Genomic DNA, 60,948 nt, shown 5'->3' on the forward strand with positions numbered 1-60,948 from the left:
GGTCCGTGGAACTAGGCAGGACCTGGCTGCCATACGCTGTGAGTGCCTTCACTGTTTCCCCTACCTGAAGGGCATACTCTGGTTGTTCTCCTGTACCTCCAGTATACCCCCATTGGCTTTTTGACAGGTAGAATTGGAGTGTTGCATGCCTATTGGCATGGCCAGATGAGGCCTTGATTGATCAAGTTCTTTACAACAGGGCCAATGTCATTTAGGACATCCTGTGTGAGAGGACATTGTTTAAAATTTGGGCACTTGTGCCCAGGTTTTAGTTCGACGATCATGGAGTCCACTCAGATTCATGTGCCACTCTTCCTTGGGCCCAGATTCAAGGATTTACCTCTGGTAATTCCATTAAGTTTCTCTTTAAATCTTTTGACTCAATCACTTTTTTTTTTTTTAAGATTTTATTTTTTCCTTTTTTTCTCCCCAAAGCCCCCCGGTACATAGTTGTATATTCTTCGTTGTGGGTTCTTCTAGTTGTGGTATGTGGGACGCTGCCTCAGCATGGCTTGATGAGCAGTGTCATGTCTGCGCCCAGGATTCGAACCAACGAAACACTGGGCCGCCTGCAGCAGAGTGCATGAACTTAACCACTCGGCCACAGGACCAGCCCCTTGACTCAATCACTTTTGTCAGGAGCATAATTAGCTGGTGACCAAAGGCTGAGGGGACATTTACCTCCAGTCGGTCCCCTTTCAAATAAATGGAGACTCCTGACTTATGTAGTAGGTCCCTACCCAGCAAAGGAATAGGGCATTTTGGCACATATAGAAAGGAATGAGTTGACTGTTTTCACCTAATTTGTAGCTTAAAATTTTAATCAACTACTTGTTTTCTGGGGCCCCTAACACCCCCACTATATTACATTTCAAGCTGGTAAGTTTGGAGATTTTTAGCCAGATATTTGAGGAAAATAGAAGAATTTAAGGTCCAATCCAGTTTACGGGTAGAAAACAAAAACCTCAAAGACAATTAACAGAACTAGAATCTAATATCCACAATTGTGTATTAGTTTCTACTGAAACATAATTTTTCTCTCTAAAATTACCTTCATTTTTTTTTCACAAAAGATAGCCAAAATAAGACTAACTGGTTTGCAAAATAAAGCTAGTTTCAATAAAATTTGGTCCAATTATTTACATCAGTACAGCAAGAATAGCCATTGATCATATAGGCTTTTTAAAATCTGCTTTGCTGGAACTTTTTGTAAGGAATCTCAGATTGAACTTTAAAGGCATCTTGAGGCCAGGCCAAGCAAAGTCAAGGACGTCAGCAGACTCTGCCTACAATACCTGTAGATCTGGGTGAATTCTTCTCTTCTCTTGAGGTTCCCCAAAATATCCTTGAGGTTCCCTGCACCTGTCAGAGAAGTGACCATCTTTACTCACCTGGTAAAGTTGTTGGGAACCCTGTAAAGAAGGTACCAGGCCAATATTTCCAAGTGGCTTTATTTCATAAAGTCAACCTTTATTCTTCAAAAGCTGGCTTGCCATATCTGAATCTATGCATGTTTTTCTCAAATATGACATTCCAGTCAAAGCTTTGGTAATATAACCAATGTTTCCAATTGTGTCCTGTTATAAGAAGAAGAGATTCTTATCAAACTTATGCAAATAACTATATTGCCACGATAATAACAATACTCACTCACTCACTAAAAGTTTCCAAATTCTGGAGGGATCAAGTAGAGTGAAAAAGGTAAATATTTCAATTTTGCTTACAAAAGTATAACTGACCAAATTGCCATAAATCATAGCTTAAGAGAAAAGAAAAAAAGACTTCCTCAAATCTGAAAAACAAAAAATTTTTAAAAATCAGCAATATTTCAAATGAAAAGTCATAGAAATTACAATCATCCTCATCAGTTCATTCAGTCCTATGTAACCAACTTTTGCTCTTGATCTTTTGTTAGCATTTTCATGAAGTCATCCATTTCTCCATTAGAGTTCTGTAATTTCTCACCCAACTCAGTCTTATGATATGAAAGTTTGTCAGAAACCTGTATTCTAGAGCAAATGTCAGAGTCTTTTCCATGAATCTCTCCAAAGATGAAACATATTTTCAAAAATACCAGAGTCTGCAAGTAACAAAACAGTCAAAAATGGCAATTAACAAAGATGCTTGGCTATTTCTGTGACATATAACACTTTGAGATAATACCTGGAATTGTGACTAACAATAAGGACAGGTCAGGATTTTTGGAATGTTTTATATATATATATATATATATATATATATATATATATATATATATTTTAAAAACAGTTATATTAATAACATTTACCCATACAATATAACCTAGGAGTTTATCATCATTTATTTGATAATGTTTCCCATGTAATTTTAACATACCAAATAAATCTAATTAGTTTAACATTTTCCTTTTTATAGAAAGAGAGAACAAATTCTTTGAGAAGTCCCAGGGCTGACTGGAAATTCTTGGTTCCTCTTTCTTTTTTTTTAAGTCAAAAGAAAGACTTTAATTTCAGGGGAGGTTCATCAAAAAATATAAAAAAATTTTAAAACACTTGGTCAAATAGGAAACATGCTTACTTATCCCTTCAAGGGACGTGACAACAGAAACAGTGAAAAACAAAAACAAAAAACCCCTATTGGAGGGATCTCAGTCTTTTTGAACATAGGAAATTACTTTAGCAAAACATAGATTTTCTGTCTCTTAGGCAGACTTACTCAAAAGTAAAGAAAAATCTTTTATAATCTCTTTATTAAGAGCACAGCAAATGTTCAAGAAAATTATCTTTCTAAGAGAGAAAGCCAAATTCTAATTTTTGCACCAGATTGCCTTCTATATTAAAACTCATTTACTTAATTAAATTCATTTCAATCTTAGCCAACTTGACCATGCACAAAACTCCTTAGGGTTTTACTTCCATCAACCTTCTGTCACTTACTTTTTACATTTGGAAATTGTCCCATGCCTGCCTTTTTTTTTCCCTCCTAGTACTTTAGGACAAATTTATCTTTCTAAACAAAAATATTTCCATTGCTTTTTTTTTTTAAAGACTGGCACCTGAGCTAACAACTGTTGCCAATCTTCTCTTTTTTTTCTGCTTTTTCTCCCCAAATCCCCCCAGTACATAGTTGTGTATTTTTAGTTGTGGGTCCTTCTAGTTGTGGCATGTGGGACACCACCTCAGCGTAGCCTGATGAGCAGTGCCATGTCCGCGCCCAGGATTCAAACTAGTGAAACCCTGGGCAGCCAATGTGGAGTGCACAAACTTAACCACTTGGCCACGGGGCCAGCCCCTCAAAAATATTTCCATTCTTTATACCTTCTTTACTAAAAACATGTTATTTTCCTTGAATACAAAGATGTTTTCCTGATTAAATTTTTAGTAGTTTTAATTATATATATTAATTAGAATTCTTAACCCTTACAGACCTTACCTCTTAGTGAAAACTGAAAAGCAAGCATTTATGAACTGTCCTTTACATTAGCATTCTGTGACTTGGTAAATTCATAAATACTTGTTATAATTTCTAAAAACATGTTACCTTTGTCAACACAAAATAACCAATAACCATTCCACAGATAAGAGAAATAAGGAGAGTTTTACTTGAGCCAGAGTGAGTATTATAACCTGGGTAGGCCTTCAAAAGTGTTCCAGAGATCTTTTTAGAACAAAGAACATACATTAAAAACACCCAGGATACATTTTCATCAAAGTTGCAAATTAGCAGGTCAACATGACCCTGATGTAGGGAAAGGGACTAATCCAGGTGTTACCAACAAGGCGTTACCAATAGGGTGTAAGAGGGGAGGTATACATTCTATCTTAAGAGAGTGCATTCTTTACTTTAACGGTTAAGCAGATGTACAATGTATGTGTGATACGCCACAAGTCAGGCTTCTTTAGTTCAAGCCAAATCAGTTTTGAACAAGAATAGTTACCCCATATACCTCAATATGTGAAAATCTCTTGTCACCTCATAGTACAATTTTTTAAATAAAATACAGGACTTGTTTACTAATAGAGCCAAACATCTTTAGTTTCTCTGTAATAAGCCAAAAGTAGATAAACCTATATTTAATAATTAATGTCTAATGTTTTATCTTATTTAGAAATAATGTAGATAGTCAATGAATTTTTCATCATTTAATTTAATAGAACAAAACTTCAAAGTTTCAAGTTATAAAGAGATTTTGGAAGTTATTAAATATATGTCATAAAATACAATTATTGCTAAAAGTTTAAACTCTTATCTCATTTACATCTAAATTATTCGTTCCCAACAATTATGTTTAGATTACCAATGAAAACTTCATGAGACATTAACTGGGACAAACAGTAACTATTCTTGACTGCATTAAACAACTCCATTAATTTTTTAATTTCAGTTTCCCCTTGAGTGTTTAAGGGTAGCAGTTTCCCAGAAGACCTCTCGGAGTCTCGTTATTGGGACCTCCCAATAACTCATATTGGGTCCTCCTTCGAAGCTAGATTATGGGGGTGTCTATAAAAGGCATGACTTAACAAGTGCACTTCTTAAATGATCTTACCTAATTGGAACGTTCCTTCTAACAGCCAATGTAGAAATTTTGGAGGCTCAAAGGGGCCCCAAAGTGGCCACTGTAATTTTAAATTATCTGGGGTTATCTTGCTCCAAAGATTCTTTTCTTTTTGCATTAAGGATCCTTTTTATAGCTGTTTTGAAGTCAGTTTGACCATTTTAAAGTGAGATCTCCTTTACCATGCTTAATTAACATTGCCTGAAGGGTGGATATATGGGCCCTCAGGATATCAGGCAAAGGAAACGCTTCCCAGTGAGACACAATATTTATCCTTCCAACACAATTCAAAATACAATCAATCATGAAAGATGTAATAATTTTACACAAAGCCCGCCATTCCCAGACAGTCCCGTTGGAAGAAGATTAGCACAAAGACAAAAACAAAACAAAAACCTTAAACAGCTATTCTTACCTCCTTCCATCACCACCTCAAAACCTCCCACTGAGGCACCTTGGCCTCCGGGTTTGGGTGTCCTCAACTGTGACCTGCTGTGATCGGGTGTCCCTGATCCCTCACCCAGTCCATCCCTCACAGACTGGGTACCAGTCAGGAAAGGGGCTCCCTTGAGGGACCAGCAAAACTGTTCCTGGGGAGAGGGTTCCCTCAGTTGATTTCTGGGGAAAGGCCTCTCCGTTCCCTCAGTCTGTTCCTGGGGCAAAGCCTTTCTTCTCCCTCAGTCCTGCGTGCAGGCACACACTCTGTTCTGATGCTAAACTGAAGGTAGACTTTATGTTGCCTCGTGGGAGATTCCCCTTGACTCCAACGAAGCAGCAGAAGACAAAAGTCTAAGAGCGACCTCGGGTGCTGGTTTGGTAAGAGTCAGTGGGGAGAGTCTGGGGGCCAAGCACTCAGCAGGACAGCCCTGGTTTCTCTCCCCTTCACAAGCCTCTGACAAAGTAGGTAAGTCAGCCTGGGACGTGCTTCTGCAGCCCATTGCTTCACCCGTTGGGAGCCCAGAGGCCTGGATCAAAGAGAGGAGCCAGCGACTATTCCATTCCCGCCAGAGTCAACAAATTTTGTTACCAGGCCCTAAGGGATGGGTGATCCGCAAGTGGGCCCTTTCTCTTGGACTCCCCTGCGCCAATAGAACAAGACGGGGTTAGGAATAGCAGAGCAGAAAAGTTATTCACTGATCAATGGGTACAGGAGGTAGAGCTCCTGCTCTAAACCACCTTCACCCCAAGAGAAGGTGAGCAAGGTTCTTATGGCATGTGAAGGAGGAGGAGTCTCTGTGTCCTCACTCCGGGCGGGGGCATTTGGGGCATGCGCAGATCTTCCCTTCTTGCACATGGCACCTTTTGCTCATGTTTCCTTTTGTGCATGGCATTCCATCACCATCTCGGACGTTTCTGGTTTGGACTGGTTCTGCCATTTGTCCACCTGGCATTGTTCTGCCTTGGTTCCTATAAGCAAGCACAACTTAAAAACAAAGCATTAAACATGGAAAATATTTTTAGAGACTTCTCTGGGTGACATGGTAACTTCTACCACATTCCCATTCAACTCACCTATTCAGCCTGCACAGAAGACAGATGGATCTTGGAGAACGGCAGGGGGTTATTGCAAGCTTAACCAGGTGGTGACTTCTATTGCAGCTGCTGTACGAGATGTGTTTCATTTCTTGAGCAAATTAACATGTCCTCTAGTACCTGGTGTGCGGCTACTGATCTGGCAAACGCCTTTTTCTCCATCTCTGTGAATAAGGACCGCCAGAAGCAGTTTGCTTTTAGCCGGCAGGGCAGCAATACACCTTCACTTTCCTACCTCAGGGGTATATCAACTCTCCAGCCCCATATCAAAATTTAGTTCACAGGGATCTTGATCACCTTTTTTTGGACAAGGCAGTCTCATGCCCACAGTGTTTTCAGCCCTGCTCAGCCACATAAGAATGCACTTTGGGCCTGGAACACTTTCTTACTAAGAGATCAAGAGCCCGCAGAGCCTGTGCTGGGCTTATCACCTTGTGTGGGAATATCTTTCCCTGTTTCATGCTCAGTGTATACTCCTTTGTTCTGCTTAAGTGTGTGTATTAATAGCCCTCAGGCATGCCCTCAGCTATTTCAGATTCCACAGACAAGGGGGAAGTCCTCCTCCTGTGGCACCAGAGAGGTGCATGTAGGCCAACTGCCCTGCATTGGCTTCCAGGAGACACTCACTGGCTATGGGGGCCCAACGTCCACTATAGAAGCTGATCTTGCGCTATCTCTTCTCTATGTGAGTAAAGCATTGTTCTAGCTAGTGCTTGACTGTGTTGTGTTTTCCTTGGTGACTCTGATACCAAGATGCAATGGACAGAAATGTTTGAACTTCTTTTCCTTGTGGCTGGCACTGTGATGATCTTTGCTCTCCCCCATGTAGTTGGAGTCCTCCCCTGACATTGGTAACTAGTGTGTGATGTTCTGCTTGACACCTTTTCCTTTCACAAGGTATAATACTTGTATGTTACATTGATGACATCATGCTGATTGGACCTAGTGAGCAAGAAGTAGCAACTAGTCCAGACTTGTTGGTAAAACATTTGTGTATCAGAGGATAGGAAATAAATCTTGCCAAAGTTCAGGGACTTTCCAGCTCAGTGAAATTTCAAGGGTCTAGCGGTGGCGGCATGTCGAGAAATCCTTTCTAAAGTGAAGGATAACTTGTTGCATATGATCCCTCCTTCAACCAAAAGAGAGGCACAACACCTTACTGGGCCTCTTCGGATTTTGGAGGCAACATAGTCCTCATGTGGGTGTGTCACTCTGGCCTATTCACCAAGTGACCTGAAAAGCTGCTAGTTTTGAGTGGGGCACAGAATAAAAGAAGGCTCTGCAACACATCGGGCTGCTGTGCAAGCTGCTCTGCCACTTGGGCCACACGAGCCAGCAGATCCAATGGTGTCTGAAGTGTCAGTGGTAGACAGGGATGCTGTTTGGAGCTCTGGCAGGCCCCTATAGGTGAGTTGCAGCACGGGCCCTTAGGATTTTGGAGCAAAGTCCTACCATCCTCCACAGATAACTACTCCTCTTTTGAGAAACAACTGTTGGCCTGCTACTGGGTCTTTGTAGAGACTGAATGCTTAACCATGGGCCACTAAGTTACTATGTGGCCTGAGCTATCCATCATGAAATGAGTGTTATCTGACCTACCAAGCCATAAAGTTGGGCATGCAATTCAGTACTCCATCATCAAATGAAAGTGGTATATATCAGATTGAGCTTGAGTAGGCCTTGAAGGCACAAGTAAGTTACGTGAAGAAGTGGTCCAAATGTCCATGGTCCCCACTACCTTCTCTCTTCCAGCCTACACCTATGGCCTCAGGGGGAGTTCGCCACAATTACTTGGCAGAGGAAGAGAAGACTCAGGCCTGGTTTACAAATGATTCTGCATGACATGCAGGCACCACCCAAAAGAACAGCTGCAGTACTACAGCCCCTTTCTAGGGCATCTCTGAAGGCCATTGGCGAAGGCAAATCCTCCCAGTGGGCAGAACTTCAAGCAGTGCACCTCGTTGTTCACTTTGCTTGGGAGGAGAAATGGCCAGAGGTGAGATTATATATCAACTCATGGGCTGTGGCCAATTGTTTGGCTGAATGGTCATGGACTTGGAAGGAACACAATTGGAAAACTGGTGACAAGAAAATTTGAGAAAGAGGTATGTGGATAGACCTCTCTGAAAGGACAAAAAATGTAAAGATATTTGTGTCCCATGTGAATGCTCACAAAGGGGGACTTCAGCAGAGAAGGAAGACTAATAATCAAGTGGATAGTATGACCCATTCTGTGAATACCAGTCAGTCTCTTTTCCCAGCCACCTCATCATTGCCCAATGGGCTATGAACAGAGTGACCATCGTGGCAGGGATGGAGGTAATTCGTGGACTCAGCAACATGGACTTGCACTCATCAAGGCCAACCTAGCTATGCCAATCACTGAGTGCCCAATCTGCCAGCAGCAGAGACCAACACTGGGCCCCCTACATAGTACCATTCCCCGGGATGATTACGTTGGACCACTTCTGTCATGGAAGGGACAGTATTTTGTACTTATGGAATAGACATTCACTCTGGATACACATTTGCCTTCTCTGCACACAATGCTTCTGCCCCAACCACCATTGGTGGATTTACAGAATACCTTATCCACCATCATATTTCCACAGAGCATTGCTCCTGATCTTGGAAGTCACTTCACAGCAAAGGAAGAGCAGCAATGGGCTCATGCTCATGGAATTCACTGGTCTTACCATGTTCTCCACCATCCTGAAGTGACTGGTCTGATAGAATGGTAGAATGGCCTTTTGAAGACTCAGTTACGGTACCAGCAATACAGGTAATACCTTAAAAAGCTAGGGCAAAGGTCTCCAGAAGGCTGTATATGCTCTGAATCAGCATCCAATATATGATGCTGTTTCTCCCCTAGCCAGGATTCATGGGTCCAGGAATCAAGGGGTGGAAACGGGAGTGGTATCACTCACTATTAGCCCTAGTGATCCACTAGCAAAATTTTTGCCTCCTGTTCTCACAGCCTTATGCTCTGCTGGCCTAGAAGTCTTAGCTCCAAAGGGAGGAACGCTTCCACCAACAACACAACAATGATTCCATTGAACTGGAAGTTAAGACTGTCACCCAGTCACTTTGCACTCCTCATGCTTCTGAATCAATAGGCAAAGAAGGGAGTTATTGTGCTGGTTGGGGTGATTGTTCCTGACTACCAAGGGGAAATCAGACTACTGCTTCATGATGAGGCAAGGAAAAGAATGTCTGGGGCACAGGAGATCCCCCAGGGTGTCTCTTAGTATTACCATGCCCTGAGATCAGGTTAAAGGAAAACTGCAACAACCCAATCCAGGCAGGACTACTAACGGCCCAGACCCTTGAGGAATGAGAGTTTGGGTCACCCCACCAGGTAAAGAACCATGACCAGCTGAGGTGCTTGCTAAAGGCAGAGAGAATAAAGAATGGATGGCGGAAGAAGGTAGTTATAAATTGCAAGCTACAACCACATGACCACTTACAGAAACATAATTTCTATAATTACAGAACTGTAATTTTCATGACAGTTCCTCCTTGTTTTGTTATGAACGTGTTTGTGTGTCTGTGTGTACATATAAAAATAAAATATCATTGTTTTCTTCCCTCTCTTTTTCTCTTATAATGTAATGTAAGATGTATTGACCTTATATCAGAGAATTTAAGTATTATGACCTTGTTATTATCTTTATTTGGAGATTAAGTATGGGTTAAGAAGATATGTATTGACAAGGGGTGCATTTGTGATGGTTAATTTTATGTGTCAACTTGACTGAGCCAAAGGGTGTCCAGATATTTAGTTAAACATTATTCTGAGTATGTTTGTGAGGATGTTTCTGGATGAGATTAATATTTGAATCTGTAGATGAATAAAGCATATTGCTCTCCCCGATGTGGGTGGGCCTCATCCAATCAATTGAGGGCCTAAATAGAGTAAAAAGGCTGAGTAAGAGGGAATTCCTTCTGCCTTAATGTTTGAGCTGGGACATTGGTCTTCATTTGTCTTTTCTGGGCTTTGGACTCAGACTGAAACATCAGATGGATATATATATCTCCATATATATGTTTCCCATCGGTTCTGGTGAAGTCTGACTAATACAAGCATTTTATCTCACATTTAAAACAATTTTATCAGGGCACATTTTACATATCATATAATTCACCCATTTCAAGTGTAAAATTCAATGATTTTTTAAACCAAACACATAGAGTTGTCCAACATAAGTCAGTTTTAGAACATTTTCGTCAACCCAGTATGATCTCTCACGCACATTTAATATTAATCTCCCCTTCACCTCTCTCAAGCAATCGGTGGTCTACTTTCTGTCTTTGTAGCTTTGCTTTTTCAGGATATTTCACATAAATGGAATATATGGTCTTACAATATGTGGTCTCTTGTGTCTGGCTTCTTTTACTGAGCATGTTTTTGACGTTCATCCACGTTGTAGCATACATTCATAGTTCATTCTTTTTTATTGATGAATAGTATTCCATTGTATAGAAGAAGCATATTTTGTCTACCCATTCATCATGTTAATGGACATTTACATTGTTTCGGGTTGGGCTATTTTGAGTAATGCTGCTAAGAACATTCCTGTGAAAGTCTTTGTGTGGATACGTTTCAGTTCTCTTAGATTGATATCTGAGAGTGAAATTGCTGGATCACATGGTAAATTTATGTTTAACATTTTAAGAAACTGCCAAACTGTTTTCCAAAGTGGCTGCACTATTTTATATTCCCACCAGCAATGTATGAGAGTTCCTGTTTCTCCATAGTCTCCCCAAAATACATTATTATCCGTATTGTAAAATACGGACATTCTATGAAAAACAAACAAAAAGTGGTTTTAAAAGGTTCAGTGAGGAGGCTAGGGATTTTAAGAGGTGCAACGACCCTCTCTCAAAAACTGACTGCCGTCCTCCAGCCGGCAGAGGGCGCTCCAAGCCGAGGGCTCCCCTCCTAGCCTCACACAGCGCCATCTTAGCGAGATCCCCGTTGCTAGGAGACGGAGATGCGTCTTTAGGCTTGAAAGCTCTACCTTATTGCTATCTCAGGCTCTCTCTTGCCCGAGGACTGAGATCTAAGCTTCCAGTACCGTCCAGGGGCAGTTCCAGAAGGGCTCTTTCTGGGGGCGTTTTCCCCTTACCCCCTCTAGCGCTGGCCTTGGCAGGCCAAGGATCCTTGCTCAGGTCTAGTCCCCAGTCCAGCTATGCCTAAGAAAGGGAAAAAGGCCAAGGCCCCCCTGTCCGATGAGGAGCAGCTGCTTCTGTTTCAGCAGAAGTTGCTGGCAGAGGAGGAGATGGCCAAGAAGAAAGAGAGGCTCCTGAGCCAGTTCTTGAAGGTGATGGCTTTCTGCATACCTCCCTGCCCAACCTCACCCACTCCCTGCGCTGGTCCTATCGCCTTGACTCTGTCACTGTGGCAGCCTCATTTTCATGCTGGCCTTCCCTCCACCGGAAATCTCGAGACCCAGTTATACGTAGATTTGGGGAAATATTGTTTGGGGGGAGGGGCGGTTCTCTGTGAAGTATGGAGCCGGCCAGTGGTATAGAGTTTGGCAGTCACAACTGAGCCCCAGGACTGGGACAGAAGGTGCTATCAGCTGTGTGAGCTCTCTGAAATTCTGATGTTCTCCCTGGGGATGGATCCTGCTGTGATGCATCCACCCTGAAAGAAATTCACCCTTGCCCTCCCTAAAATGCTACTGGGTTGTTCCTATCTTACTTGAGACCCTCCCAAAACAAGAACAGGAGCTCCCTGAGTGTTAGTCATCAGGAGCTTTGGACCCTCAGAAAAGACAAAGAGTAAGGTGTCAGTTGACAAACTAAGTGTGATCTGGTTTGTTGCACTGTATCAGGGGTCTTGGCCCTGACCTTCTGGGGTTGTATTTATTCCTTCACACAGGACAAGCTGGCCAAGGAGGAACACAACAGTGCTCTGAACCTTAATAAGATTAACACGCAGTGGAGAACCGTTCTTCGAGAAGTCAAGACCAGAGAGCTTCATAAGGACATTGAGATCCTCAGCCAAACATTTGAACGAGTGGTGGACTGCAAGGACAGTGTCATCAAGGTACACATTCTTCCCAATGAAACACTTGAATATGGCTACCTTGACCTCTTCTCTTAATAGAATGGGCCTAGTGAATTAATTAATCAGTCTTAAAGCCCCCCAAGACACAGGCTGTGATGAAGCCAGGCAATTGGTAATAACAGTTTTTACTGAAAAAAAAATTGAAATTTTGGGCTGTCATCCCTCTCCTTCACTTAGAGGAGCCATTCTCCTTGGTCATCACTGCCTCAAACCAGTACTATACCATATTAGAGTTGTAAGGCACAGTATATATCACCCAGTGATTTGAACTTAGTCCCACACCTTCATTCCAGTGTGAGAAGACTCACTTCCAGAGATGGGACCCCGCTTTCCCAAGGTCACCAGCTAGTCAGCGAGAGAGCTGGGACTAGAGCATGAGTTTCTTGATTCCCACTCCAGTGCTTTGTTTAACCAAAGTTTGGCTTCTTTGATTCAGCTTCAGTGGCCCTGGATGAGGCTGAGAAGATCTCCACGGGGAAGAGCAGTTCTAGATCTCTAAGCAATTCAAGCAGCCATCCTTTTGTTCTGGGGAGGCTCTTGAGTTGAGTCCATACCATCTTTTTTTCTTCTTTTACCCTTTTTTTTTTTTTTTGAGGAAGATTAGCCCTGAACTAACGTCTGCTGCCAATCCTCCTCTTTTTGCTGAGGAAGACTGGCCCTGAGCTAACATCTGTTGCCAATCCTTCCTCTTTTTGCTTGAGGAAGATTGTCCCTCAGTGAACATCTGTGTCCATCTTCCTCTGTTTGGTATGTGGGATGGCACCACAGCACGACTTGATGAGTGGTGTATAGGTCCACACCTGGGATCCGAACCTGTGAACCCCAGACCAGCAAAGTGGAGTGCATAAACTTAACCACTATGCCACAAGGCCAGCCCCTAGTCTTTTCTATCTTAAAACAAAACAAAACCCCCCACAATAACAGCAAAATATACAATGTCAGCCTGGTAGTCCCCTCCTAGAAAACACATACCTCTCCTTCACAGCCTAACCCCTGAGGAAAAAAATTCAGTAGACCTTGGGCAGTTTCAAGTGATACATATTAAGAGTTTCCAGATTTGCAAAAACCGTTCATTATACATTAGAAGTCCTCACCCAGCCAGTTTTACCTTATGGCTTTTTAAGTGACTGTTTAAGACTCTTATTGAGAGTTATCAAATACTTGCTGAGAAGAGAACCAGCAGTGTTCATTTTAGGATGCTGAGCAGTGGCCACGCTCACCCTTGAGCCAATTAGCTTCATCCTACGCAACAGCTTTGCAGCTAATTATTACACTCCCTGCCTTAGGCCAATCACACACTACTAATATTAAGCACCTTCGGGGTCATTCCTGAATAACTGAAACTACACCTGTTAAATGTGCAAGTGTTAGTGGTCCTCACATGCTTTCTCCACTTCTTCACTTCCCATTATTCCCATTCATCCTGCATCCCACAACATCAGATTTCCACCTTTCTCTAGGAAACTGCTCTTGTAAAGACCACCAGTCCCAAATCATGGATACTTTTCATCATTTAGTCTTCATCTAACCTGACTTCTCTATGGCACTGACACTCTTGGTCATGCCCTACTTCTTGAAACTCCCCTTTGGCTTCCCTGAGACCATTCTTTCATGGCTTTTCTCCTGCCTCTGGGATATATACATCCGGTCCCCTTTGTGAGTTTATCTCCTCTCTCTATCCTCTGAACTTTAGCATTTCCCAGTTTTCTGAGTCTGGCCACTTTTCCCTCTAACTAGGTACCTAGGGCCTAGACAATCTTACTTATTACCCTGGCTTTAAATAACACATATATTGATGACTCCCAGGTCTGTAACACCAGCCCAGATTTTTCTCGAGTTCCAAATCCTTATATTCAACATTCAACATTCCTAGATATCTGTTCCTGGCTGTTGCACTGTCCTGACAACTGAACTCATGAGCTCCCCCTTGCTGAGCCAGCCCCATTCCCCATCCTCCACAATCTGGTCTTTTTTATACTCTATTTGAGTGGCTATTGCCATTCACCAAATCACCCAACCCAGAAATCTGGGAATCATCCTAGGTTTTGCTTCCACCCCTGACTTCTGTTACCAAGTCTTGTATAAGTCTTCTGCTTCAGTATTTTTCAAAGCCGTACCTTGCTCTTTCCCCCACTATCCGGCTATAGTTGAGACCCGGGCATTATGTCTCATATGGACTATTGCAATAGTCTCCTATCTTCCAGCCTTCATGCTCAACCGCCTTCAGATGACTGTCTACACAAATGCCAGATTATCTTTCTAAAATAAAAATCTGATCCTGTTACTCCACTGCTTAAGTCTCTTTAATGGCTCCCCTCTTCTACAGGAAAAAACCCAAACTCTGTGGAAAGAACATCAAAGCCCTTCATCATCTGGCCTTTCCCTGTACCTTTCACACAGCCACGCTTGTTTCTTACCTGTGCCTTTGCACATGCTGTTCCCTCTATCTGCTATTCTCTTTTCCCCATCTTCCCAGTTTTCTTGGCAAACTCTCACTCCTCCTTCAAGAGTGATACAAATAACATCTCTCCTGTGAAGCCTTCCTCGGTGCTCTTAGTCAGATGTAGGCACTCAGTGCTTTATATCCCACTGTCACTGGTAAGTCATCAAACTCATAGCAGTTTCCATGTTATAATGTAATTTTCTGTTTATATACTCTTCTTTTCCTACTGCAAGACTGCAAGCTCCTTTGGGGGCAGTGAGCATGTCTTTTCATCTCTGAATCCTCAGCATCTACTACAGTGCTGGTACATAGCAGGTTTAGTAAACGTTTGTGAGTAAGTGAATAGTCTTCCATTATCAGCACCTATTTCCTAAGATCTTTTTTTTTTTTTTTGAGGAAGATCAGCCCTGAGCTAACATCTGCTGCCAATCCTCCTCTTTTTGCTGAGGAAGACTGGCCCTGAGCTAACATCCATGCCCATCTTCCTCTACTTTATATGTGGGATGCCTACCACAGCATGGCTTGCCGTGTCCACACCCGGGATCCGCACCCGCAAACCCTGGGCTGCCAAAGCGGAATGTGCGCACTTAACCACTGCGCCACCCGGCCAGCCCCACTAAGATCCTTTTTGATACTAAACATATACGGTGAAAGCTAGCTCTGCATAGAGACTGTAGTAGTTTACAGTGAGTGGACTCAAGGTGCTTGGACCATGGGGGCATTCAGTAAATGTTTTTTTGTTTTATTCATTTTAATTTTAACTTGTTTTACTTTTTTTTTTAAAGATTGGCACCTGAGCTAACAACTGTTGCAATGTTTTTTTTTTTTAATTCTTCTCCCCAAAGCCCCTCTGTACATAGTTGTGTATTTTTTTTAGTTGTGGGTCCTTCTAGTTGTGGCATGTGGGACGCCACCTCAGCGTGGCTTGATGAGCGGTGCCATGTATGCATCCAGGATCAGAACCAGCGAAACCCCAGGCCACCGAAGCGGAGCGCGTGAACTTAACCACTCAGCCACAGAGCCGGCCCGTTTTACTTTTTTGAATAGGTAATACATTCACATTATTCAAAATTCAAAAGATAAAGAAAGTTATATACAGAAAAGTTCCCTCCCACCAGTGCCTTCCAGCCACCCAGTGCCCTGCCCAATAATTTGTTTCATAAGTAAACCCTTTTTTTACACATATGATAGTATTACATAGTGTTCTGCCCCTTGCCTTTTTCAGTTAACAATATATCCTGGAGATTATTCCACATTAGCCCATACAGAGCTTTTCTTTTCCTTTTTTTTTTTTTTTTACAATTGCATAGTATTCTGTATTGTAGTTTAACATTTTACTTTGTCCTCTGTATTTCCTGTATCTTGATAGCTAGATCTGGAAGCTTGGACGTGCTGTGTTCTTCCATCAAGAGGCACATAATGTCTAGTTATTGCTCTTTTTGTGATGTTAGCAGCTGTTGATTATCCATTAATTTATTAGGGGTTGCAGAAATGCTGATTTTCTAATAGTATCATTCTTTTTTCACTTATTAGCTTTAATACTTTTATAAAGAGATACTTATCATCATTTACCATTCAATTACCAAAAGGTGCAGTTTATATAAGAAAGGCAGGATAAATGCTTCATTCTTTCTCTTCTCTTTACATACCAGTTAAAAAAAAAAAGAATTGGTTGTCTGGCATCCTCCAATTGTAACTGATTTTTTTAAAGTATCCTTATGAACTCCTAATCAACATATTTGATATTTTTCAGTTCATTGCAGTTCTTATTCTTATTGATGCTGCACTGTCCCTTTTTTGCCAGAAGTGTTCCAGTTATCTACTGCTATATAACACACTACCCCTAAATTAGTGACTTAAAACAAGAATTTCTTTTATTTCTCATGGTTCTTTAGGTTGACTTAGCTCCCTTAACCGGGGGGGGGGGGGGGGGGGGCGGGGGGGTGGTCTTTCTTGGGATCTCCTACAATTTCAGTCAGATGTCAGTGGGGGCTGCAGTCACCTGAAGGCTTAACTGGGTTGGATCTAAGACGGCTGGCATTTGATTCTGACTGTCAGCTGGGAGCTCAGCTGGGCTGTTGACTGGAATGCTTTCACCTGGTCCCTCCATATGCACTGGGCTTCTCACAATATGTTGGCTGGGTTCCTGGAGGGAGTGTCCCAAAAACAAGCATTCCAAAGGGCAGAAAGCAGAAGCTGCCAGGCCAGTTAAGGGCTATGCCTGGAACTGGCACAGTGTCACTTCCACCATATTCTAATATCTAAGTAGTCACAGGCTATGCCCAAATTCAAGGAGATAGAAAAAGAGACTACCGCCTCATGGAGGAGTAGCAATGTCACACTGCAGAAGACTGTAGGATGGGAGAAATTGTGCCCATCTTTGGAAAATAGAATCTGCCACAGAGAGCCACTTTTTGTTAGTTCCTGAGTCCTTTCAACATGACTCTATTTGCTGTCTTTTTGAGAAGATACTGTAGGTTCAACTTGTTTATTTTTTGCCTCAGACTTTGAAGCAGCCATTTCTCCAAGAGTCCCTAGTTCCTTTTAGTGGTAGCTCCATCACTGTAAATGTCCATTGCCTCTGCGACACTGACTGGCTACGTGGGGCTCCCTGATGTCAGTCTTACTTTACATTCAAGAGTGGGAGAACCAGCACTCTTAGAACCAAAGAATTGGCATTAGGAACTAGGGGAAAATGCCATTCATGTGATCCAGCTAGCCACCTGAATACATATTTATTTTCTCACACAGAAGCCATTCAGCCAAAATGTTAACTCTCTGTTTCCTACCCAGTCTTTAGCTAAGGACCTGTCAGAAGCTGAGGAACAGTATGCCCATGCCCTGCGCAGCCACATGCACAACATTGACCAGCTGTTGGCCCTGCAGAGAAGCCGGCTTAACCTCCTAGAGGAAAGTTACAATCTGGAGCTGGAGGCCCTAACGAAGGAGTTTGAGACAGAAAGGTATGAGGGCCTAAGAGAGATGGGGATTGAGCCACAGAGAGTATGCAGAGCCTTTGTCAAGGAGCTGCCTGCCTATGAGCTGGTGGCCAGCACCCTGGAGCATCTCGCCTTGATTATGACATGACCCCTGGCGCAGAAGATCCTGAGATCCTTCTAAACTAACTCAGATTTAAGCTTGTGGCCTTAGCTTCCCTTTGCCCATGCCAGGTCCCTATCTGTAACGCCCTCACCACCCACTTTCAACTATCAAAATCCTACCATCTGGCAGAGGACAGGGCTGAGAGGAGACTTCTCACTATAACTGTTTGTACTTTTTGATTTTTGTATCATATGAATATATTACATATTCAAAAACCATAATAAAATAATCTTATTCATTCTTTCTGTCCCTAAAAAAGAACAGAGCCCACCCTCCCTCTGTTCTCCTTCAGTACCTAATAGATTATACCATTCATAAAGTCTTCTTACTGCTTTGACTGTCATTATTGGTCTATATGCTTGATCCTTCAGAGCAGGGACAGTGTCTTATCTCCTATAGGAAGACAATTATTGACCAACATGAAAAAGAGATTCACTACCTACAAGATGTCTTCATGGCCATGGAGCAGAACTACATAGATTCCGAGTATGAAAGCAAGCTGGAATTCCAGAGCATGTGGGATGATCTCAAAAACAAGGTAGAGGGAGACCACATGGGCAGGAGGTGGGAGAGAAGTGAGAGCAGAATGCTCAAGCCTAGTGGAGCTGGAAGAGACCCTTTTAACAAACATCATCAGTAAAATGCCACTGTTGCTCTAGGTACCCCTGCTTTTTTGTACTTTTGTGAAAATTGGTCAGGAGGACCACTCTGAAATGTTAAGGAAATGCATTTTAGAGGTAAAAAGCACCAAGGAGATCACCTGGCTTCACCCCTGTGATTTTCAGATGAAGAAACTAAGGCCCAAAGACATAAGATGGCCTGCCAAAGTCATGCTGCTGATTTGTGGTAGAGCCAGGAGAAGTCAGGCCTTCTGCCCCTTGGCCCAAAGTGCTTTCCTCCAGCCTGCGGACCTGGGTTTGGGTATGGGGTTCTTTGTTTTGCCCCACAGTGTTTTGTAAAAATTTTTAATAAGCTTCCCACATTTAAAAATTGGGAGGGGCCGGCCCCGTGGCAGAGTGGTTAAGTTCAAGTGCTCCACTGCAACGGCTCAGGGTTTCGCCAGTACGGATCCTGGGCACAGACATGGCACCGCTTGTCAGGCCACATTGAGGCAGCATCCCACATGCCACAACTAGAAGGACCCACGGCTAAAATATACAACTATATACCAGGGGCTTTGGGGAGAAAAAGGAATAATAAAATCTTTAAAAAAAAATTGGGAGATTTCACATAAAAATCCAAATTTTCAGCTTCCATTGAAAATTTTAAAGATCTGGTAACACTGGGCCACATTTCCAAATGGGGACATTCATGTGGAGCCGAACAGCTGTGCCATCTCCTTGCCCCCATAGAGCATTTCCTCTATGGTTCACCACAGGCTCCATCTAGCCCACATCACTTATTTATGTCATCTGCCTGGTCTTTGTCGGCATTTTCATTGGCAACCTCTGCACTACACTATGCTACACACAGTTCAAGAGGGCAAGGTTGCTGGTGGGATGTGACAGGGCACTAATAGGGTAATTCCAAGCACTGGCTATTTTGGGGCCACTTCCTAGAACATAGAAGAGAAGCACTTTCTAAGACTGCAACTGGAGAATATAGTAGAAGATCTGTGGAGGAGGTTCCAGGATGCACTCAAGAATTATACTGATGCCACAGAGGATCGAAAGATTGCCTTCGAGACCCTGAAGGTGAAGGACGAGAAGAGCTCCAAAGAGATTGAAGCACAGATGAAAAAAATACAAAGACTACAGGTTAGTCCAGCCAACCAGAAATACTTGCTGCTTTAACTGCTCCATTATCCCCTGTTCATCTTCCCCCAGTTTCCACTGGGCCTCATCCACTGGTTGGGGAAGGATGATATGCTTTGATTTGAGTCCCCAGACAGTCCTCTTACCTGTCTCACTGAAGACCCTCAGCTAGTCAAGTGTTTCCTCTAATCTACTCTGTTCCTCCAGGAGTCCATAATTATTTTAAAAGGCAAGATCATGGCGCACAGCCGTGAGAGTGAAGAACAGAACCAGGACATTCGTAATGACAAGGAGTTAGTCCTTGTACAACTGCGAAAACTTAAGGCGCAAAGGACTCAGGCCCGGGGAATATCACAGGAGAAGCTGGTCAAACTCACCCTGGAAAGTAATGCCACCCTCAAGGCCCTGAGAAAGACTGTCGATAAGGTAACAAGGGGAGAAGGTGATCAGAACCAAGGAACCTGGCTCCCTGCGAGGGGGAAGGGGTTTGAGAGAGGTAGAGAGCTTCCTCCTGCTTCCTGCCTCAGTGGACACCTGGAGTACCTTTTTTATTCCATGTTGTTCCCTTCTCTCTTTAAATTAAATGAATTTTAAATTAAATGAATTAATAATGAATGAATTTGGTAGGAAGACAGAATGCTTGGAATGGTGCTTGGCACACAGTAAGCACTCTGTGTTAGACATATTTATTACTCTCATCTCCCATTTGGATAAGTAGATTCCCTGGGTTCAAGCAGGGGAGCCAACTCCACTATTTCCCCTGCCCTCCTCCTTTCCTAATAAAAGGTCTCTTCCTGCTTCCAACAGGGTGAAAAGATCCTTAAACTTGCTGAAATATGTAGGAAATTTGAAACAGAGGAAGAAAAAGTGCTGCCTTTTTATTCATCAGTATTGACTCCTCAGGAGCAGGAGGAGATAGAGGAAATTAACCCAGAGGAGCTTACGGAGGAGCTTGCAAAGGTAAATTTCCTGGGGTCGCTCAAGGTTGGGGATGATGGGGCACTGGGCTGCATTCACTAACGGGCCCCTCCACACACCTTCTCCTTTTAACTCAACTCCCAGGTGATAGTGGACTACATAGGGATGGAGAATTTCTGGAAAAGGTACAACAAAGTGAAACTGGAGCAACTGAGCCTCCAACACAGACATGCCCAGTTGTTAGAAATCAACAGGAAACTGCGGGAGATGCTCAAGCAGTACTTGGATGGCATCTCAGTGAGTGATGAAGTGCTGAGCCAGCTCAACCCACTCTTCATTGTCAACCATCGAAGCAACTTAACCCAGCCCTTGTCCAAACCTACAACCCAGCCAGGTGACAAACAACCTCCAACCACTTACAACATCGTTGAAGCAGCCCACGTGATCTCTCACATCCTGTGATACAAGGAGAAAATCTCTTTTCAATCCCCAGAGAATTTTTTGAGACCTGAGGACTTTCAAAGCATTAAAAATTTCCATGGAGTTGATGAGCTCCTTCTATCTTTGCCATACTGGACAGAGCAGTCTATGCTGAACACACTAGGAATACAGTGGCCCCAGGGAGTGGAGAGAATGGCCAAGCAACTACCAGGACGTTTACAGCTCAATGAAGCAGTGCTCCTCAGAGTCAGGGCACCATGGAGCCAAAACCCATACCTTCAGGACCTAGAGATCTTATGGGGAGATTCAAGGCCAGGTTCTTAGAGTATGTTAGGACAGGAAGAGGAAGCCAGGGGAAGAAGTGATCCAAAGCCTCCAACCACCCCATGCCAGGCAGGATCCAACTCAGAAGGCCTTTTTCCCCAGCCCTTTACCTCATTCCCCTTCAAAAACAGCCTCAGAAAGTATCAGGTGAAGAATGCAAAGACGTTTTTTTAAATTACTATTATTTATTTCTTTTTGCTCTTGTTTCGTTTCTCTTCCTTGAGCTTCTTTTTGGAGACTTTAGGTCTGTTGGCCTTTTTGTATAGGTGATACCCAATGAGGCCCAGGAGGGCTGGCACCATGGCCATGCCTACCAGAGGCAAAATGCCCTTCACCAGCTTTTGCCAGTAGTTGGCTCGGATCAGTGCAATCAGCTCCACGTCAAACTGCAGCACTGCATCCGCTGGAGGCAGAGAGGAGGTGAGGGTTAGAATCTCTGTGTGTTTTATCCAGGGCTCAGAGTCTGAATGAAAATAGGGAACTAGGAAGCTGGCAAGATTTAAATGTGGGGTTGAGTTCATTTAGACAAAGGCAGAGAAGGATGATGAGCAGAGTCTAGTGATGGTCATGTTTACACCAAATGTACACGTGTGGCTTGTGTTCAGTGACAGGTCTTTCACAGGACAGGAAAACTTTCTGTGGATGTGAAATGTACAGGCTCTTCTCCATTTAAAAGTGAGACAACCTCTATACTAACCATATTCCATTTCCAAACAGCCACATGGATAGAATCTTTGCAGGGCTGAAATTAATTGGATTTAAATTACACTTTTGGAAATTCCACCAACCAATGGGCACACTCAATATGACTGTTGGAAAAGATAAGTGTTTCAACATAAGAGCTGGAGAGGAAGAAGGATGTGGCTTAGGAAGTAAGGGGCAGGGAATAAATGGGAGTTGGGGGTCAGGGGGAGAAATGTAAACAGAAGCAGTACTGGAAATGGGGAAGTAATAGAGCTTTAGGTGAAAGAGTTTCTTTTTAGTCCAATGACCATCTTTCTAGGTCTCCTTCTAAGCTGGAGCAAGGATAAGAACTTTTATCCCATTACTCTGAAGTACAACACATTTTAGCTAATAGGACATTTGTGGTAACTAAAAGCAAGAGATATATACCTTGGGAAATCTGTCCAGTCTCAGCCCTTCAAGAATAGATATCAGCAGTGGCCTGTGAGGGCTTTTAAAGTTATGGGGTGGGCTTGGCTTTTAAAAGTTGTTTTTTTATTTTGTCTCAAATTCCTTGACTGTGATCATTTTTACTATCTCTTCCCTGGTGGAAGCTGAAAGGAGGGGTGGAGATGTGGTGAGAAGCCATGCCAACTGCACAAACCGCAGTTTGGAGTTGTAGGAAAAAGGCAAGAAAGAAGTCCAGTGTTCTGGGAGGGGTGGCACAGGCAGCAGACCCATGGGGCTCAAGCAGGTGTCTCCTTCCTAAAAATTTGCTGGCTGCTAGAGGGCAAGTCAGGTGGCCTTAACAGGCTACATGTCTCTAGTCCCTGTGGGTGATGTGAGGAGGAAAAAAGTGGCCCTGCAGAAGGAGGCCCCAGCCACTCCTGTCCCTTTCAGCAAAATGGCTGTAGACCATCTCAAGCTCCAGACAAAGTGTGCAGCTCCTTGTAGCTCTTAGGGACTAGGTATTTTGATTGCCTGAGAGACAGGCTGGTCAGGTTACCTGGAATAGACGGTGGAAATCCCCGTTTTCCATAGGCCAAGTGAGAAGGAATGATTACCCTTCGCTTCTCTCTGTGGGAAGGAATGAGTCACAGCCAGAGGTGGGATCAGGTGGGCCAGCAGCCTCAGTCCATTTGAAGCCCCATCAGCAAAACCCTCTGGATATTCACACCCAAAACATGAACTTTCCTACCTGAATACCAAATAGGTTGACCAGGAAAGGTGACTATTCCCCCACATGCCTCCATTCCTCCAATGAAACCCACAGCCAGAAAGGCACAGATGCTTTGGATGCCCTCAGGAGTCCCAACGACCTGGACCTGCCCAGCGCAAAGCCAGGGCCCTTTATCCCCTGTTCTCCTGCCTCCTCTCGGAGCAGGGATAGCAGAGAAAGCCTCTACCCATACAAAGGGGGGATCCAAGCCCACCCCTGCCCAGATACTCACCCCACACACATGTCTAGAAGGCTCTGCTCCAGACCTTGAGGAAGAAGACACAACTGAAGAGGAAGCTATCTACATTCCCCAAATCCCAGGAGAGGAGGATCAAAGGCTCCCATTTGACCCTCAATTGAGCTCCCCACTTCTCAAATCTCTGCCTTCCAGTGGGGTTTGGGGCAAGAGGAGTATCAGAAGTGGGGTTTGAACCTCCAGAGGTGGCTGGTAGAGCCCTGGAGTCATATTCCAGGGGCATTTCCAAGGTAGCTTAGGGGTTGAAGAGGCTAAGAAAGGGCTTAGGTTGGGAAAAAGTGGAATGGGAGACGCAGGTCACATACCTGGGATCACCTGCTTTTGGCCAAGTTCTATAACCAGAGGGTCTCTGGTCAGGGAAGTGTCAATAACGCGTCCATCTACCAAGCTGCCCTGCAGGGAGAGAGCATCAAGAGCGCACACCTGGTTCCTCTCCCGCCCAGGGGCCCGCAACACATACCTGGGCCGCTGGGCGGCGGCAATCCTTGCAGCTACAGCCTAGCATTCCCTTCAGGGCAGAAAGGAACAGGAAACCCCAAAGGGCTGGCACTTCTCGGAGATCTCCCCACCCTTCACTTCTCAGCGCCGGGAAGGAATTGGCGGAAAAGCCAGGAGGGGAAATGGGCAGGGAAGGGGAGCGCCCCTCCCCCCGCCACGTGCTCGACGACCCCAGAGCCCCGAGTTACTCCCGAACCACTTGCCACGTGTCCAAGCCAAAGCTGACGTGTTTCAGTAGGGCGCCGCCCCCTCCCAGGCCCCGCCCCGGCCCCCCAGACCCCTCACCGTGTAGTGTATATGAAGCGTGTCTCCAAAGGCAGCAGGCTCCGCACACGGTTCGGGGGGCTCCACCTATGACCGGACTACAGGAGTCACGGACGGAGGCTCCTCCAAAGATCCCGTTCTTGCCCCTAGACCCAGCACCCCCCAACTCAGTTCCCGCACTTCCTCTCCTCCCCGTTCCCAGGTTCGTTCAGACCCCGTATTCCCTGCGGGGCCCGGGAGTATCTCCTCCTCACCAGGGTCTCCACTTGGAGGGTCCGAACGGGACTTTCGGTTTCGAACCCAGCCTCAGCCCAGCACACCGCCCCACTGAGCAACAGCAGCAGCAGCAGATGGAGCGGCAGTAGTGAGGGGCGCAAGGTCATGACTGGACGCGGGGCAGGGCACGGGGCACCAGGACAGGCTGCTCGGGTGGCGGTGGCTAGGACAGCGGTTCCCTCGGCGCCCAGGCCAGACTGGACGGGACGGGGGCGGGTCGAGACGCGCCAGCTCCTCCTCCTGCAGCCCTTCCTCCACCTTGTCCCCACCTCCTGGAGGGAGGAGGCCACGGGGAGCCCTCCCTCCCCTCTAAGATCGGAAGGTCGCGGATTCTGACCCGTCCGTTAGCCATTCCGTTCCATAGCGAGGGACTGGGTCACATAATAGCACCCATTTACGATTACCTGTTGTGTACCAGGCATTTGTCTGTAATCCTTAAAACCACTCTGAAAAGTAGGCATAATTGTTTCCGTTTTACAGATGAGGAACTGGGTGCTCAGGTTAAGTAACTTGCCCAAGGTCATCTAGCTAGGGGGTGCCTGACACAGGATTTAAACCTAGGACTGCCTGAGTCCAGCCTGTTTGCTCTCAGCTCTTTCGTCTAAGCCCTATCCTGGCAGCGTCTGGCTGCCCCCCCTTCCCCCCACCGCCCCAGCATCTGTCACAGGTGGCATCCCTCTCCCACCTCCAACCCTACAGCTTGAATTTCTGGAGGTCATATGTCCAAAAGGAGGCAGGGAGCCGTCCCATCACTCTGTCCCTTACAAAGCTAACTGAAAGAGCAAGGGGCTATTTTCCTGTAAGGATGGGGTGAATCCTTGATCTTTTCTTCTGACGCTACCATTTCCTTTCTCTTTTTATCAAGAAACTTGTCCAATGGGTAGCTACACACAACTCTTTCCTGTTTGTGTAAGGACTTCAGTTTTTAAAAAGGTTTTAAAATAATTTCAGGTGACCCTGCCAGTCCCCTTCTGTGTGACTGGAACCCTCACTGCCCACTCAGGCCTTGGCATCTGGATTCTGCTCCCTCAAAAGTCATCAGCGAGTTCAGTCACCACATTCTTGGGTCATTTCTTGATCCCTTGTCCTCTTGGGCATCTCTCTAGTATTTGATGCCATTGAGCTCTGCCTCCCTTCCCAAGCTCGAGACACAACTGCCTACTGGGTATCTCCACCTGGATGTTTAACTGGCACCTCAAATCAACACACCCAGTACTGTACTCATTCCTCTTTCTCCTTCCATGTCATCTGCAACAATCTAGACTTCCCTCCCAATTTCCTGTTTCTGGTAGTGGCTCTGCTCTCAGCATTCTCTTCGATTCTTCTATCTCCCACATCCAACTAGCCTCCTTTGGGTTCTCCCTCCACAGCCTCTCCAGCTCTTTTTTTTCTTTCCTTTTTCTCCCCAAAGCCCCCCTGTACATAGTTGTGTATTTTTTTTAGTTGTGGGTCCTGTGGGATGCCGCCTCAGCATGGCTTGATGAGCGGTGCCATGTCCACGCCCAGGATCCGAACTGGTGAAACCCTGGGCCGCCGAAGCAGAGCCCATGAACTTAACCACTCGGCCACGGGGCCGGCCCATTTTTTTGGGTGAGTAAGATTGGCTCTGAGCCAACATTTGTGCCAATCTTCCTCTATTTCGTATGTGGGATGCACCCACAGCGTGGCTTGATGAGCGGTGTTTTGGGCTGCGCCCAGGATTTGAACCCACGAACCCCAGGGCCACCAAAGCAGAGCACGCAAACTTAACAGCTATGCCACCCACTGGCTCCCCTCTAACTCTTTCCATTCCCATGGCTACCACTCTAATTATGCCCTCATTATCTCTCTTTTTGGGGTCGTTTATAAAGAAAAAGACCCCTCAGCCAGAAGGAATTTCTGGGGAAGGTGGAATGCTCTATATCTTGATAGGGATGTGGGTTACATGAGTGTATGCATTTGTCAGAACTTACCAAACAGTATGATAAAATCTGTGCATGGCACTGCATGCAAATTATACCTCAAATTTTTAAAAAAGGAAAAAAATTAAACAAAAAAATAAGTACAAAACTACAATTCCAAGTCTCCCTTAAAGCTGGATAAGGCCATGTGCCTAAGTTCTGGCCAATAAGACATAAACAGAAGTGTTGGAATTATTGTCCTGGACTTCCAGGAACACTCCTTACAGGGAGTTAACTTAGCTAAAAAGTGTGTCATTGAATGCTCCTCCTCCTCCTCCCCCCTCCTCCCTCTTCCTTCTTTCTGCTGCCTGGAATGTAGATGAGATGCATTACACTCCAGCACCTGTATCAGACCATGAGATGACCATGAGGATGGAAGCTACATGCTAGTATGGTGTAGCAAAGAGACAGAAGCCTAAGTCACTGATAACTGTAGAGCTACCATACCAGTCCTGGACTGCTGACCACCAGATACCTTTAAACTGAGGTAGGAAAGAACCTGTATCTTGTTTTTAAAAAAGATAAAAAAGAGTAATGAGCCCGTCATCCCCAGCCTCTCCCTATTTTAGCCCATTCTGGTCACTGTTGCTATCTGCTCAGCTTCAGTCATGTCGCCTGCCCACTAGAAAGCACGCATGGTTCCACACTGCCCAGTGAATAAAATTCAGACTCCTTGACATGCCAATTGAAAGCTTTCATCATCTCGTCCTAATCTGCCTTTCCAAACTTGGCTTTTATTCCACTAAACTGAAAGCCTTTTAAAGACAGGAACCTCATCTTTCTCATTTCTGTATTCTCATTGCCTGGTGTGGTGTCTGACACACAGATGTTTGATAAATGTTTGTGAACTGAAGCAAACCCCCTGCCTGCTCATGGTCTGGCATCAGATGAACCTCATCATGTGTCTTCATCTCTGCGCCTGTACTCATGCTCTTCCTTCACCTGTCAAGCTCCCTCCAAGCCAAGCTCAAATATCACCTCCTCTGTGAGGTCCTGATTCCCTTCGCTAGAAGTGACTTCTCTGATTTCTGAACTCCAGGCATACACTCAGAGACATTCTTATATTTTTCCTTGTCTTGCAGTTATTGGTGTACACCCCACTCCTCCATCTCCTCTAAAGAGCCAGCTCCCAGATGGTAAGGACAAGGTTGTGATCATGTCTGGAGTCCCCTAGGTACTAGCTGCACATTTATCCTCCATATAACACACTCTAAACAAGTACGTTTTATTTTGAATAAATATTATACAATACTGAGAAGCCATTAAAAAGGAAGATCTAACTATACTGATATGGAAAATCTCAAAGACAAATGTACATACCCTTAAAAAAAGCAAAAATAGATGTGATATGAGCCTATTTAGATTTTAACCCCTCCCCAACGTGTGTATTTATATTTAGAAAAGGAACGAGAAGGATGCACACCAAATAGCTGAGGGGGTTACCGTTGGGGATGGGAACAGGTTCCACATGTGGCTCTATATATATGTACTCTTTGGATCTTCTGCAATAAAAATTAGTTTGGTTACAAAAATAAATCTTAAACAAAATATTAAATGAATGAACATGATATACAGCAATACAAGGGGATGTGTGGGAGGTGTTGAATAAGTTGTGCTAACAGAGCTAAAGGAGCCAGACTGGGGAAAAACAATTCCTTGTGACTAGACAGGTCACAGGCAGCTTTGTAGATCTTAAAGGAAAGTAGTATTTTTAAACAAGTGAGAAAGGGGACAAAGGCAGAGGGCCAGATATTTGGGAAAAATGAATGGACCAGTTTGGCTAAAGCAAGGGATTTAGCTGGATGAGGAGAGAGGTAGTTGAAGAGGGAAGTAAGAGCTGGTTGTGGAGAGCCTTGAATGGCAGACTAAGGCAGTGGGAACCCATTGCTTGTTTCTGAGCAAATGGGTAACAGTGCATACTGCACCAATTCACCAGCTTATTGGAATGGTGCTGTGAAGGTGAAAGGCTACTGTCAGGTCCAGATCTGAGGCTTTATTTGGGAATCTGAAGGGGAAGTGGGGGTGGAGTGAGAGAGGGAGGTAGTGGCAATGGAAAAGGCAAAACTAAGACAACAATATCACCCACAGAGGGCAGCACAAGCCCACTTGGACCCAGGAGGAACCAAGGAAGGAGCTTTCTCCTTGGACCAAGTTAGGAAGAACTTGAAGGACAGAGAAAGGTGAGATGGTTCTGGGAAAGGTAGGGGAGCTGGCCCAACCTTGACTGGAGGCACAACTTAATCAGAGGGCCACTCCTGGAAAGGCCTCCACCCTCAAAGGTGTTGGTGAGTAAGAGAAAAACTACCACAGCGCCCCCTGGCTCCCAAGACTCATGGGGCACCCACGATGCCTAGCTTAGTTAGTGCCTATTATGTGCACCTAAGTGCCTATTATGTGCCAGATAGTAAGCACAACACTGCTTTTTAAGTGTTTTTAATATGTTTATTTTAAACAGATTGTTAATAAACAAAAAGACTATGAGTCAGAATATGCAAATCTGGGTTCAAAATCTAATGCCATATTTTCAAGGGCATGCCTACCCTGGCTGACTGGATGTTTTCTTTTTAGGTATGGTTATGCACTCATGCATCCATATGCGCTTCATTCATGCATCCAGAATGAAGCGTTACCTCCCTCTCAAAATCTCACCTATGGCTGTTCTAGACAGGGAGGTATCATCCCATCAATGCAAGATCTGGCATAGGCAAAAACAAAGATTTCTCATCTCCCATCTATTACCTAAAGCCAAGAGAGCACCCCACTTTCCTATATTTGGAACTCATAAAGATGCTGGCATCCAAATCCCTTGGTTCAGAGCCCCAAGCTAAGCCCTCCAACCCTCAAAAGGCCTTGTACTCCATTCTGTCCTAGGACGGCTCTCAACAATGTTTGGGATGGAGGAGTGGAGGTGGGAGGTGAGCGGGAGGGGATGCCAGGTGGACAAGTTCACTCTCAAACCTCCTGCCTGGCCTGCACTGACTGTCCAGACCTCCTCAGAGAGAGCTTTCAATGTGCCTGGTTTGGAGGAAGGGTGCATGGGTAGAACTAGTCAGCTCTGGGCACACATAGCCAGAGTTCTCGCTAGAGTGTCATCCTTTCTGCTCCACCAGGTTCAGCTCAAAAGCCAGATTTTCTCATAGAGTCCAGATACTCTCTTCTGTAGCTCATGTTGGCCAAGTACACACACAAGCAGACACTCACTTTCAAGCCTTAATGGTGAACAGTCCTGACCTAGGTTCCTTACTTCCAGACTTCCAACCACTGCCTTCAGGGGCATAGCTCCCTTACCATACTCAAGGCTCAGATTTCCTCAGACCTCACCCTCTCTTCCCTTTGCTCAGGAACTTGGAGTCATCCTTACTCATCCTAGCAACCAGGGCCAGGGAACCCAATTAGAATGAAAAATCTACAGAGGCAGGAAGGCATCTGGATCATCTCACTCCCTAGTGACCAGCATGATACTCTATCCCTCCAGTTACCAGGTTAGAAAATAGAGAACTAGACTTTGGCCTTCCCACCTCCACACCCTTCAGAAGTGGAAAAGAGGCTGTTCTTACTATTATGACTGCCTGCTCAAAGACACCACTCCCTGCACCAAGCAGTAGCAAAGGAGTATGCCCTTCCACAGTTATTCCCCAATTCTCACTACCCCACATGGTGCACTATGGCTACCCCAAGGATTCCAGAGCATCCCAGAAATAGATTCCCAGGTCTCTCCCTCCATTCTCTGGTTTGATTCCATTCTTAGCACAGCTCTGGAAACACAGAAAATACTAAGTAAATACCTGTCAATTTCCTGCTCTGACCAATCTAGGCCCTTGAACAGAAAGGGACGCAGTGAATCCCCAGAACCTTCAGACCTCATACCTTTAATCTAAGAAACTCATACACACCCAAACTCATTCTCCCTGCCACTACCCCCATACTCAGGAATGACGGGGGCAGTTTTGTCCTCCATCCCACGCAGACCAATCCAAAGGTTTTCTACTGGTTTTCTCCAAGCTCATTTTGGAAGCTCCTTTGCCCAGATTATCCTGAAGTGGACCCTGGGCCCCAGGTCCTCTGCGAAGCCACAACTGAAGAGCTATTCATGTTCTGGGAAGATGGGGTTGCTGTTTGTCCTGAGTTGGATGCTAAACATTTATCTTCCAGGTTAAGTCTCCCCCTCATTCCCCTATATCCCCCCAAAAGAAGCTAGAAGGTTTAAGCAACTGCCACAAGAGGGCTCCCTCCACCTCTTTCCTGGCATCCTAAAATAGAGGACTGAGGGACAGAAGGGACGAGGTCATCCTCTTCTCCAAGATATTCAGGGGTCAAAAGACCCCCAGTGGCCTGCCATCCAGCTAAAGTCCTCTCCATTATCATTATCTTATGAGAGGCTGTAGCTCTATAAGGTATCTATTAGCACACAAATAAAACACTTGAGAAAGGCGCTCCAAACTTATCAGTAACCTTGGTCACCAAGCAGGACTTTGAGGAGCCTAGAAGGAGGAAAGCAACATCTGATTTTGAGGGTTAAGTGGGTAGTGTTCAAGGCTTATGGGGTTGATAAAGGGATGTCTGGTTGGAGTAGTTTAAGAGTTTCATAAGGGCAGAAGTCCTGATCCTTGAGGGTCATGGCTTATTTTAATAACAGGAAAGGGGCTGAAAAGAAAAACTGGCAGAGGAGGCAGCAGCAAGGTAACTGAATATAAATGATATACTTCACACTGGTACTTGGGACTCTCAAACTTATTACATGCCTAAATCCTGTCCCTTTCCCACAACATCAGTGTGGAAAGACCTCTGACTTCAAAGCTTAAGAAAGTGGTAAGAGTGAGGAAGGTCCTGCCTGGCTCAGGCAGACCTCACCCACCAAAGGAAGGGTAGATCCGTTGCTTTCTTTGCCTGGAACCAGACAGCAGTAGCAGGAAAGGAACAGAATAGTGGTGGGAGTAGGACAGGAGGACTGAGGCTTGTCTTTTCCCTCAAGACATTTGTGGAATCTCTGGATGAGGCTTAGCATCCTGACAATGGGGAAACACACACCTGAAGTAGAGGTGACGCAGGGCCATCAGTTGTGAGGAGGATTAAGTTCATTACACTACCTGGACCTTTACCCTTCATGCTTACTCACTGCCAAAGTCCCAAACTAGATGGGTGAAGGGGACTCCAATCTATGGATGAGGAGACCCTGTTCCAACTAGAAACACCTGATGCACAGGGCTGGGGAGATCTGAGAGTGGAGGCAGTGTGGGGCACTCCAAGCTCAGGGTCCTCTAGCCACTGAAGTCCCTAACGTCTACCAACAGGTGATAAATATGGCTAAATTCAGGGTTAAACCCTTTAGAACTAGAGGAGCAAAGACATGATGCCCTCACGCTCTGGTGCCCAATTCATTTTGGCTCCCCTCTGGGGTATGACGGGAAGTAGTAAGCAGTGTGGAGATGAGCCTAAGTTCCTCAACGACCTCACTAGCCACGAGTCACATGTACTCTTTACCCCTCTGCTGAGAGAAGGAGCAGTCTAGAGAGAGGGACCAGAGACAGAACTACCCTCACCGTTAAACCACTGTCCCATGGCTGCTGCACACCAAGGATGAAGGTCTGCTCCAAAGCTGCATAAAACAAGTTTAATTTCCAACCAGGGTCACAGTCATCGCGTATCCCACATATTGAGCAAGGAGAGAGAAGGTGAGTTACTAAACATGTACAGTCTACATTCCAGAAGAGGAAAAAAGAAGAGAAAAACCAGTTCAGAACTGCAGTTACCACTATAACACCACAAACGCGGGGGGCGTGGGGAGAGGAGGAATCCCCAGGGAGAAGAAAGGCTGGAACAAAGGAAAGCATAAAATTAAACCTACCCGAGGAGACTAGGGGAGGGAGTAGGCAGAAATGGAACCAAACACCCAATCCCCAAAAAAGCTTTTAGGTGAATGGGAATGTAGAAGGGGCCACCCCTGCCAAGGACCTAGCAGCCAGGGATACTACCAAGACCACTTACTGCCCCCTGCTGGACAGATCCTTGAGCAGCACCAAGGCCACCTCCACGGCTACTTCCTAATACCCTCAGCCCCATTGGTCCCTGGAGCCCCCAAAACGAGGTGGGGGTTGGCCTAAAATAAGGAAAACCTATTTGGGACCGGCATTAACTAGGGAGAGTTAGAGAAGGAATGAAGCTGAAGAGGCAAAGTCCTCCCCAACCACAAGGATACAGAGTCGGGAATCCTAAGTAGGAAAGAAACAAAGGAGAGACAAACGGGCAACAGCAGTGAATGAGTTGAGAAGGCAAAGGAAAAAGTTCAGGGAGGGAGAGGCAACAGGAGCAGGAGCAAAAAAATCTGAGGAAATAGAGACAGAGGCAAGGAAAAAGTGTGGAGGAAAGCATTTGTGGGGTCAGGGGAGTGAATACATGTTAAAATGAAATAGAAGCTCCAGCACCTCCCTCCCCCTGCCACCAAACACAAACACACAAACACACACACACACACACACACACACACACACACACACACACACGGAAAGGCCTAGAGAGCAAAAGACCTGCACACACCCACTGCATCTTGGGTAAGTAACACATCACTAAGGAACTGGCACTAAGGGAGACACCCCTGGAACCTCTCTTTCACAGTTCAGTCTGGGGTGGGGTGGGGGGTACTGATCTGCCTGTTGTAGACAGGGTTAGCAGGAAGCCTGGCCCCATAGGATGGGGCTTGGGACAGCCCTTCTGGGAAGGGGGTCCCTCAGTTATGCTTTGGGGGCCCTGGGCCCCGACCTTAGCAGAAAGGTTATGGGCGGCCATCTTGGAGCTCAGGGCACAGCCAGCACACACAGGAGCCCATAGAAAAGGCACGGCTTCACAGAAACCGCAGAAGTCAGGACCCAGGCCAAGATCTCAGGGACAAGAGCCCCCTGTAGACAGAGAGATGTAGTAGCAGCAGCTTCTGAACAACTTCTTATCAATGGGGGGAGGACCCTGAAGACCACTGCATCCCACCAGCACCAACAACCACTACAGAATTCTATTTCCTACACTGTAAGCATAGATCCATTTAGGGGAAGTAGGTGAAGAGGGCAAGGGAAAGATATTGGGATGGAGGAGGGAAAGACAGCAGGATGGTCTGAGGGTCTGGAAACAGAATAGGAAATTTTCATTCTTCAGCACATCCTGGACTAGAAAGAGAGAACTAGAGAAAAGGGGGACTGATGCTGAGGTCTGCTATGTCACACCCACTCCCTTGCTCCCCATTAAACCACCCAGCCAGCCCTGGTCAGGCCAGGAGGACTACTAGGGTGAGGAAACTTCTGACAAAGGACAGATGAACCACCCAGCCCCCAAGACCAGAAGACAAGGGGGAGGGGGCATGGGAAGGCAGGAATAGGACTGATCTGAACCTCACCTTCTAATAACAAGAGGATGAAGATGGAAAACCTGAGGCCCTCCCCTCAGTGCCCTGGGTCCCAAACACACCCTTGGTCTTGCTATCCCCACCCCACCACCCCCTCAAGCTCCTGAGGAACAGATCTAAGGATGAGGGGGAGGATCAATTGAACACTCTGGGCTGATTAAGACTGAGTGGGTTCCTCTCTCTTCCCCACTAACAAGGCAGGGCAGAATGGCATCTCCTTGGGAACACTCCTCTAGAGATAAATGCCACCCTCCTGCCCTAAGTAGAATGGAAAGAGGGGTACAGGGAAAATGGTGGAAAATCCATCACCTGTCCTATCATCCAGGAAAACCTACCTGCAGAGAGGAGAAGAACCAGTGCAAGACTGGGGCAGCCTTCCCTCTACCTTCAACCCTTTATCTCACCACCATGAGAGGGGCAGATGATAGGCTAGAGTGGGCAGTGTCCTGGCTGCAAGCCCTGAGCTGCACTCCACCCCCTCCACCCTTCTCCCTGGCCCCCACATATATATCTCTCTATACATGTATATACACACGCACACACGCACGCACACACAGAGAGGCCCGTGCAATTTCCATGTAGAACAGGGAGAAGGTGGGGAAGGAAAGGAAGACAGGGAGGAGAGGGGCCTGTGAGGAGAGGGAAGGGACTTAGATGCCAAGAGCACAGCAACCAGAGCCAAACAAAGCAAACGGAGAGAATACCCAACCCCACCTCCCAAACTCCAGAGGATTGTAGGGGGGCAGGGGGAGGGCTACCCCATGAAACCATAACAACTTTGTTTTTGTTTTAAATCTGGTAAATTGGAATGATTCATCATCAAGACAGCAACTGGGGACTGGTATGGACAGGGGAGAGGAGGCGAGGCAGGGGAGGCAAGGCTCTTGTTGGGCATGCGGACATGATACCCGGGCCCTGGCCACAATGGCAATGGGAAGAAAGGGCTGGGGCTGGGGCAGGGAGATAGTAGATGTGTCAGGGGTGGGTAGGGCGGTCAGACAGGGCTGCCTGGCTCTCACTTCTTGTTTTTGAGCTGATTGGCCAGCCAGTCCAGGCCTTCGTACAGCCCGTCCCCACTGGTGGCACAGGTGGCTTGAATGTACCAGTTGCGGTGACGCAGGGAATGCAGGCCCAACTTGTCTGTAATCTCGGCAGCGTTCATAGCATTAGGCAAATCCTGGAACACAAGGGAGAGACAAAAAAAGGAGCCTCAGGATCTTTCAAAGGCTTCTAGCGCACCCATCTACCAAAAAGATGTGCACCAGCACCCTCTCCTCCTCCTTCACTGGAGGAACCCAGAATAAGATCCTAAGGAACTGCTTTGGATCTAGTCATCCTAGAACCTCCTATCCAAGGCTCTAAAGGTCATTCCACTGGCGAGCTGGATACCAAACGCATGGCTAGTAGGGAAGTGGAAGGTGATTCAAGCTGGGCAAAGAATCAGGTCTGTCAGACTGTAGAAGTGAGGGCAGTTCCACTAAAGTGGACAACAGGAAAGATGAAAGAGGGTTTGAGGTGATGTATCTACCACAGCAATGCCTGAGGACAGAAATGTTGCTAATTAAAGCTGCGGTGGGGGACAGGAAGAGGAGCATAAACAAGCCAACTAATCATATTTCCCACACTTCCAAAATTGAGAGCACAGTCATGGGGCTTCCCATACAATAAGCACCAAGGCCCCATGGTATCCACGGCCAGGTCACCCTCTCTTAAATCCAGGGGTAGGGAGAAGTCTCACCTGTTTGTTTGCAAAGACAAGGAGCACAGCATCCCGGAGCTCATCCTCTGCCAACATCCTCATCAGCTCCTCCCGGGCCTCATTTACTCGCTCCCGATCATTGCTGTCGACCACAAATATCAACCCTAGGGAGGCAGAGCACGGGCTACACAGAGATGACAGATGAACTCCCCTCCCCCAGCACCAAAGACAATACCCTCCTCATACCCTCCCTTTCCTCCTTTTCTCCCACCTCTAGGAGCTGCAGCAGGGCAAGGGTTGGCTGCCCATAACCAAGAATGACAGCCACACTCTGCTCACACCCAACCAACCCAGGCCAGTCCCCAGCCAATTTATATGCCATACCTTGGGTGTTCTGGAAGTAGTGTCTCCAGAGAGGCCGAATCTTGTCCTGGCCACCCACATCCCAAACTGTGAAGCTGATGTTCTTGTACTCCACTGTCTCCACGTTGAACCCTTTGGAAAAAACAATGGCCACTTGGCCTCAAACACTAGGTCTGCAAAGGATGCCCCACTGGGTTTGTTTCTGTTTCCCTCAGCTGTGGCCAAGATTCTATCCAGGGAAAGCAAACTAAGGCTTCCTCAGACCTGGTGTTCCTGACTTAGTAGCCTAAATGCCAAAAAGAAAATCTAAGAGAAGGGGAAGAGGATGAGGAGAACATCAGAGGTTCACAATCATGTGGGTAACGTGAGCCAATCTTCCCCACTCATTCTCTCTGTCTTTGACTCTCCCTCCTGCAAAGAAATGACTCAGCCCCACTCTTGTACCTTGGCCACTTGAGTCTGAGAGGCAGAGTGAAGAAAAAGAAGTGAGCTATAGTCCTGGAGCCCCAAATGCAGAATCAGCTGACAATGATGATCTCGAGCCCTATCTACAAGGCAAAGATTCTCTCTCCCACAGGCAGGTCTTAACCAGGATCAGGGCCACCAAGGATCTAAACTGAAGCAATTCCAGGCCTCTGGCAGGAACATCAAAGCCCTTCACCTGCTTTCCAAACAACACAAAGAACAAACCAGCTCAGTGCCTGAGGGCAACTGTTGAGTGCCAGGCTGCGGAAGTTCCCGCATCAGAGAGGGCCAGGGTAGGTGGGCAAACGACAGCCCCAGCACCTGCTAGTAATCTAAATAACCATCCTTTCTTGAACCCCACAAATTGCAGGGACTTGTCTGGTGGCCAGGTGGGGGATCTAGGAATAGGCCCCCTGCCCAGCTCAGCTGTCAGCATGAAAGCCTGTATCCAAGCTGTGCCCTTACCAATGGTGGGGATGGTCGTGACGATCTCCCCCAGTTTCAGCTTATACAGGATGGTGGTCTTTCCTGCGGCATCCAGGCCCACCATCAGGATGCGCATCTCCTTCTTCCCAATCAGGCTCTTGAGAAGGTTTCCAAAGATATTACCCATGATCACGGTGGCTGCTTTCTGAGGACAGTAGGGCCCAAGTGAGGGCAGTGGCAGTCTGGTTTTGGCCTGGTCCCTGGTATGGAGGACTTGATCCTAGGCAAAGAAATGTAAACTCACTACCATCATCTGCTTGTCAGGATTTCATGTAAACTGGATTTGTCAAAGTCATGGCTAGAATTCATTCATGACAAACTAAAAGCCTGGGGCAACTATGAAGATCAAGGCCCACTCAGATACATTCTGAACCTTTGGGAGCAGAGACAAAGCAGTGAACACTAACGACCCTGCTCTGCCAGTAATCTACTCATGTGACTTCAGCCAAGTTATTTCATCTGTCCATATCTGCACCTGTAACTGGAGGGGGCTGAACTAGATGATTTCTAAAGTCCCTTTGGTTCTGACATTCTACACTATACCCCAAGGCACTGCAAGATCATTAATGCCCCTCCCTCCCCCAACCTTACCCTGAGACTTCTGGAAAGGGTGGGAGAGGGAGTGGAATGAGGAGTGGCTCTTTGTGACTCCTGACAAGGTTCAGGCTTGCCAGGTTCCCAAGGTTTATGCTCAAGAGAGTCGGCTTCCTCCCTTTCTATATTTCTGCAATTTCACCTTCCTTCCACACACCAAAATTAATGAGGAAGAAATAAGAAAGCAGCACTCCTGAAAGAGGCTGATCCTTTCCACTTTGTAAAATGCTGGCTGCGAAAGTCGTGTTTTGTGCATACAACAGTGTGCTAAGAGTTGGGAGGTGGGGTGGGGAGACTCTACCCCTCATTCCTCAGCCAGGTAAATCCCAGGCTTGCTGTGGCCCATCCAAGGACAGCTGCTCCACGTGGTCACTCACAATAAGGCAGTCACCTCATCCCCTGCCTCTTACCTAAGCCCCTTCAGTCTATTCTCCACATAGCAGCCAGACTGATTTTAAACCCCAAATCAGGTCATGTTGTTCCTCTGTTCAAAACCCTCTCTTGGCTTCATATCTCCCTTTCAGGAAAACTCAGAGCCATACCATGGCCTACGAGGTCCTGCATCGTCTGCATTCTCCCTGCTTCTCTCATCAGATTTCCTACTACTCTCCCCTCCTTTGCTTACTCCACTTCAATTCCTCAACACTTTCCTGCCTCAAACCTTTTATACTTGCTATTCCCTCTCTGCCTGGAATTCTCCCCTCCCAGATAACCTTCATGGATTACTCCCTCACTTCCTTCAGGTGTCTGTTCGAATGTCACCTTATCAAAGAGACCTTCCATAACCACCGATAACACACACACACACACACACCACCACCACCCCCGACTCTCTACCCTTTTAATCCCATTTTACTTTTCTTCTTAGCATTTATCACCATCTGACACATTACATATTTGTTTCTTGCTGTATTGTTTTTCTCCTCCTACTATAATGTCAGCTCCTTATCTATTTTATTCACTGCTGTGTTCCCAGTACCTTGAAGAGTGCCTGGCACAGCAGTCGAATAACTGAACTGACTCCCAGGGTCTCTACAGACCTCACTATAGCTCCCTCACACTGCAAGCTTATGTTTGGTACATAGTAGGCACTTAACAAATACCTGCTGAAGAAATGAAAGGAGCACTAAGAGCCACTGGGAAGGTACAAAATGCCTACCTGCCCACCTCACCCATTACCCTCAACAGACAGAACCATAGAGTCATTCGTTCCCTCTCTTCTTCCCTCCCTTCTCTATGGCAGAGGATAGGCACAGAAATGTGTCTTTGAAACAACAATGAAATGGGGGTTCAGAATCATCCGTGCCAGCCAGTTCTCTGTGCCTGCGGGAGACGTGTGTCAGTGGGCAGCTTATTCAGCAATATCCATATGCCAGCTGCTGGCATCCTCTATAGAGTCTGGGAACCAGAGACACATACACACCCCAAACCCAGCAGGAGAAGGAACAGGTCAAGACAGACTGCACCCAAACCCAAGAATGTGAAAGGTGGATGGGGAGGAATCCTATTTACAAGCTAAAGCATGGGGGTTTGGTGGGAGTTTACTGGTTTTTTCAAAAACTATTCCAGATTTGCTTGTTTTTTTCCTACTCTCCTCAGTTTGCAGCAAATTCCAGACTAGTACAAAGAGCCAGATCAACAGCCCCTGGAGACCAAAGTACTAGTTTGTCCAAAAAACAGAAACAATGAGTGCTTAAGGAGTGTTTCATCTTCAAAGGCCTCCCCAGACATCCACTAATGAGCCAGGCGTGGTGCTCCCGGTAGGTTCCTCAGATGAGCCCTGCCCTTGACCCAAAGGGCTCACACCCCAGGGAGAGGACCTGGCGCACCCTTAGGGCTCAACTTCAGCCAAGTCGCCCACTAGCCATCCTCTCTGCCCATCCTGCCACAACCCACCCAGGCAGACAGATTCCGGAGGATCCCTGAGGCAGGAGGGAACACCTGCCTAGCTAGTAAGATCAGATCCCATCAACCTTGGCAATCTGTGGTAGTCAGACTTCTGGTTCTGCCACCATCACCTCCAGAAATTCATACTTTCCCCAAGTCTTCCTAGTCTTTATCATGTCTCCTGATTAGGTGTCCTCTCCTTCAGCTCCAGATACTTTGCTTTAAAACTTAGGTCATGGGCTTTGGTCTAGATTCTGAACTGAATTTATACCACACATTTATCTTGCTTTCCTTCATGACTGGAACTATTGCTGACTAAACGATTACAACCCTGAGTACAGCAGTGGCTGAAAAATATCCCTTGCCCCAGAACATGCATACATTGTCCTTTGGTTTGCTTCTTTGCTAAGCTATCATGCTAAAGTCTTGGTTCAAAAGCTGATCCCATTGTTACACTCATTTCTATTTCCTGGCATGCTGCATCAAGGCCCCTGAATTATCTCAAACACTCATGTTGCACTTACTACCTTGTGGAGCCTTTTGCTTTCTTATAAGTCTGTAACATTTACTGTCTCTCCACTTAACTGTGTATTCTCCATGGGCAAGGACTATGCCTTCTATTTATTTTGGATCTGTCCTCACCCCCAGTGCCAAGCCCACTGTAGGAGTTCAATCAAGCACACTGGCTGATTTAAGCCTCATCTGAGGATGTCCTTATATCATTTCTTCTGTCCTAGCAGTACTTGGTATCTCTGTGTAATGCACAGATGGTTGCTTAGATATCCTGTCAATTCTTGGCCATTTTCCACACATATCTAACCCAAGACTGGTTTGGGAACACCATGAAAAGACTAGAAGACTAAAATTGGTGGAATTTTCTCTCGCCATTTAATGCGCAATGTTGCTGATGGTAAGTAACGAAATATCCAAGTGGTTACCGTGGGTCCCCTAGGGCAGCCCAGGGCCTTGAAATAAATGGACATTATGACTCCTTTTTAATATAATCAGGATGAGCATTGATTGACTCAGATAAATATCTCAAAGGGCATGTTGGCTTTCTCTGTCCCTGTCTATTACCAGAGAGCACGTTGCCCCTACCACCAGGACGGTGGCAACTTTCAGCTTTGTGCCATGAACAGAAATCTTTGGCTATATAGCTAATTCTCACTTTCACCATAATGCATTCCTAGAAAAAGCTCTGGGAAGCAGAAGGGCAAACAAACAAACCAACCCTGGCTTGTTTCCCTACATACTGTATAGCCTACAGTTACTCTCTTTCACCACAGATGTCACTCCTGTGTCGGACAGGGCAAAATGCCAGGGTTCCATGGGCTGGTGGAAAACAGGAATCAGCAGTTAAAACTGAAGGTGTGAGGGGCTGGCCCCGTGGCCGAGTGGTTAAGTTCGCACGCTCCGCTGCAGGCGGCCCAGTGTTTCGTTAGTTCGAATCCTGGGCGCGGACATGGCACTGCTCATCAGACCACGCTGAGGCAGCGTCCCACATGCCACAACTAGAAGAACCCACAACGAAGAATACACAACTATGTACCGGGGGGCTTTGGGGAGAAAAAGGAAAAAATAAAATCTTTAAAAAAAAAAAAAAACTGAAGGTGTGGCTCAAGATGAAAAATGGAATACAGTAATATCTCTATTAACAAAGAGGTTATCTCAACATTCTATTTTACAGTCAGAAACTTTGTTATCAGTGACAAAAATAACAGGAACGCTAAAAATGTTCCAGTACAATATGTGTGGGACACTGCAGGAGTTCAATCAAGCGCATTGGCTGATTTAAGCTTCATGTGAAGATGTCCTGAGGACCACTTACTGCCTCCAACCCCACCCTCCCACACGCACCTCCCAGCAGAGGCTGATATTGCTGTAACTGACTGCTCAGCCATCCTGGGTTGTATGTGTTGCAGGAACATGCCTTACTCTCCAGGTGATTCTGAGAGTCACAGCTCAGTCCGCCACACACACTGTCTCCCTCTGACTCCACTGGCTGTGTGTCCTGAGACACTACTGAGGGGACTCCTGATCTGGCACCACCTCTTCCTCTTCACACCGCGTGGGTCCAGGGAAAGGAAGACCAGAGTCTTCCCAAACAGTCTGCTGCCAGACAGGGTGCACTAAAAGCACCTTTGTTCCCAGATAACTTTCCAATTGAGATATCACTAATAGAGACACTATTTTCAGCACAGCCAATGAAGCAGACCAATAAAATTTAAGGAAACAAAAGCAGGGTCTGCCTGTATTTAGTTTCCTTAGTGCAGTTGTCTTGTGACCCCTGTAAAGTTTCCAAGTTTTTGTCTCAGGAGTACTGTAATCAGCACACAAGAACTCCTAGATTAGTATCTCAATGACTCCTATTGGACTCAAAGATTTCCCAAGCCAAGAAACAGCTTCTAATGTCAGCTTCCATCCATTCATTAAACATTTGAGAACACTGAACGAAGGATACAGAGAGGAGGAGTTTCTGCCTTTATGAAACTCAGTCAATGGGAGAGAAAGACTAGGAAACAGAGGACTACAAAACAGCATGAGGATAAGAGTGCCCTAAGCACACAGTATTATGGGGATAGAAAGCTGGAGCCGTTAATCAAGACTTGGGGGTGAAGGATGATTTCCAGAAATGATTCTCAGGTCGCACCTGATCTAACTCCTGAAGGAAGAATGGGAAGTAACCAGACAATAAAGAGGCAATAGGGAAGAAGGAACAGCATGTGCAAAGGCATAAGGATTTGAGTTAGGGACAGCATGCTTTACTAGCCAAAGCCAGGCGAAACTGGAAGGAAGTTTATTTGGATGCAACATGGTGGGAAAAAGAAGTGATGAGGCTGGAGAGATAAGCAGGGGCTGGATCATGAAAGTTTTCAAAGGCCACACTGAGTAACATGACCTGACGTGTGCCTTAGAAAGACCATTATGGCAGCAGTTTAGGGAATAAATTAAGAGGAGGAAAGACTGGAGGCTGAGAGACCACTTGGGAGGTACAGTAATACAGATGAGAAATCAAAAGTTCTTAACCAGAGGCAGCAGTAGAGAGGACAGATTTGAAACATCAGAATAGTAGAATCCCAAGATTTAATGATTGATTAAATGTAGGAAGGAAGAGTAGAAGACTCAAATATGATCCCCAGGTTCCTGGCCTGGGTGATTCAGTGGTTCTTCTTTAGACAGGAAATACAAGAGGAACAGATCTGAGAGTGAAGATATTTGTCTTTAGATTAAATACTGATTTTGAGGTGCTAAGGTATGAAGCTCAAGAGAAAACTCTACACTGGGTATTTGGGAATCATCTGCACAGGTAGTAACTGAAGTCCTAAGAGGAACCAAGATGATCCAAGATGGCAGCAGTTGCCGGCTGCCTGCCCAAACAGCCACTCTTTCCTTTCTTTCTTCTACAGAACCCCTAATTTGTTCAGATGGCAGGGTATGAGATACCCTTCCCCAGCCTTAGGGTATGAAAACTGATCAGCCTAAGGGATGTGGGCATTCCATTTCCCTGGCCAGTGACTGAGTCACAAATGGTCATGTACTAATTCTAGCCAATAAGATGTGGGGAATGTCTGCTGGGAGCATATGGGAAAGTTTTCCTCAATCTTTAAAAAAGATATGGGAATATTCTCTTGTCTAGCCTTTGGATACTGGTGTAGAAAGATGAGATGCTGGAGTACTCTTGAGATCATGAAGAGACAGACAGAAGAACTCTAGGATGTCAGAGCAGAAAAATGGAGAAAACTTGGGTCCTTAATAATACTGTCAAACTGGCAGAGTAAAAAAAACCAAAGTGTTCTATCCCTAGATCTTGGGGTGGGGTGTGTGTGTGTGGTAAAACATACATAACATAAAATTTACCATTTCCACCATTTTTAAGTGTACAGCTCAGTGGTATGAAGTACATTCACACTGTTGTGCAACCATCACCACCATCCATTTCTAGAACTCTTTCATCTTTCCAAACTGAAACTCTGTACCTATTAAACAATAACTCCCATTCCCTCTTAGCTCCAGCCCCTGGTAACCACCATTCTACTTTCTTTTTTTATGAATTTGACTATTCTAGGTACCTCATATAAGTAGAATCATACAATATTTGTCCTTTGGTGTCTGGCTTATTTCACCTGGACTTCTTGTTACTGCCTTAATAAATCCTTATTGTTTGAGCCACAAGTGTGTTTTCTATCTTTTGCAACTGATACATCCTAACTGATATATCTAGGGAGAGTGTGTATAGTGGGACAGGAGAAAAGGCCAAAGGCAGAAACCTGGGGCACATCAACATTGAAAGCAGTGGGCAAAAAAGGCCAGAAAAGAGAGTAAGAAGCAACCAGAGACAGGGACTGGCCCAGTGACATAGCGGTTAAGTTCGCATGCTCTACTTCGGTGGCCCAGGGTTTGCCAGTTTGGACCCCAGGCGCAGACCTATGCACGGTTAGTCAAGCCATGCTGTGGCAGACATCCCACATATAAAGTAGTGGAAGATGGGCACAGATGTTAGCTCAGGGCCAGTCTTCTGGAAGCAACCAGAGGCGTAGAAAGGAAATCAAGAGAATAAGACACTATAGACACCAATGAGGAAAGAATATTAAAAAAGGAAGGAGGGGGCCAGCCGGGTGACTTAGTGGTTAAGTTTGTGTGCTCCGCTTTGGTGGCCCAGGGTTTGCAGGTTCGGATCCTGGGCGTGGACCTATACACTGCTCATCAAGCCATGCTGTTGTGGCATCCCACCTACAAAATAAAATAGAGGAAGGTTTCCACAGTGGTTAGCTCAGGGCCAATCTTCCTCACCAAAAAAATTCAATTCAATTCAATTTTAAAAAACTTTACAAAGGAGGGGCCGGCCCAATGGTGCAGCACTTAAGTTCCCACATTCCGCTTTGGCAGCCTGGGATTCGCCAGTTCAGATCCTGGGTGCAGACCTATGTACCACTTATCAAGCCATGCTGTGGCAGGTATCCCATATATAAAGTGGAGGAAGGTGGGCATGGATGCTAGCTCAGGGCCAATCTTCCTCAGCAAAAAAAGAGGACTGGCAGCAGATATTAGCTCAGGGCTAATCTTCCTCAAAAAAAAAAAAAATTTAAAAAAGGAAGGAGGGAGGCCAGCCCCATTGCATAGTGGTTAAGTTTGGCACTCCGCTTCAGCAGCCTGGGTTCATGGGTTTGGATCCCGGGTGCAGACCTATGCCATTCATCAGCCATGCAATGGTGGCATCCCACATATAAAGTGCAGTAAGACTGGCACAGGTGTTAGCACAGGGCTAATCTTCTTCAGCAAGAAAAAAAAAAAAAGGAAGGAGGGTCAAAGGCTTTTGAAAGGCCTGAAAGATACCCATTGAACTTAGCTATTAGGCAATCAATGATGGCCTTGTTATAAATTAAAACATACCTAACTAAAATTAGACTCCACTTAACTCAATTAGCAGTGTTTAGGCCCAGACCAGAATCCTTTTGCCAGTTTCCTTTCGAGTCTGAGAAGACAACTCTAGTAGAGGATAATCTGAAGGAGGCCACATTATCAAGCAAAGAAGGATCTTAAACTGTCCTGACCAAAACCCAAAGACCTGGGAAGGGTGTGGCTTTTCCCAAAGACAACCCTCAGCAAATGAGTCAGAACAGAGCATCAGATCTGTTTTAGAATACATAGGCCTAGCCAGATAAAACAGTGACCAGATAAAAACTAGACTCATTTGTTTCTTTGGAACGTTCTGTGGCACTGCCCTCTAACCAAAGATTTCAGCTTCCCCTATTCTTAGAATCTGACCAGCTTACCACTGTTTCCACTCCTGACATTTGATGCTCCAATGCCCACATCTATAGCCTTGGATATCTACAACACTATACTTTCCCAATTACAAAATCACTGAAATTCCATCAGTAGTCAGCCTAAAACCCTAACAAACCTTTGCCCAAATCTAGTCCCACTGAACAGGTCAAGATAGAGCTGCCAGTGAACAGATGAAACAGGAAGCCATGATTTGGACAAAGCCAACCATCATAGAGCAGCTAAGGATACAGAAGACAGCAAACTGCCTACCTTAGGGAATAAGAGCCATCTGTGATCCCTCAGTACCTCAAACACACTTCTACCCTAGGACTTACCACAGTGTTTTATTCACTTTTATCTGTTTCTCCTTGCAGAGCTGGAACTTCCCAAATTATGTGCCTTTAATGTATTGCAGGTCAGTTGGAGATACTGATCCCATTAGTACTGGATAGCTAGGCAGGGCTTAGGGTGGCTAGAGCCCTTGGGCCAATCATCTCATGTTACAAGCAGCTACGTCTGTGTCACTGTTACCATTTTCTGTGTATGCCACAATGGGAAAAAGTGTGGGAGTACTTCACTAGACTATGAGCCCCTCGCCAGCAAGAACCATGCCTTATTCATGCTTCATGTCCCCAGCATCCAGTACCATGACAGCTCTGCGGCTAGTCATCGACACTGCTGTTGTTGAGGAGCACAGTTCTACTGATGGTGGCAAAACATTTATGAGGTTGAGGAGGACAGCGTTCTGGAGGCGATCTCTCATCCTTTTCCTGTATCTGACAAACTGGAGAAGTGGCATCCATGTGCTCAGAGCCCTAGGGTTCCTTGACTGGGATTCAGAAGCTGCTTGGGGGAAGGGGAGAACCATATGAGAGGGTCTAATTATGCTCCCCGACTCTCTACCACCATCAGAGAAGCTTCATTTTCATCCATTTTATGTATTAGACTTCAAGCAGGATTTTACGTAAGGTACGGTTTGATTGTTTTAAAAAGAACAGGGGGTAAAAAACACTGAAACAGAAAGCAAATGTTCTCCTGCATCCTAAATCATCTTGAAGTTTAAACATTCATGCTTGACCCTCTGGTACATAAGCTCATAAAGGAAGCGTTATGCCAGGTTCTCACCAGTAATGGGAGAGCTAAAAGGTACCATGACATCTGCCACACTCAGTCATCTCACCTTTTTCCAGGACTATGGTGATAATAGTAGATCCCTGAAATCTCGAGCCATTTCCTTTCTGGTCCATACAGTGCAGCAGATCCTTTGCAGAAGTTCATGACAAAGCTCTAGCATGTTCATGGAATCCCTACCTCAGTTCTTTCCCAGACTACAACACCAAGCCTTCAAAAATGTGTGGAACTCTTTCCACAGAACGCTCTCCATGTCTTTTCATTGTCAAAAAGCTTTATTAGCACCCTACCTATATTTGCAACAGATGTTGGAAAAGGTATAGTAGATAGAATTCACAGATATCACAACTCTGGACCCTAGTACAGTATATTCCGAAACATACTCAGAGGCAGACATTTAAAGGAGATATAACTAAACGAAAAGAGTGGCCCAGGAAATGGAGGATGCTGAAATATTGATTGAGACCAAAATAAGAGGACCCAGGAATCCAGATCCCCAACCTAGGTCAATCAGGGTGCTCCTTTATAGAAGAGGCAACCGCTACCTCAGAGTCATGCTGACTTTTTTTAACATGAACACTATTCTTGAGCCCCCACATCCTCACCCTACATCCAAGTTGACGGTTCAGGGCCCCTGCCTTGCACCAGCTTCACCTCCCACTCAGGCAGCAGGAGCCGCCTCTGTGAGGCTGATGCTGAAAAAAGATTTCACTGCTCATAAGCCTACGACCAGCACAGAAAGTCATGGTAACAATCATCCCTCTGCACAGGCGCTTCAGGCGGCAAGTTGTTCTTTTGTAAACCTCCTCTCCTTTAAGGCAGCCCTGAGTACTCATATTATTATTATGATAATGATAATGATTATTAATAGCAGCTAACATTTATTTGGGGCTTACTATGTGCTTTGTACAATACTAAGTGCTTTGCATGTATTATCTCATTTAATTCTCATGCCAACACTACGAAGTAGGTACTTTTTTTTTTTGAGGAAGATTAGCCCTTAGCTAACATCTGCTGCCAGTCCTCCTCTTTTTGCCAAGGAAGACTGGCCCTGAGCTAACATTCGTACCCATCCTCCTCTACTTTATATGTGGGACGTTTGCCACAGCACGACTTGACAAACAGTACATAGGTCCACGCCCAGGATCCGAACCACCAAACCCCAGGCTGCCGAAGCAGAACGTGCAAACTTAACCACTGCGCCACCAGGCTGACCCCTATGTACTATTATCATCACACTTTTTACAGATGAGGAAAATGAAGCTAAGAGAGGACAAGTAATGTCACCAAAATCATACAACTAGTAATTAGCAAAGGCAGAATTTGAACCCAATTTTGTCTGATTCCAAGGTCCACACTCTTAATTACTAAACCATTTTGCCTCTAAATTCACCTGCAACAAAAATGAAGAGAGCCAAACACAGTGACATGCTTTGAGTCCTGGGCCTCTGGGCATCCATTTCTAAGGGTATATGGGAAGCAGATTCCACAACGTCCCTCAGTTATTTACTCAGCTTTAACAAACCTGGTCTTACAGAAGTTCCTCCTTCTAACCAACAAGTCCCACCCACTGTCCTCTGAGTCCATTTCCTCTTATTAGGACTCCAGTGGAAAAGAGAGTGGCAGAGATGAACAAACACAAAATGACCCTTCCTGCACTTAAGACTCCACTTCCACTCTTTCCAGCCTGCTCTCTGCTGTCCTTTATACTTGCATTTAGTTTAATAAGAGCAGCCGCCATTCATCGGCACCACTTCTGTGCCAGGCACCATATACAAACAGTGGCTCCCTCCTCCATAACCTCCAGGATCCCAATTTGCAGACAACACTTTGAAGGACTTAGGTCTAATGGAGAGACTTCTTTGCCCACAGTGGGAAAGCAGGAGATCAGGGATGTCAGATAAATAATGACTCTGTTCTAGTAATTCTCTCTGGGTCTTGGTTTCCATCATCCAGGCCTTGTTTTGTGCCTCTCAGGAAAGTGGACAGACCAAGACTTCTGAATTACAAAGGCCCTTAGCCTTTGTACCCTCACTTAGCTATCTCCAGGCACTGTCCCTGACAGCCAACCTTTCTCTTTCTCTTAAGCTTTAGTCAGAAAGCTTGTTGAGTTCTATCCATTCACACCGTGTATTCATCACAAGCGCCTACTGTGTGCATGGGCATTATGGGAGACAAGAGATGAGATCCAATTCCTACACTCAAAAAGCTTCATCTCTTTGGAAGAGCAAGACACGTGCATAAAAATTTTGACTATGCGAGGTAATAATTCTATGCTGGGAGGCAGGACGCAAGTGAATACAGTCATGTGCCACCTAACATTTTGATCAATGATGGACATTTATGACAATGATCCCATAAGATTAGTAACATATAGCCTAGCTGGGTAGTAGGCTATATCATCTGGGTTTGTGTGAGTACACTCTATGATGTTTGCACAATGACAAAATTGCCTAACCAAGCATTTCTCAGAACATTAAGCCACGCATGACTGTATGTGATACATGGGGGCCCTTCCCAGCCAAATCCAAGGTCAGTGATTCATTCTATGAAAAAAAATGAACTCAATAGATCAGCTTCTTTCTTAAGCTTTTACAGACATGTTATTTAAACTCGGGTCTAATGTGCAATGACCAATTCACTGCCTCACTGCAGTCATAGCAAGTGGAGACACTTACCCCAACAACAAACTCAAGACAAAATGGCAGCAAAGATTGTCACCACCTGACTAGGGACAGGGAAGGAAATAAGTAAAGACTGGATTCTGTCTTCTTGTATTGACTCAAGCAATCAGACTCCTGCAGCAGATCTTGCACCAATAAAACTTTCATGCCCTAGACCAGGGGCGACTCAATCCAACAGCAGCAGAGACAGGCTTTAAGTTACACTTCTCCCTCACCCGGATGACCTCACTACTTCTTCTCACTCCCAACCACATACCACACTCCTCCAGGCCTGGCCAAAGGGAGGCCGGCAGTAATACAACCCAGAAGGAAGGGAACTCCCCAAAGAGAGGAGCTACCACTTTGCTAATCAAGTGACCCGTTTTAACAAGGAACTCCACCTCCCCCTCCTTCCCTCAAACAGTGGTGTAAGCAATGGCTCCATTTTCTGTTCCGGGAATCCTGGTACTTCCTAAAGAAAGAAAGCGGATTGGAAGACACAAACTCAGAGCCAGCGGCAAGATGCTCCCTCCTCCTGTAAGACCGCCCCCGCCTAGCCTGGGGGAGGAAGGCACCACCTCTCTTCTCCAAGCAAGATCAGATCCCCTCCCCCGCCTCCTGCCTCCTCTCCTGCCGCTCCCCACCTGCTGCCCTTTTCCCAACGTGCGGCTCCTAAGACCCGAAAGCACAACCTCCACCAGAATACTGCCCTTGGGGTGCCCCACTAGCCTCCCCTGTCCTCTAATCCCTAAACCCCCTACGCACCCCTACCCCACGAGGGGGGAGGAGGTGTCACCACAGCAAGGCTTCTCTCTGGTCTCCTATTACTAACGTGGAAACAGAGAGGGGGTAGGAAAAAGCGGCATTTTCTAGCCCTTTAACTGGAAAAGGATACAAAACAGCCATCGCCGCCCCCGCATCACCTCTCCCTGGACTGCTTTCTTCCCCTTCAACCCCGACCCCTCAAAAGCCCACCTCCTGCAGGCGAGGGGAACCTAACTGCAGTCCAGGTCGCCCCCTTGCGCGAGGCGGAGGACAAATCCGTGTGTGCCCCTCACCCCCACCCCCACCCCCACCCCAGCTCCGCGTCCTTCAAATGCGGGGGCAGGGGTGAGGCTGGCCCCGCGCCCCCTCTCGGAGCTCTTGGGTGGGAAGGACCACACCGCCCCATGCCGGGCAGTGCCGGGCGTTGTAGGGGGGGGCTCTATCTCCTCAGCCCCCACCCTGAGCCTCTCCTCTACTGGGACCCGCCTTCCTTCCCCAGCCCCTCACCTGTTCCTGCTCCCGACTCCGCCGCTGCGGCCGCCGCCTCCGTTACCGCAGGTTCCGCTCGGCTCTAGCTCCGCTCCCTCCGGCTCTCCCAGCCGATTTCGGCGCGGCTGCTCCCCCGGCCCCGCTCCCCGGCTCCCTCCTTCCTTCCCTCCACCTAGCACCGGAAGCCGCGACAGCGACAGGAGCTGTGCGGCTCACCCCCACCCGCAGACCGGGATACTTCCCACCTCCCCGATCGCGCGAGAGCTGCGCTCAGCGAGCAGCGGTTCTCGCGAGATCCATCACCATGGCAGCGGCTGCAGCAGAAGCCGCGCGGTGTTGGAGCTGAAGTCCGGGCGGGGGCCGATGTGGGGGCTGGAGGCTGCGGGCGGCGGAGGCGGGAGCCGGGGAATGAGCATGAGACAGTGGGGACTGAGGTGAGAATCCCAAGCTCCAGGGCCATGCCTGGAATTTAAGGAGTGGGGCTGCATGCTGGCCACACTGGAGACTGGGGTTGGGCTGAGAGGCCCGGGGACTCTTTGAGCAAAGCCGGGAGCCGGGTATAGTGAACAGTCCTTTCTGTGGCCCGCCTTACTCCTCCAGACCTCATCTTTGTTTCTTAACCAGGGCTGGCTGCATCCCCCTGAGAGCCATCGCTACACCAGTGTTGCTGCTCACTACTCCTAACCTAAAACTAGGTTACTCAGGAGTCTGAACCGAGAGATCCTTTCCCGTAAGGAAGAGGAGAGAGGTGAATTTGAGAGACTGAAGGAAACAACTGGACTGTAGGCCTGTTAGGAAGTTGGAACGTGAAAAACAAATGGTTGGAACCTAATATTCAGAGGTGTGGTTTGAGAAAGTGTTCCAAGATGATTATGAATTTTAGTATCCCAAGGAAAGTGAGAGACTTTGCACCCACGTTTCTCTATTCCTACCCTCCCCAACTTCCCTCACACTCATTTCTGCACCTGATCTAGACATGCAAAGCTGCCTTGGAACAGTCATGGCTGTGATAGAAGGGCACTAGTAATGCTAAGAACAGAAGAAGGTTCTTTTTTATTTTATTTTTTTAAAGATTTTATTTTTCCTTTTTCTCCCCAAAGCCCCCCGGTTCATAGTTGTATATTTTTAGTTGTGGATCCTTCTAGTTCTGGCATGTGGGACGCCACCTCAACATGGCTTGATGAATGGTGCCATGTCTGCACCCAGGATGCGAACTGGCGAAACCCTGGGCCCCCGAAGCAGAGCCCGCAAACTTAACCACTTGGCCACAGGGCCTGCCCCCAGAAGAAGGTTCTTTAAGTGCCCTCTCTCCTCATTTACAGTAGTATAAGGGAACATATGGCTCTTCCCTAAGATGTAAGCCAAAATTGTTGCTTTTCTGGATTTTTTGCCTTGTTTCTTGTCTCCTTCCGAGAAGAACTATGCTGGTAGATGGCCACGCTATGTCTACCCCTTGTCCCTATCAATCCCTGGTGTATGTATTCACCAGTCTCTTCTTCTTATCCCAGTCTGTTTTCTCTCTTATTTTAACCTGGAGAATAACATGACCCTAGAATGTGAAACCAAGAGGACCCTAATTTAAGATGGTGAAGGATAAGATGGATAATAAGGAACATGTTTATAACAAACTGAGTTGTATCTGTCCTTGGCCATTGCCATTAAGGGCCTTTGCCCTGCTAAACTCAGTATGTTAAATGGCAGAAGACTTCTTCACTGTTATTACAGACTCCTAGAGTGGGCCCTGTGATACCTCACATGATTACTTTACTCTTTCCATTTCTTTCCTAGGAATTTTCTAGGAATACCCCACCAGTTTATGCCTCCATGCTAACCCCCAAAATTATGCTTTACAGCCCCCTTCCCTAAAGGGGAATGCCCCGTCCACACCAGCATGCCTCGTGGGACTCTAACAGGAGGCGGAAACTGTCCGTGTTCCTGCCCAAGACTTCATATCCTCTCGAGGTTGGATCCCAGTTGTGACAGAAGGACAGATGTGGTGACAGCCTAATATGGTTAGCAGCAAGTACCATGGCATTTGAGTCAGCATTGACGAATGGGACTGCAGAATCTCCCAGCCCTTCTGTCCTTGACCCCTCTGGAGTCTGGAGAGGAAAGTATCGATTGCAGCATCACTGGGTGCTTCCCATGGAGCCAGCAGGAGCACAGATAAGAAGGGTCCTGCCCACTGGCAAGTAGCCAGCCACTGCCACTCCCCAGCTTCCCAGCCACTTGAAAGGCTAAGGGAGAAGTGCTCATCCAGAGTTGAAGGAGGCCAAAAGGACTTACAGTTCATCAGCCTTTCCCCCTTCCTCTGGCAGCCACTGGAGCTAAGCGAAAGCTGAAATTGTAGCTACCCGCTCTGTGGGTTGCACACTCCCACTCCTGTCACTGACCCCAGGCCTGGGCCTGAGCCCAGCGCGTGTGCCGAGAGCAGGGGTGGGGAGGGGGGTGTTGGCCTTGCTGACAAAATCCATTTGGAATTTCTGAAGGTTGTGGTTTGGGGCTTAAGTTTGCCACAGAGTGTGTCTGATGAAAGAAGAGAGAAAGCTAGAAAGAGAGAGGGAGCCAAAGAGAGTACAGAGGAAGGAAACAGGAAAAAGCTGAAATATTCTTGCTGTGACTCCATTGCAGATTCTCCTCCCTCTTCCTGAGTGTGAGAAATTCCCATTCTGGATATTCCTTATCATAATTCTGTCTCATATCCTATGTCCATTCTAGCTGCATGCCCTCTCTCCTCCATTCCCCATACATACACTAGGCTCAGTCAGTGCCTGAAGGTATCTCCCTGGCTCCATCCAATTTCCAAACACAGAATTCTCAACGCTTAAGTGGAAATTCAGTACATAAAACTTTGCCATAAAATAATACCCTAACTCAACACACTCCTCAAAATGCCCTTGCTACCATGGTGCTACCTTCATTTCACCTGATTTTGGGGGTAATTTGGGTTGCAGATATATCTATTGCCTAGAGGAGTGGAGAGAACTCTTCTACATTCCCTGGGCAAGGAGATGACCTGCTAGAATCAGCATCTTGCAACCCCATAAGTATTCAGTTATTTGTAAAGTTCTAAATGTGGGATGCATATCCCTTTTCCAAATTGAAAGATAACGGTTTGTTTTCAAAGATTTTGAGCTAGGAATAGAAAGATTGGAATAAAAGAAATTCTACTTTCTCTAGTTATGGGTATCTCCTAAAAGATAACAGAATTACTTTACTAAGATTAAATGCAGAAGAGCTCTGAATAAGAAAGGACAAAATATATATGCAAATAATTCAGTGGTATAGCATGCTGGTTTTGCTGCTTTCCAGAGCAAAAAACTCCAATTTTTTTGTTTTTGTTTTTGTTTTTTTTGGAGGAAGATTAGCCCTCAGCTAACTACTGCCAGTCCTCCTCTTTTTGCTGAGGAAGCCTGGCTCTGAGCTAACATCCGTGCCCATCTTCCTCTAGTTTATACGTGGGACGCCTACCACAGCATGGCTGCCAAACAGTGCCATGTCCGCACCCGGGATCCGAACCAGCGAACCCCCGGCCGCCGAGAAGCGGAACGTGCGAACTTAACCGCTGCGCCACCGGGCCGGCCCCCAAAAAACTCCAATTTTGAGCATAGAATTCCCTTTTATATGTTTCCCATTAGTCTAGTGTCTACCTCCCAAGTTTTCTGGTTTGAAGCCAGAGAGAAAAGTACCAGTTCTTTTGGGTCCAACTTCGATGTTGAGATAATTTTAGGACTTGAAAACCCCAGAACAGAGGTGACCTCATGATGTAGGGCAGGAGTCAACAAACTACAGCCAGAGGACCAAATCTGATCCTGCAGTCTGTTTTTGTGAATTAAGTTGTATTGGACACAGCCACGCCCATTCATTTATGTATGTTCTACGACTACTTTTGATGTACAAGAGCAGAGTTGAGTAATTATGGCAGAGTTGAGTAGTTGCGACAAAGCCCTCAAACCTAATATATTCACTATCAAGCCATTTACAGGAAAATAAAAAAATGCTGACCCTTGTTCTAGGGCAGTGACCCAGGCAAAATCTGGAGTTGAGGCACATAGAGAGTAAATGGGGCCTGTGTCTGGATCTCTAGCCCTTCTCACCTAGAAGTCTCCCCTGGTTTTTTGCATTAAAAGTTGCCAACTAAGTCACTGAGGACCATTTCAAATCCTTTGGGGAACCAGGCGGGATATACATAAATAAAGTCATTGAGTGTAGGAGGGTAGGAGAATTCACCCGGAAAAGAAGCCATAGACTGGGATCCCAAGTGTGGGCAGAAATATCACCATCTGCATCCACTGGTCCAGTAGCTTAATTTATTTAGTTACAAACAGGAACCAAGAACAAGTCTCAGTACAATAAATTATCCATTCGCACCCCTCCTGCCGAGGAAAGAAAAAGAGGCTCAGAGAGTCTTAGGGAAAACTCTTCCTTTGGAGGGTCCCCTTTAACATCTGAATTAGTGGCAACATCTTCCCTAAGGGCCTGGACAGATGACTCTTTGGGGACTCAGGGGAGAGCACCCCCCCCCCAGCACTGTGCCTTCCCCAAGAAAAACCTCTCTACCACTGTCTCCCATTACCCCACAAGGTGGTGCCCAGGCTGCAGCAGAGGGAGTATGGAAATAGCCATGGAGTGAGTGGCCTCTTTCTAGATACAGGTCTTATGGCTCCACACAATGTCTGGAGCTATGCCTCAAAGGAGAGGAGTGGTCAAACTCTAGGGACTCCTCAGCCAAAAGGAGTATGAATCAGAGTTAAAGGGACCCCAGGGTTGGGGAGAGGGGGACAACACAGTGCATTTCATCTTAGCCCATTCAGGTGTTTAAGGAGCAGAAGAGGGAAGACAGCTTCCCTCCAAGGTCCTCCTACTGTGGGGGTGAAGGCGGCACATCACAGACTCCACCTGACCCCCACCACCCCCAAAGCTGTTTCCAGGTAGATACTTTGAGCTTCCGGGGGCCAAGATTGACCCTGGACAGAAATCAGAGCAAAAGGCTGAAAAGGTGCCCCTCCCCTTCCCCAGCTGACCCTCACTTACACACGTTGACCCACTCTGTGACTTTGCACTCATCACACAGCACGTAGCAGCACCAGTGGAAGCGGCAATGACAGCGCTCAACTCGTGTCTGGCGGAGCACATTGTGCCCTCGGCCACAGCACAGGCTGCCACAGCCATCCAGCAGGCGGCTGGTCTTGTTGCAGGCCCGGCCCCGTGTGCCTGGGGAGCCCACAGTGGGGTCTCGCTCACAGAAGTCAGGAGACTTCTCAAAGTAGACCAGCTCTCCTGAGAGGCGACGGGGACGCAGGCGAGGTTGGAAGGCTCCAGAGTTGCGGTTGTGGGTATCGATGAAGATGGCCCGGCCCAGCCGCTCTCTCAACGCTGCCCCCACTGCCCGGAACTCTGGGGCGGCCCTCCAACATGTCTTGAACTGGCAGCTGCCTGACGTGCCATGGCACTTGCATTTCCGCTTCAGGTTTTCAGTTACCACCTAGAGCATCAGAGTGAGGAGGAGGTGAAGGCGAGGGCAGCAAATGGACAGAGCACAGAGGCACAGGAGTGGGGAGGGAACAGAGAGTACAGGGAGGGACAAAGAGAGGCAAGAATAACTACAAATATCAGAAGAGAGAGGGAGCTTCAAGACTGGCTAATAGCCCAGCTTCCTCATTTTATGGTGGGAGAACTGAAGACAGAGCAGAGTGATTTGCCCATCTTCAATCACTAGGTGGTAACAGAGACCCAACTCCAGTTGTCCTCACTCTCTCTCCAGTGCTCTTTCCAGGGTGAGCACTGCTAAAATGGGGAGTCTGACCTGGAGCACCCCTCAATTCTGTAGAGAAGGCAGCTATAATAATAGCAACCATGTAAAGAGCACCTGCCAAGGATGAAGCATTATGCTGGTGCTCTATTTGCTAGCTCACTCTTAATGACACTGTAAGGTAGGTATCATTAGACTCTTTGCAGATGTAAAAAACTTGTGATTAAGTGACTTGCTTAAGGCCATCCAGATGGTGAGTGACAATCACCCACCACATCTCATCCTCTTACTCTGCTGTGCCTCTCAAACTCTAGCCAGGCCTTGAAAGGTAGGGAGACCCAGGACAAGTTGCACACACGTACCTGGCGCCCCACCCTGTTGTTGTGGATTCTCATTCGTGCCTGGATATCCCGGGGAGCTTCCCTGGAATCCAAGAAATCCCGAGAGAACTTCTCTCCAAAGTCCATGTCATGGTTACAGCCACCCCATTCCCATGTGTCCTGGGGGCCAGGGCTGGGGCCTGAGCCAGGGCCTGGGCTGGGCAGGGAGTGGGGGAAACTCTTGCCCCGGGAAAGTGCCTGCAGCTGAAGCAGCTTGGCCCTCAGCCGGTCCTGCTCACCACTGCCCTTCCAGTCGCAGCCACAGCTCACCAGCTTGCCCAGGCTGCAGGCCGTGGCTACTGCATGCATGACCCCAGCAGCCAGCATGGAGAAGGAAAAAGCACTCTCACGGAAACCTGGGGATGAAAAGGGTGTGATGGTAGGGGTAAGGCTGACAGGCAGCTGAAAGTAGGGAGGCAGAAGGAAATAAACAGCCACCCTCCAACTGCAGAAATTCCTCACTGAATCCATTGACCAGCTGAGTAATTTGGGAGCAAGTCACTGGAGAAGGAAGGGAACTGAAAGCACAGAGCCTCAGTTTCCTCATCTATAAAAGAAGATGGCTTGAGATGATCTCTGAGGCCCCTTCCTGCTCTGTAAGTCTGGGATTTCGGGTGCAGATGAAAGAGCTAGCCTCGAGGGAAAGTCCCCTGGGGTTGGGAGATGACTAAGAGGGAGTCCCCAAGGTCTTTGAAGATGTATTCACTGAGTTCTACATCTGAAGCCCTTAGAAATTCCCCAGCCCTGCAGGGAGCTTGGGTGGGGTGGAAGCAGAGGACTTTGGGGTTCTTTTTTTTTTAACCAACCTACCCTCCACCGCTCCAACACCTCCAAAGCACTGGAGCTGTGCAGCTGTCCTTCCCCTTTCCAGTTTCTAGTTTTATATTTGCCCTTTAAGACTGCCCCTTATGTTTATCCTAACCTGCTATTACTCTATAAAACACTGGGAGGGGAAGGGAGGTGGGGGTGATTTTCCCCAAGGCCCTCTTAAAATGTTGGCTTCTTTGTTAGGTTTTGGGGGTCACAGAGGCTCAGGATGACAAGCCTTTCCCAGACTTAGATAGACATGCTTCTCATTTGGGTATCAAAGCCTTCCCTACACCAGCCCCTGTGGAGAAGGAGGGTGTCCCTCACTTCCTTTTAGGCAGGGGCTCTCTGGATCCCTGAGAGGATGAGAGACAGCACCTCCTTAGGGGCCAGGCCTCTCCCACCCCAGGATGCAGGGCTCCTGGCCCAGCCTCCTGATCCCCCCAACCCCAACCCTCCAGGGGTAAAGCTGTTTGCACACGTCTTGGGAATTCCCCCGCAGATGGCAGCTGCCTATTAACCCCATAGTCCCCGAAGTACTGCTCCCACACTTGAGCTGAGTCCTGGATGGGGTGCATGTTTACTCCTCCAGGGAGTAAACTTGGGCATGGCCTGGCAAGAGGCAGCAATGCCTCCTAGACCTGGCCTGCAGTGACCCGTTCTCCACCCCTCCAGCCAGTCTTCACCTGCTCAGGTGAGAGCCACCTGGGGCCCTCACAGCGCAGAGGAGGGGGCTGCTCCCCGGCTTCAAAGCCAGCAGGGTCTTTGTTCCCAGCTTCGGCTCCTGGGAACCCCAGCAATTAGGGGAGTAGGTTTAACCCTTAAACGGTTGGGGGAGTCACCCCACCCCCGCTATGGCTCTGGGGACACCAGCCTGGGCTTGTCCCACAGAGAGGGAAGGGGAAAATTGGGAGGAGGAAATGGGGGGGGGGGCGCGTTTGAAGCTTTCAGGGCTGGGGGCATCTCTTGCTCACAGGTGCAATCCAGATTGAGCTGGGCAGAGACAGCAAAAGGGGGCCCTAGGGTAGGGGAGCAGGGACCCAGCTGCCTTGCCGGCAGCGCACAGGTGGAAGTCAGAAGCGCAGGGGCCCAGACGGGTGGCCAGACCCAGCTCCGCGCGGCTCCCGGGGAAAATTCCCCGAGAGGCCCCTCCCCAAGTCGTGAACCCGTCCCCCCCCCCCCCCACCTCCGCTCTCCTCGGCCTGCCTCCCACCCCCCAGCCTGGCGGCGGCTCAGACCCGCCCGGCCCGGCTCACCGCGCTTGAGGATGGCGCTGTGGTGCGGCAGGCGGCCGCCGCCCTCGAGCGCCGAGCAGTTCCAGCGCTGGTCGCGCAGCTGGTGCTGACACTCGTGGACCGCGATGTGCAGGCCCTGAAGCGCGGACGCCGTCACGTCGGGGCTGCGCAGGCACAAGCCCAGCTGCCGCTTGCTCAGGCCGGACAGCGTCAAGCACACGGTGTTGGCGGTCAGCGGCGGCTCACCGGGCAGCTTCAGGCCCAGAATCTCATTGCTTAGGGCCCTGGGAACACAGAAGGCATTTTGGGTTCTGTGGTCCAGGCCTCAAGCCCCCTTCGACTCCTCCCGCCCCGGGTCGGTGCTTCTAGCCCAGGGCTTCCCCTCGTGGGCTAGGTGACAAGGGGAACTGCTCACCGACTGCACAACGCCAGGAACAGGAGACCCACGAGGCCCGAGGGCGGAGGCCGCGGCCGGGGCTCCTCCAGCATGTCGAAGCCCGGGCCCGAAGGCTCCGGTGGGCAGATCAATCAGGGCCTGCAGGACAGGGAGACTTAAGTAAGGAGGGCGCAGGAATAGGGTGACTCACCGGGGCAATCAAAGGATGCCCAACTTTGGCCTCCTAACTTACCAGTGCCACCCCACTGACCCTTCTCATTCCTCCGGGAACAAAACAATAAGAATCACTCCTTGATTTCCAGAGTCCCTGGGTCTTGGAGGAAGAGTCCAGGCCTCAAAGCTGGGACTTATGCAAGCGTCTCTGGAGTGAGAGCCAGCCAGACACAATGCCCAGCACACAGACACACTCACATGCAAACTCATACAGGCTCACGAACCACCCCCTCCACCACCTGGCCCACAACTCCTTCTGCTCAACACAGCTACATGCCTTCACAGGGTTAGAGGACTGGATTGGAAGGGGGTTCCCCACCACCTACAGCCGGCAGGTGGGGGCGGGGGAAGAGCCGCCTCCAGGTGCCGTCGAGGGTAGGCAGCCTCCGCGGGAAGGAGTCAGCTCCCCATCCCGCTCTACCCTCTTCCTCCGCGGTAGGGAGAGAGGGGTGGCTCCAGGTGCAGCAAAGATGGAGAGGGGACCTGGTTCCCGCCTGAAAGGGACCGCGGCAAGCTGAGTCCTCTTCCTCCTCTGCCACCTTCCTAACTATATATTCCCGTCCTCCGTTGCCCGTCTGGTCCCCAGGGGTCCCAGCCCTCAGTTGCCCCCATCCCTTTGCTCTCCCGTTCATTGCCCTCCAAAGCTGAAAGCACTCCTTTATTTGCTGTGTCTTTTTCTCGGGCGGTATCCCTAGCTCTCTCTGCGTCTCCATGCCCCTGTGGGCGGATGCGTGTCTGTCTGTCTGACTACCCGTGTGCCTGTCTGGTCCCCGCGTGCGCTGTCCCTGCCCTCCCTGCTTTCCTGGTTCCGATTACCTCCAGCTGCTCCGCTGCGGGGTCCGCCACCGGCGGGGTTGGGTCGCCTGGGCTTGGCTCGGGCTGCTCAAACCGTGGGGAGACTGCGTCGGGTTCTGCCCCCTCGGCAGAGCCGCATTCTTCCAGGGCAGGGCCACTCCTCTTCGCCGCTTCCCCAGCGCCGCCGCGGCCGCCGGGAGGAAGGGAGGGAGGAAGGGAGGGAGCGATCCAGAAGCAAGCGAGCGGGCGAGCAAAGAACTGGGGGCTCTGACTCTACTCGCGCCGAGCTCACGGGCGGCTGTGCTGCGGCAGACAGAGCTGCGGCCCCTCCCCGAGCCCGGGGCATCCCCACCCCACTCCTCGCACCCCCCGCCTTGACCCCGGGAGTGCAGCCGCGCCCCCTCCTCCCAGCGCACACACACCCTCTCCCCCGACGCCCGGGTTCAGGCTTGGCCCCACTGAAGGAGGAGGTGGCCAGAGTTCCTCTCACCTGCTCTGGGGTCGCCAAGGCTGCAAGGAGGGTGCAGTGACCCAGACTAGAGAGCCAAGACCCTGGTCCCAAGTTGTCATCTCTCTTTGTCTCAGTTTCCCCACCAAGAGCTGGATGGCTGGAGGGTGCCTTTGACAAGATCAAGACAGAGCTGAGAGCCGACTTCCCTCTTGGACAGTCCCGTGTAGAGCCCTCAGCGAGAGCGCACAGCAAAACATTCAGAGCCGGCAGGCAAGCTCCCTTCTGGGTGGCTTGGCTTCCGCCCACCTCCCAGCCCTGCGCCTGCCCCTTGGGAGGGGTCAACTTTGGCCTCTGAGTTCGGCCCTAGCAGAGGCTCCAGTAGCCCCAAAGATCTTCAGCCTGCCCCTATTGCTTCCCCTGGCTTACAGGCATCCTTGCCCGCAGAGGTCTCCTGCCCTTCCCAGGATCCTGGGTCTGCACTTCGGGTGGCCCATATTCCTGCTCCAGGCTCCACAGACTTGCTTCATACGGAATGAAGAGGGCCTCAGGATCCCACACTGAGCCCAGCCCAAGGACAGCCAGGGAAAGAGCCTGATCTTGGGGTGCACAGACCGAAGCAAACCACCTTAGGGAGCTCCAGCGGCAGTGAAGGGGTTAGGCGCCACTCTGCTCCTGCCTGACTCACCCTCCCGGCTCTAACCACTGTGGGCTATTTTTGCCAGAGAGGGGCCCCAGGCTTCCCAGCCGCCCCCCGCCCCTGCCAGACCGCAGCCCAAGGCACGGCTGGCCCTGAGTGCCCAAGGCTGGCACGTTGACTCAGAGACAGGCCCCCCAGGGAAGCAGAGCCACGGGCTGAAACCCACAGCCACAGTCATCCCTTCCTTGGTGGTGGCCATGCAGCTCTGCTGGGCAGCCAGCCTCTGGTCTATGTTGCTGCAGGTCCTGCCCCGTGCTGCAGGGAGCACTGCTGTCTAGG

General features: G+C 47.5%; 4 protein-coding genes and 1 long non-coding RNA gene across 7 annotated transcripts; 2 read left to right on the plus strand and 3 right to left on the minus strand.

The window, feature by feature from the left end:
• Window positions 1-10,976: 10,976 nt before the first annotated feature.
• CCDC65 (coiled-coil domain containing 65) lies at window positions 10,977-20,903 on the plus strand. Its single transcript, XM_001504130.7, has 8 exons — window positions 10,977-11,391; window positions 11,955-12,122; window positions 17,380-17,549; window positions 18,088-18,226; window positions 19,248-19,445; window positions 19,650-19,868; window positions 20,250-20,402; window positions 20,505-20,903. The coding sequence occupies exons 1-8, from the start codon at window positions 11,260-11,262 to the stop codon at window positions 20,820-20,822; spliced, it is 1,497 nt and encodes a 498-aa protein (XP_001504180.1). The 5' UTR covers window positions 10,977-11,259; the 3' UTR covers window positions 20,823-20,903.
• A 372-nt stretch (window positions 20,904-21,275) lies between these two features.
• Window positions 21,276-24,641, minus strand: FKBP11 (FKBP prolyl isomerase 11). The gene is made up of 6 exons (XM_001504132.6): window positions 24,280-24,641; window positions 24,047-24,112; window positions 23,569-23,656; window positions 23,240-23,273; window positions 22,795-22,865; window positions 21,276-21,528 (listed from the first exon to the last, which is right to left on the minus strand). The coding sequence occupies exons 1-6, from the start codon at window positions 24,406-24,408 to the stop codon at window positions 21,311-21,313; spliced, it is 606 nt and encodes a 201-aa protein (XP_001504182.1). The 5' UTR covers window positions 24,409-24,641; the 3' UTR covers window positions 21,276-21,310.
• A 7,197-nt stretch (window positions 24,642-31,838) lies between these two features.
• Window positions 31,839-50,279, minus strand: ARF3 (ADP ribosylation factor 3). The gene is made up of 5 exons (XM_001504136.6): window positions 49,961-50,279; window positions 36,624-36,864; window positions 35,715-35,825; window positions 35,370-35,494; window positions 31,839-34,808 (listed from the first exon to the last, which is right to left on the minus strand). Exons 2-5 carry the CDS (start codon window positions 36,769-36,771, stop codon window positions 34,647-34,649), a joined length of 546 nt encoding a protein of 181 aa, XP_001504186.1. The 5' UTR covers window positions 36,772-36,864; window positions 49,961-50,279; the 3' UTR covers window positions 31,839-34,646.
• Window positions 50,215-54,087, plus strand: LOC106783335 (uncharacterized). The gene is made up of 3 exons (XR_001381066.3): window positions 50,215-50,376; window positions 50,567-50,783; window positions 51,796-54,087. It is a non-coding gene; the product is annotated as an uncharacterized lncRNA (long non-coding RNA).
• Window positions 54,088-54,232: 145 nt separating this feature from the next.
• Window positions 54,233-60,673, minus strand: WNT10B (Wnt family member 10B). 3 transcript variants are annotated; one of them, XM_070270220.1, is made up of 7 exons: window positions 60,399-60,673; window positions 59,543-60,140; window positions 58,532-58,651; window positions 58,138-58,400; window positions 56,057-56,430; window positions 54,977-55,427; window positions 54,233-54,318 (listed from the first exon to the last, which is right to left on the minus strand). In XM_070270220.1, coding segments are annotated over exons 3-7 (1,164 nt in total). In that variant the 5' UTR covers window positions 58,606-58,651; window positions 59,543-60,140; window positions 60,399-60,673; the 3' UTR covers window positions 54,233-54,316. The 3 variants fall into 3 exon arrangements, with proteins under 3 accessions (XP_070126321.1, XP_070126320.1, XP_070126319.1); XM_070270219.1 differs by lacking the exon at window positions 60,399-60,673 and having other exon boundaries at window positions 59,543-60,256; XM_070270218.1 differs by lacking the exon at window positions 54,233-54,318 and having other exon boundaries at window positions 54,827-55,427.
• Between the last annotated feature and the right edge of the window lie 275 nt (window positions 60,674-60,948).

Source organism: Equus caballus, chromosome 6 (genome assembly GCF_041296265.1).
Source record: "Equus caballus isolate H_3958 breed thoroughbred chromosome 6, TB-T2T, whole genome shotgun sequence".
Taxonomy (NCBI): domain Eukaryota; kingdom Metazoa; phylum Chordata; class Mammalia; order Perissodactyla; family Equidae; genus Equus; species Equus caballus.

What these genes read in the sequence shown, in the direction of transcription:
- ARF3 (XM_001504136.6), bottom strand. Translation starts at nt 36,771, where the DNA reads ATGGGTAATATCTTTGGAAACCTTCTCAAGAGCCTGATTGGGAAGAAG. An exon ending in CACGACCATCCCCACCATTG is followed by an intron (nt 35,826 to 36,623) that starts GTAAGGGCACAG and finishes TTTTTTCCAAAG; the next exon opens with GGTTCAACGTGGAGACAGTG. An exon ending in TTGTCTTTGCAAACAAACAG is followed by an intron (nt 34,809 to 35,369) that starts GTGAGACTTCTC and finishes CTTGTGTTCCAG; the next exon opens with GATTTGCCTAATGCTATGAA.
- WNT10B (XM_070270218.1), bottom strand. Translation starts at nt 58,605, where the DNA reads ATGCTGGAGGAGCCCCGGCCGCGGCCTCCGCCCTCGGGCCTCGTGGGT. An exon ending in TTCCTGGCGTTGTGCAGTCG is followed by an intron (nt 58,401 to 58,531) that starts GTGAGCAGTTCC and finishes CTGTGTTCCCAG; the next exon opens with GGCCCTAAGCAATGAGATTC. An exon ending in CAGCGCCATCCTCAAGCGCG is followed by an intron (nt 56,431 to 58,137) that starts GTGAGCCGGGCC and finishes TTTCATCCCCAG; the next exon opens with GTTTCCGTGAGAGTGCTTTT.
- CCDC65 (XM_001504130.7), top strand. Translation starts at nt 11,260, where the DNA reads ATGCCTAAGAAAGGGAAAAAGGCCAAGGCCCCCCTGTCCGATGAGGAG. An exon ending in GCAAGGACAGTGTCATCAAG is followed by an intron (nt 12,123 to 17,379) that starts GTACACATTCTT and finishes TTTCCTACCCAG; the next exon opens with TCTTTAGCTAAGGACCTGTC. An exon ending in AAAAAATACAAAGACTACAG is followed by an intron (nt 19,446 to 19,649) that starts GTTAGTCCAGCC and finishes CTGTTCCTCCAG; the next exon opens with GAGTCCATAATTATTTTAAA.
- FKBP11 (XM_001504132.6), bottom strand. Translation starts at nt 24,408, where the DNA reads ATGACCTTGCGCCCCTCACTACTGCCGCTCCATCTGCTGCTGCTGCTG. An exon ending in CCAAAAGCAGGTGATCCCAG is followed by an intron (nt 23,274 to 23,568) that starts GTATGTGACCTG and finishes TTCTTCCTCAAG; the next exon opens with GTCTGGAGCAGAGCCTTCTA. An exon ending in CTTCTAGACATGTGTGTGGG is followed by an intron (nt 22,866 to 23,239) that starts GTGAGTATCTGG and finishes TCCTTCCCACAG; the next exon opens with AGAGAAGCGAAGGGTAATCA.